Source organism: Triticum urartu, chromosome 2A, assembly GCF_056163025.1.
Source record: "Triticum urartu cultivar PI428250 chromosome 2A, HENAU_Tu73, whole genome shotgun sequence".
Lineage (NCBI taxonomy): Eukaryota > Viridiplantae > Streptophyta > Magnoliopsida > Poales > Poaceae > Triticum > Triticum urartu.
This window is the reverse complement of record NC_141874.1, coordinates 238,894,767-238,966,855: the sequence shown is the minus strand read 5'-3', so window position 1 is coordinate 238,966,855 and position 72,089 is coordinate 238,894,767. Positions and strand designations below refer to the sequence as shown.

General features: G+C 44.6%; 3 protein-coding genes across 8 annotated transcripts; 1 reads left to right on the top strand and 2 right to left on the bottom strand.

Annotated features, from left to right (window-relative positions):
- The first annotated feature begins 37,070 nt into the window (after positions 1-37,070).
- Positions 37,071-42,177, top strand: LOC125536876 (uncharacterized). 6 transcript variants are annotated; one of them, XM_087543702.1, is made up of 6 exons: positions 37,071-37,465; positions 37,841-38,011; positions 39,331-39,508; positions 39,627-40,090; positions 40,213-41,592; positions 41,708-42,177. In XM_087543702.1, the coding sequence occupies exons 2-6, from the start codon at positions 37,898-37,900 to the stop codon at positions 41,930-41,932; spliced, it is 2,361 nt and encodes a 786-aa protein (XP_087399828.1). In that variant the 5' UTR covers positions 37,071-37,465; positions 37,841-37,897; the 3' UTR covers positions 41,933-42,177. The 6 variants fall into 6 exon arrangements, with proteins under 6 accessions (XP_087399828.1, XP_048556110.1, XP_048556109.1 ...); XM_048700153.2 differs by having other exon boundaries at positions 37,834-38,011; XM_048700152.2 differs by having other exon boundaries at positions 37,072-37,362.
- A 237-nt stretch (positions 42,178-42,414) lies between these two features.
- On the bottom strand, positions 42,415-47,036 carry LOC125536878 (Transducin/WD40 repeat-like superfamily protein). The gene is made up of 12 exons (XM_048700156.2): positions 46,804-47,036; positions 46,602-46,717; positions 46,471-46,500; positions 46,244-46,383; positions 45,909-46,085; positions 45,685-45,748; positions 45,495-45,602; positions 44,752-44,905; positions 44,207-44,296; positions 43,994-44,049; positions 43,436-43,493; positions 42,415-43,071 (listed from the first exon to the last, which is right to left on the bottom strand). The coding sequence occupies exons 1-12, from the start codon at positions 46,883-46,885 to the stop codon at positions 42,626-42,628; spliced, it is 1,521 nt and encodes a 506-aa protein (XP_048556113.1). The 5' UTR covers positions 46,886-47,036; the 3' UTR covers positions 42,415-42,625.
- Positions 47,037-49,727: 2,691 nt separating this feature from the next.
- LOC125536881 (putative protein phosphatase 2C 62) lies at positions 49,728-53,729 on the bottom strand. Its single transcript, XM_048700170.2, has 5 exons — positions 53,413-53,729; positions 51,533-51,784; positions 50,837-51,122; positions 50,419-50,573; positions 49,728-50,070 (listed from the first exon to the last, which is right to left on the bottom strand). Exons 1-5 carry the CDS (start codon positions 53,449-53,451, stop codon positions 49,930-49,932), a joined length of 873 nt encoding a protein of 290 aa, XP_048556127.1. The 5' UTR covers positions 53,452-53,729; the 3' UTR covers positions 49,728-49,929.
- Between the last annotated feature and the right edge of the window lie 18,360 nt (positions 53,730-72,089).

The following is a 72,089-nucleotide window of genomic DNA, read 5'->3' as shown; positions in this document are numbered from 1 at the left end:
AGTAGCGCGTCTCAGGGAAGAAGCGCTACAACTACAATTCCCCTACTGTTCTTGCCAGGCTACCAATAGTAGTAGCGAGCTTAAGAAAAGTGCGCTGCTGCTAAAGTTGTTGTAGCAGCATGTTTTACGCAGAAAGCGCTACTGCTAATGAAAGGAAAATAAAATGGAAAACATATAGAAAAGTAAATGAAAATGAAAGAAATAGAAAAAGGGTAAGGAAAAAAAGAAAATGTGAAGGAAAATAAATGAAAAATAAAAATAAAGGAGAAAGGCATAGCAGCGGCGTGCTTTTAGGACAGGCGCTATAGCTAACTTAGCAGTAGCGCATTTAGTCGACCAGCGCTATAGCTAAGTTAGCTATAGCTAATGTAGCAGTAGCGCTTTTCCTGGAACGCGCTATTGCTATTTTTGACTTAACCACGCGGTTCTTCTTCCCCACGGCCACTTCCCCCAAATCCCACTCGCCTGCTGTCGCTGCCCTGCATCGCTGTCGGCCGCCGCACGCTCTCCCGTCGCCCTCTGCACGCCCTCGACGCCGCCCCTGACCCCGACCACGACGCCGGCCCTAACCCCGACCTCGACGCCATCCTACATCGCTGCCCTCCGCCACACGCCCGAGCCCCGAGCCCGACCTCGACGCCGCCTGCCCCTCCCTCGGCCACTCCCTAACTCCGTCGGCGCCCAAGGTGAGCACGCCTACACCTCCTCCTCCTCCTCCCCTACCTCAGCATCGGGTTCCTAGGATTCATCAAATTTTAGAGTTCATCAAATTAGTTAGGGTTCATAAAATTAGATGCTAATTAGGGCAGTAGTTGTAGATGCTTAATTGTAAACTAGATGTTAATTAGGGCAGTAGTTGTAGATGCTTAATTAGTTTTTAGGAAAAATTCCTAGGGTTCATCAATGGGTGCTTAAGTAGTTGTAGATGCTTAAGTACCTACGTAGGGTTCATCTAATAGGGCAGTAGATGTAGATTCTTAATTAGTTTTTTACTGTTTTTTAGTAAGTGTTTAATAGAATTAGTAAGAAAATTAATAGAACTAGTTGAACTAGTTTATTTTTAGTAAGAACTAGTTGAATTAATAGAACTAGTTTATTTTTCATAAGAAAACTAATAGAACTAGTTGAACTAGTTTATTTTTAGTAAGAACTAGTTTATTTTTATTTATAGTAAGTGTTTAGTTGAATTAATATAACTAGTTTATTTTTAGTAAGAAAATTCAGGTATATGAGATTTGATGATCTAATTAAAATTTTACTATAGAACTAGTTTATTTTTAGTAAGAAAATTCAGGTATATGAGATTTGATGATCTAATTAAAATTTTACTATAGAACTAGTTTATTTTTAGTAAGAAAATTAATAGAAGTAGTTTATTTTTAGGTGTATTAAACAGTATTCTAGGTTGATTCATTTTGAAGTGGACATGTCATATTTTGAACATGTCACATTTGTTATTATTATTTTTAGTTAAAGCAATTATTCCCGCATCGACGTCGACGATGCCTATCCCGCATCCTCGTCGTCGACTCAGCGGAGGACACCCGCTTGATCAGAGGGGCCATGTCTGGGACTGGGCTCCGCCAGGCTGGTACTCGGAGGTGCTACCTACCGGGGGGCGCAGCTTGGTGAGGAGCCAGCCCATCGTTGACCCAAACCTTCTTTGGTGGCGATCGTGTGGGCCAGTGACGGTGCGGAGGCTTGAGGACCCCGCGGAGGTGGTACGTCACCATGTCAGTGAGGAGGACGAGCACGTCCGTCGCTACATGGTTGCGTTGGAGTGCAGGTTCTCCAATACCTGGGAGGTTCTTCAGGGATCTCACTGGAGTTATGATCCTGTGATGGTTCCTTCTCTTTGGGTGTCCACCGCCCGCGCTGATGCCCGTCGTTCGCTAGGGTTTTAGCTGTATTAGTGGTGTTATATGTATGATACTATTCGAGATGTATTAGTGATAATATTTGACGATGTATGGACGGAAGAGATGATTTAGTTTTGCTTATTGAATGCATGCTAATTTGAATACTTATTTATTTTATGATTTGGTTTTGCTTATTGAATGCTCAAATTGGAGAAGTACTCCTATTTTGAATGCTCAAATTGGAGCCCACTATGCAAGGCGTATGCATTTGATTAGTTGATAGCTTATAGGGTTTTTGTTTTGCAGAAATCAAGGAGCCCCTCCATCATCCCCGCCGTCGTCCCCGTCACCGACCCCCTCCGACCTCGAGGTGAGACAGCCAAACCTCCATGTCAATATGACTCCTATAAGATATTTTGAAATGTTTTTGTTCATATTTTCAACCATTGAAATGCAATGACCATTAAGTTTGAATGCTCATATGATGTAGATAAAAACATGTATATCTTGTGTTGCTCAAATAGGATATGTGCTTGCCCAAGTGGCCGGTCATGTTTGCAGGTTACACCTCCGAGTGGCCTATGTTTTGCCGGAGTGTTGATTAATTTTCGTTCCGGAAAATTTCTGGTGCTCGATATGTCCTTTTTTAGCAAAGGTCATGCCGGATTTTTTTCCATGAATTTTGGCATGACTTGTGCTAGAATATGTAGGAAATATCATGGGGGTCGAATGTCGTGGGGGTTTAATCTTTGAATAATGAACATAGGAAATGTTGTCATCGGACGACGAAAGCTCCCGGGGGAGTGCGACTGGTGCAATGACGACCGAGGTCTATGCGACAGGCCTCACCTGGACGAAGATCGGCGCTTCAGCATTAAGCTCCAGGAGACCTTCGATATTGAAATGGTACGCAATGACAACAAGTGTTTTTTTCGTAATTAAGCACGACTTCAACTATTTCAACGTGTAATTTTCATATTTTACAATTCGACTAGCTTATCCCATGCCATGCAAGACGCTATGTCTTGGAGAGGATGGATTTTGAAGATCATGAAAGTATGGAAACAAAGAAAATTCACCTAAGGACCCATCATGGTATGGATTTTGAAGTAAATCTGTACAATTCTGAGAGTGTAACCCATTTTGGTTGCACAAATTGGGAAGCACTTTGCAAGATGTATGGTTTTTATGAGGGTATACTTGTCACAATGGATCTTGGTGATCCTGACGTCGCCCAAGACAATATGGATATTTGGGTCCTTGTTGATACGCTTCCAATTCTACCACTATGTGAGTTTCTCAAACATAGTTATTAAGTAATTTATATTGTTTGTTTCAAAATAGTTGACAGCTTATTTCCATTGACAGCTTATTTTCATTCTTTAAAGAATGTGTGGAAGATGGTAGACAAAACCTACTATACCGATGGCCTAGAATTAACCTATCAGGAGAAAAATCATCTGATCACATTTTGTACTGATCTTGAGAATTACAATATCTATTATCAAACTCCTCCACATTATGGTCAATACGTGCCACTAGTGCACGTGTTGAACTACGGCAACATCCATGGAGATGTCATGGTAAGATTTTTTACTATTACAACATCCGTGCATGTTTTGCATAAATCCTTCTAAAACTGAACTACATTGCTAACAACGAAGTTATTACTATGTTTTTCAGCAGAAAATCTTGAAGGATTGTGTGCCTCATCTGATGTATCAGAATGGTCGCCTTGATGTTTTGAACATACTGCCAGGACATCCTACGAATTACACCTGTCCATGTCGGATTTCTAAAACCGGTGAAGACATGAAAATAAAGAATGGAAAAATGTATGGACAGTCGTAAGGAGGTACTTGGAAGCAAAATTGTGCGAAAGGCAAGAATTGGAGACAGGATAATCTCCATTCTCCATAATGGAGAGTTAGGACCTATCTTGTTTTATGCCATTTTACCTAAGAGAAGGTAGTAGGTCCTATGAAAGAGAAGTAGGTCCTATGTACAATGTGTTATTATGTGGTACAATGTGTTAGAGTTGATGATGATGAGGAGGAGTTATGATTGTGACTAGTGACCAACTTGCTACATGATGTCTCATTGATGAAAATGATGATCATGAGGAGGTGTTATATGACAATGATGTATTTTGATGATAAGTTGTTAATGATATGTTGTTGTTGATGATGATGATGATGATGGTACTTATTATATCATTGGGTGAAAGAACCGCGGATTAGTTTCAAGTGGATGTCCATCCACTTGAAACTAGTCCACGGTTCTTTCACCTAGTGATGTAATAACTCATTATGATGTAAAAACAATCTTTAAATTGTTGTTGTATGAAAACTTGTATAAAGGTGTATGAATACAACATGAAATAGAAAAGAAATATAATATGGAATAGTAGTAGTAGCGTGGGCTGCTAGAGGCGCTACTAGTAGTTACTAGTAGCGCCCTTTCAAGGAAGCAGTACTACTAAGTGGATATAGTAGTAGCGCGGTTAAGCCCAAGCTATTGCTAACCTTTAGCTGTAGCGTCGTACTAGTAGTGCTCCCCCCCCCCCCCGTGCTACTGGTAGGCCTAAAACTCACCCTACTGCTAGGCTTTTCCCTAGTAGTGGGTGAGACACTCTTTAGCACATCTTCACAAGTCTTGTCACCATAATGGAAGGCAAGCTTCAAGCACTTGATCTCTTCGTGATGCTCCACTTGAACTTGTACACCGCAACCTTGATGAGGATCACCACTTGACGTCATCCTTCATGGGTTATATGAGATCTTCCTTTTGATGCACGCCCATGGAGACATACCTAGCCCCACAAGGAACTCTCGCATAGACGATGGGTTAGTACACAAAGAGCAATGGACAATGCTTACCATACCATGGGATCACTTGATCCCTCTCGGTACATCTTGTATGCTTTGTGTGTTGATCAACTTGATTCGCTCTTTGACTTAGTCTTGATAAACCTTGTCTCTTATATTCTCTTCATAAAGATGATGTCTTGAAGGTAAACATGAATGTTCACACAATCTTATTCTTCAAGACATGCTTGCAATAAGCTCAACTCTCAAACCTTGAATACCACCTTGGTCATCACACAATCTCCTTGAAACCAACAAATGGACTTCAAGAAATGCCTATGGACAAACCCCTCAAAATATAACTCAAGGAAACCATTAGTCCATAGAGAGTTTCATCAATTACCTAAACCACACATGGGGGCACCATGCTCTTTCAATACTACATAACAATTCTTTACCGCTATAGGATCACACCCAGTATCACTATGAAGATGCAAGGATAGATCAATCTCACCAATAAGAACTCAATGGAGATGAAGAAGATGTTGTTGACTATTTGTCGATTCCCGTAACTAGGTTAAACCTCCTAGACACGAGAATATCTCCACCGATGGAGCGTTTAAGTAGATGACCCATTCGGTATCCATGCTACCAAAGTAGTAGTTCGGTGGCAATTTGTCCTCCAGGACAAAGAATCACCGAGAGATACTAGAGGAAGAGGCAAACTAGCGGCGTATTATCTAGTTCAGAACAAGACACAAGCGCGCGCATGCACACACACACATGGAGAGAGAGAGAGAGAGACGGGGCGAGCAGCTATGCTAGAGGGCTCCTCCAAAGGACTTCTGTGTTCTAAGGGGAACCCTCCCCACATATGGTTGTGACTTCGAAGGGCCAATCTGGTCTCCAGGATCCATGTGACTCTGAACCGGAGTGGTGTTAAGGATTCGTGCCTATGAAGGGGGTGACTTAAAAAATTCTTGGTGACTCCAAGCTTGGAAACAGCGAGCATGTTGCGGTGACGAAGATCCATCTGACTCCTAAGCAGAGCGGCATAGAGGATACTAGAGACTTAGAGCTTGTTGAAGATGTGTGGGGTCGCGACATCGAGGATTCATGTTGACTCCGAGGTTGGTGAAGATGTGTGGAGTCACGGCGTTGAGGATCCACACGAGTCTGAAGCAGAGCGGCCTCGAGGATCCACGTCGACTCTAAGGTGCCTTTAGGGATCCCTTCACCTTTCAGCGTCGGCACACCTTACCTCTTCTTACCTTAGGCTTTGGCCGTAACTTGCTTTAGGCAAGGCCATCTAGCCTCATGGATTGATAACTTTTCAACATGGCGAGGATTCCCCACGGTCGGTGTCAATATTGATGTTCAAGAATCAACTTTTGACTCGGGATATCCTTAGTGATGGTTAGAGGTGAGTAGGCGGGGTGCGTACGGCGGCCTTATAGAGAAGGTCATCGTACACTGGACAAAGTGACACAACAATATTTCTAAAATAGGTTCATCTGCTCCACCGGCACTTAGAGGCTCAGCAGCCCCTGCTTCATCTTCAGCAAGAACTAGAGCAAAGTCAGCAAGAAATGCATGAAGGGGCTTCAATGCACCAAGAGGCAAGAGCTGTTAATGGATCACATGACCAAGTTACGGGTAAGAAGAATAGGAATTCTGGATCGCCCCCGCGTCGTCCCCCCCTTGGGCGGCTCGGGTGGAGCTCTCGTACCAACAGGGGCGGACCCAGGATGAAAACTCGGAGGGCACGAAGATGTGTGTAGTATTTTTTTATGGGTAGATCTGTAGATACTAAAGGTTAGACCATTTACACAAACTACCCACACAACTACACACGCATACATATAGGGACTAAGAATAATAAGCAATAAAATCCTATATTTCCTTATAGTATAATTTCATCATACACATATTTATGACAAGTTTCTTGCAAGAGTAAAAGTAAACTGACCATTTAAGACACAATGACTTGAGAAGTAGCAATATGGTGTTCCTAATCTTCTTGAATAAAATTTCTAGCCCACGACCTTATAAAAAAAGTACATGTTAAGGGAGGATGTAAACATTATAATGAATAAATTAATTTAAACCCATTACCTCCTCCCGTTCATCGCACACCATTTTTTTGCATGGAAGGGTTTAACTATCACTTCATTGGAGATGATATCCAAGATTTCTCTTTCACAAAGCAAATGTTACGTAAAGCATTCTTCACAAATTTCATATCGAGAAGAATCTCTCAACAGATGGCTGATGTTTTTCCAGTCATCCTCGGTTTAAACTTAGATGCATGAGGCTCATAAGGTCCTCATGTAAAGTACTTTGTCCTTATGTTGATTGGGATTGAAAAATGTAATTCTCTTACTTTTAGATGGATCCTGAGGAAGCTTGTTCAGATCAATTAACTGAGACATGTTGCGAATTGTAGATTTTACAACAAACATAGGAAAATCCTCCATTAGCTACCCTGCCAGTGTCAAAAGGATGAGACATTAAATAAAATATTATACATGAAGGCAGATAGTACCTACAGATTTATTCCACTCTCACATACTCAAAACTATTTTATACTATACAAAACTATTCCGTGAAGCTACACTCAGTTAACCTAATTATCAATTGGTATACTGTACACAAGGTTGATATTTTGAATAAAACTCACCCAATTCCTAACTCAGAATTCGAAAAGGAACAACAATTTGGAAATTAGATCTGAAACTTGAAAAGATGAACTTACCCTAACCATGGGCTTATCTCAGTTGACAACCCACAGAAGCAGCGTCACAGATAAATTGAGAGGGCCGTAGATCAGCAAACTGGTCGGGCGTCCAGCATGCACAACGCAGATCCAAGGCCTTTGCCGGAGACAGGAGATGAACTGGCAAGGGCGCGTCACGTTTTTCTTGGCCGCCAGGCGGCAAGTTGCGCCTAGGACTCAGGTATCCCTCTTTCCGTGCTTTGTGCAATACGAGTGTGATGGTTTCTCACATGTGAAAGGCCATGTTCCTGGGTGGGCTCGGTTGTCAATACATGGGCTTTGGAAAGTTAACCAAAAAAAAGAAACAAGTGGGGGCAAAGCTGACGGGCCGAGAGGGAGCAAAGTTGTATACTAGAGGCCCAGTAGAAGAGAGCCCAAAATCGAGTGGGGGCATCTACCCCCACAACACTATACCTGCGTCCGCCCCTACGTGCCAAGCCGTCGGGGTGCCCTTCCCCTCACACCTTCCTCCGTCACCGCTGGAGGAAGCCGTCGGGCAAAGCCTAGGCAGCCGACGGCGGTGGAGGAGGTGCTCTCCTCCTCCCTGTGTCGGGCCTGGATGGGACGGGGCATCCACCCACACAGAGGCGCATCCCCTGATCCGGTTTGCAGCAGAGTGATAGCCTGCCTCCGGCACTGGCGCGAGGCGGCGACGTGGTAACGGGCGGTTGCGACCGGGAGCCTTGGACCTGGGGTGGCGGCCCCCTTGGTGGCACCTCCCTATTCGATGGTGAGGCGAGGCTGGCGGGCTCCCAGTGGTTGGCTTGGGCAGCTGGCAGACCACCGGCGGGTTTGGGATGGCACCAATCTTGTCGGCGGTGTCTTCGGCTGGCAGCACTCGCGGGTGGTAGATGGACGGCCTCTTGGCCGTCACCGGTAGATTTCCTCTCGACTGCATCCTCTGTCCCGCCACCACTTGTTGGCTTGCGGTCTTGGCCGTCGGTCCCAGTGTGTTGTCGGGGGTTGGTTGAGGTGGCTTCAGACTGGAGGAGACTCTGGATGGCTCGATCATCTCGATGGTGGCGACAATAAAGGTCGCCACTTTCTTCCTTAGGTGTCGTCAAGTTCCCTCCTCTCCACCCCGACCCCATGCCCAGGTGAAAACCCCAAATCCCCTCGGACTGGGCAACGGCGGCACTGCATGTGTCGTGCCCTTCTTGGAGGCGCTGCCTGGGGTGTTTGGGTGTTCGGTTAGACAAACAGCTGGCAAAGAGGATGGGACCAGTGGCGGCAGGTGGTGTTCGTGAAGGTGGAACGATGTGGCATTTGGCGTGTTAAGTATGACGGGTCTCGGTGGCATGGGGCAGCGGGGTCTCGGCAATGGAGGCGTGTTGATGGTTGTGTGCAGGATGGTGGCGCTCTCTGGCGTCGTGGTGGCGTCAACAGATGGCTTGTCTGGCAAGGATGATGCAGATCTCTTCCCTGAAGATGGGTCAGCGGTTCTATGATGGTGGCGGCTTCTAAAACGTGTGCATGTGGTGTACGCTTTAGGTTTGCTGCACCGGCTATTGGTTCCGATACGTTATGTGGATCGATCGGAGACCACACTGGTTTAAGATATGAGGAGTGAGAGAACTCCATGTTATCAAGTTTTTAGGTGTGAGTGGTTGCTTCGCGTAGCTTGATGCACTACTGCAGGATGCTGCTAACACGACACTACGATCAGAGACCCTTCGAGAAACTGTGTGCGATGCAATAATCGCAAATGGTGGTGTATGAAAACCGTCAAAAAAGGTGAAAACGTTTGCAATGGAGGATGCACAAACACGGTTCAGATTTTAGTTGTGTGTGCAATGAAGGGCATACGGTTTAGTTCAGTTAACCGTTTGCGATGAGGAGGAACAAAAGAAACGGGCAGCCAGATGAAGGTGTGTGCGATACACAGCATACGGTTCACTCGGATGAACTATTTGTGATTAGGCAACACAAAAGAAACAGTCGGCCAGATGAAGGTGTGTGCGATATATAGCATACGGTTCACTCGAATGAACTATTTGTGATTAGGCAACACAAAAGAAACGGTCAGCCAGATCAAGGTGTGTACGATATACGGCATGCGGTTCACTCGGATGAACTGTTTGCGTTGACACAAGAGAACAGAAACAGTTCAACTTAACAAGACGTGTGTGTTGTGCGATGGGATTGCATGCGGTTCACTCGGCCGTTGTCCTCAGTGTGTGACCTCTGTGGCAACCGTTCGCGCCCCAGGCGCCTCTTCGTGTACCGAGGCAACCGTCCATCGACTCTTTGCATTTCCCTCTCGATTTGGAACTGTTGTCGCATGCTAGCTCTTCCTCCCTCCTCCATTTGCGTTCACCTTCCTTCTGCCATTGTTTGATCGTATTCTCCATGGAGGGAACAAGCCGTAAATGACCTCGTTATTCTTGCCCCGATCTGAATGATGACGCGGCGGAGGAACTCATTGATCGGTGCGAAGTCATCACCTGTAACATCCCGATTCTCAGAATGTTTAAGAAAAAGTTTTCCAAAAATCAGGACAAGAAAATTTTGTTTGTTTTATTTGGTTCAAAGCTTAAATCGGACTTTTATAATTTGAAGTATTAAATTTGAACTAATGTGAACCTAATAAAAATTGGTGTATTGTTCTTTTCTTGTAATCAGCTCTTCTTCGGCATATTAAAATATGCGCCTTTGAATTTTCTTTGGTCTTCTGAAATTCGTTTGATTTTGTCCGAGCTTATTTTCCTTTTCTAGATTTTACGGAGAGGAAATCAATTTATTTTCATTCTATCAAACTCTGTACATAATTTACTTGAACCAACATTTTTTCTCTTTCCTAGGTTCAGCCCACTATTTTACTTTTCCTTTCTCAAGTCAAATGGGCTTAGCCCATCTATTGTATTTCTTTTCTTCTTTTTCCCTACTCTCATCCTCATCCCATGGGCTTTGTCCAAATAGGCCCGTCTCTTAGAGTCACACCATTGGAGCGCTTCATGTCCATACGTACACGTTCACACAAGTACAAAGAAGAGAAGAGAAAAGGTGCACAGAAGAGGAAACGTATAGCCATGTTGGAAACCCCTCCTCTATCCTTCATGTGTACGTTCTCACATCACAGGAAGTGAAACGTCCACGCATAAATGCTGCCTCCTGCCCTTCTCCTTTAATTCCATCTCTTTGACTCCTCCTTGTGCCTATTTCTCTCCACTTCATCTCCCAAAGCCGTGCCTCAAGCGCTTCATCTCTTTCTCCACCCACGCACACCTACATGCACACAAACAAGAGGAAAAGGAAACCTATAGGAGAAACATCCCCTGGTCTAAATTGTTTAGTTCTTCACCGTTTCCAAATTTGTGAGTACCTACATGTGGGCCTCCACCTCCTCTTCCAATCCCCTAGCAACCCCTCGCTCTCCGTTCCTAATTCTTTGAAGAACTCTGCTTGAACTACAGCAGCTACATGGACGCCGGTGCTCTATCCCGGTGATTTAGGCGATCCCTATTTGAGTCCTCGCGCCAAAATATTCTGCCCCATGTCGCAGCTCCATTCAGAGAAGAAAGAACGCGATCCATTGACCACACGCGGAGAATTTTGCAAGTCCGTATACACTGTTCGTCAAGTTCATTGCACCGTCCCATCAAAATTGGTGAGCCCCTATCAAATTCCTGTTGTACACGTTCTCAGCATCATCTAGTGTATCCTGTAGACATCATTATTCATCCACTTTCTATTGCTGACCGCGTTGATGCATGAACGGATGCCATCGTCATGTCCACATACTTCTATTCCTCGGGTGACATTGTACTCAATAGAAGAGATGTTTCCCATGGTCATAGTAACCAGTTGGTGGAGTTAGTTCACACGTCCATCAATCGAGTTTTATCATAGGTGTTAGTGTCGTTGTTTTTGTACATACAACAAGGGTGTTTTGTGTCAGATGAACTTTCTATTGAGATGCTATTTTTCGATGTCTCCGCCTATCCATAGGAGTCGCTCCTAATTATTTCTTAATGTTAGGCTTAAAATACACTTTACTAGATTTATTTTACTTTTGTTAAATTGTTGAAATAGTTGTACGTTGTTTCGGCTTCATAATTTGTGGCAGTATGTATTCTTTATTCTATGCATGCGCACTAATTTTTGAGTTGTTGTCATGTTTATTCCTTGTATTTTTATCTAGATTTTGTATGATTGACTAGATATTGTTGATGTGTTGTTTAATTATTGTAATTCTAATAGCATGCAAATATGTTAGCTATGGCTTCTAGAATCATTCTCATATATGTTGCATGTGTGATCTAGGGATTAAAGTCATGCCATGCTCTAGGATGATGTTCATGATGATATTTTTGTTTCATGCGGTAGGAAGTCATATGTCATGCCAATATATATACTAGGTTTTTGCGATTTATTACCATGTGTATGTAAATGTAAGATTGTTCGAAACTTTGCTTGATTTATTACGGAATAGTTCATGTTTGATCATTTTCGTTTATTTTGTTTAGCATGTCGATGACTTAAATATGGTTTACCTTTTCATTTTCAATCATGTCACATGTTTGTTGTATTGATTTGAAATCATGACACCTCTTGTTTTTTTGTTATCCAAGATTATATGGATAGTTGATTTATGATATGGTTCATATATAGTTGTATTGCTATATATAATTTATTCTTATGGCATATAACCTTGTTTATTACTTTTGATAATTGTTTGGTGTGCGTTTATTTATCTTATTTTATTGCCATGCCATGTTAACAATTGCTTCAAGTAGAATGCTTGTTTAATTGTCTCCTACCATGCATGTGTTATAGCATTGCTAGTATGGACTACCGTGTGATTGCACATATGATTAGCCTTCATTGAGATGATTCACATGATACTAGTTTGTTGACCTCGTACTTTCTTTTATTAAATAACTTCTTGCTTGATCAGCATCGTGCCATGTTGTTGTGATTGCATAACTAGATTGCATAGCATGTGTGTACCAATTCACATCTAGTATGATGCCTAGTTGTTTATTTATGTATTGCAAGTGTTGGATGTGCTAAATAGAAATGCATGTTGTTTTGTTACTCATGCTAGTATGGTACAATGCCTAATGTTTGCGATAGCATGATCTAGTTGTTTACTTGCCTGCATGCTTGGTATGCTTCCTTAGTGTGTTTGTCCATCATAAATGTCGTGCTAGTTTTGTGTGATAATATCATGCTTGATATTTAGGCTAGTTGTTATCAACCAAGTTGCGTTATAGTTGTACTTGTGTTGATCTTATATGTTTGACTTGTCTCACATTAGTATTATGAGTGTTGTATACTTGTTGCAATAGATCATCTCATGTTTATGATAGTTTACCTTTCATGTTAGATGTGTCTTCCTTGTATACTTAGATGCATAGTTTGCTCTAGTACTTAAGCATGAAGTGGTAACCTTATTGCTATTGGTTACTTGAGTATTAGTTGTTCTTTAGTAGTAGTAAGACCATGTCCTAGTTTAACATCTTCTCATGATAACTTGCATGTTTGATGCTTGCGTTGTTAGTTAAGAAATCTTTATAATTCTTCCCTCACATGCCTTGTATCGAACATGTCCTATTATTCAGTTGTTTAATAAGCTTTCTGTTGGGGAACGTAGTAATTTCAAAAAAAATCCTACGCACATGCAAGATCATGGTGATGCATAGCAACAAGAGGGGAGAGTGCAGTCTACGTACCCTCGTAGACCGAAAGCGGAAGCGTTATCACAACGCGGTTGATGTAGTCGTACGTCTTCACGGTCAAACCGATCCAAGTACCGAACGCACGGCACCTCCGAGTTCAGCACACGTTCAGCTCGATGACGTCCCGCGAACTCTAATCCAGTAGAGCTTCACGGGAGAGTTCCGTCAGCACGACGGCGTGGTGACGATGATGATGTTCTACCGTCGCAGGGCTTCGCCTAAGCACCGCTACGATATGATCGAGGTGGATTATGGTGGAAGGGGGCACCGCACACGGCTAAGAGATCAAGAGATCAATTGTTGTGTCTATGGGGTGCCCCCTAGCCACGTATATAAAGGAGTGGAGGAGGAGGGGGCCGGCCAAGAGGAGGAGGCGCGCCCAAGGGGGGCAATCCTACTCCAAGTAGGATTTTCCCCCCTTTCCTATTCCAACTAGGAGAAGGGGGAAGGAGGAGGTGGAGAGAAGGAAGGAGAAGGGGGGCCGCGCCCCCTTCCCTTTCCCAATTCGGATTGGGGCAAGGGGGGCTGCGCGCCACCTCCTGCTGCCTATTCTCTTCCACTACTTTGGGCCCATGAGGCCCCATAACCCCCGGGGGGGGTTCCGATAACCCCCCGGTACTCCGGTATATATTCGATAACCCCCGGAACCATTCCGGTGTCCCGAATATAGTCGTCCAATATATCAATCTTCATGTCTCGACCATTTCGAGACTCTTCGTCATGTCCGTGATCACATCCGGCACTCCGAACAACCTTCGGTACATCAAAACTCATAAACTCATAATATAACCAACATCGAAACATTAAGCGTGCGGACCCTACGGGTTCGAGAACTATGTAGACATGACCAAGATATGTATCCGGTCAATAACCAATAGCAGAACCTGGATGCTCATATTGGCTCCCACATATTCTACGAAGATCTTTATCGGTCAGACCGCATAACAACATACGTTGTTCCCTTTGTCATCGGTATGTTACTTGCCCGAGATTCGATCGTCGGTATCTTCATACCTAGTTCAATCTCGTTACCGGCAAGTCTCTTTACTCGTTCCGTAATACATCATTCCGCAACTAACTCATTAGTTGTAATGCTTGCAAGGCTTTAAGTGATGTGCATTACCGAGAGGGCCCAGAGATACCTCTCCGACAATCGGAGTGACAAATCCTAATCTCGAAATACGCCAACCCAACAAGTACCTTTGGAGACACGTGTAGAGCACCTTTATAATCACCCAGTTATGTTGTGATGTTTGGTAGCACACAAAGTGTTCCTCCGGTAAACGGGAGTTGCATAATCTCATAGTCATAGGAACATGTATAAGTTATGAAGAAAGCAATGGCAATAAACTAAATGATCAACTGCTAAGCTAACGGAATGGGTCAAGTCAATCACATCATTCTCCTAATGATGTGATCCCGTTAATCAAAGGACAACTCATGTCTATGGTTAGGAAACATAACCATCTTTGATCAACGAGCTAGTCAAGTAGAGGCTTACTAGTGACACTCTGTTTGTCTATGTATTCACACATGTATTATGTTTCCGGTTAATACAATTCTAGCATGAATAATAAACATTTATCATGATATAAGGAAATAAATAATAACTTTATTAATGCCTCTAGGGCATATTTCCTTCAGTCTCCCACTTGCACTAGAGTCAATAATCTAGATTACACTGTGATGATCCTAACACCCATGGAGCCTTGGTGCTGATCATGTTTTGCTCGTGGAAGAGGCTTAGTCAACGGGTCTGCAACATTTAGATCCGTATGTATCTTGCAAATTTCTATGTCTCCCACCTAGACTAAATCCCGGATGGAATTGAAGCGTCTCTTGATGTGCTTGGTTCTCTTGTGAAATCTGGATTCCTTCGCTAAGGCAATTGCTCCAGTATTGTCACAAAAGATATTCATTAGACCCGATGCACTAGGTATGACACCTAGATCGGATATGAACTCCTTCATCCAGACTCCTTCATGTGTTGCTTCCGAAGCAGCTATATATTCTGCTTCACACGTAGATCCCGCCATGACGCTTTGTTTAGAACTGCAGCAACTGACAGCTCCACCGTTCAATGTAAACACGTATCCGGTTTGCGATTTAGAATCGTCTGGATCAGTGTCAAAGCTTGCATCAACGTAACCATTTACGATGAGCTATTTGTCACCTCCATAAACGAGAAACATATCCTTAGTCCTTTTTAGGTATTTCAGGATGTTCTTGACCGTTGTCCAGTGATCCACTCCTGGATTACTTTGGTACCTCCCTGCTAAATTTATAGCAAGGCACGCATCAGGTCTGGTACACAGCATTGCATACATGATAGAGCCTATGGCTGAAGCATAGGGAACATCTTTCATTTTCTCTCTATCTTCTGCAGTGGTCGGGCATTGAGTCTTACTCAACTTCACACCTTGTAACACAGGCAAGAACCCTTTCTTTGTTTGATCCATTTTGAACTTCTTCAAAACTTTTTCAAGGTATGTGCTTTGTGAAAGTCCAATTAAGCGTCTTGATCTATCTCTATAGATCTTAATGCCCAATATATAAGCAGCTTCACTGAGGTCTTTCATTGAAAAACTCTTATTCAAGTATCCATTTATGCTATCCAGAAATTCTGTATCATTTCCAATCAACAATATGTCATCCACATATAATATCAGAAATGCTACAAAGCTCCCACTCACTTTCTTGTAAATACAGGCTTCTCCAAAAGTCTGTACAAAACCAAATGCTTTGATCACACTATCAAAGCATTTATTCCAACTCCGAGAAGCTTGCACCAGTCCATAAATGGATCGCTGGACCTTACACACTTTGTTAGTTCCCTTTGGATCGACAAAACCTTCCGGTTGTATCATATACAACTCTTCTTCTAGAAATCCATTCAGGAATGCAGTTTTGACATCCATTTGCCAAATTTCATAATCATAAAATGTGGCAATTGCTAACATGATTCGGACAGACTTAAGCATCGCTACGGGTGAGAAGGTCTCATCATAGTCAATCCCTTGAACTTGCCGAAACCCTTTCGCAACAAGTCGAGCTTTGTAGACAGTAACATTACCGTCAGCGTCAGTCTTCTTCTTGAAGATCCATTTATTCTCAATTTCTTGCCGATCATTGGGCAAGTCAACCAAAGTCCACACTTTGTTCTCATACATGGATCCCATCTCAGATTTCATGGCTTCAAGCCATTTTGCAGAATCTGGGCTCACCATCGCTTCTTCATAGTTCGTAGGTTCATCACGATCCAGTAGCATGACTTTCAGAACAGGATTACCGTACCACTCTGGCGCGGATCTTACTCTGGTTGATCTATGAGGTTCAGTAATAACTTGATCTGAAGTTTCATGATCATCATCATTAACTTCCTCACTAATTGGTATAGTCGTCACAGGAACCGGTTTCTGTGATGAGCTACTTTCCAATAAGGGAGCAGGTATGGTTACCTCATCAAGTTCTACTTTCCTCCCACTCATTTCTTTCGAGAGAAACTCCTTCTCTAGAAAGGATCCATTCTTAGCAACGAATGTCTTGCCTTTGGATCTGTGATAGAAGGTGTACCCAACAGTCTCCTTTGGGTATCCTATGAAGACACATTTCTCCGATTTGGGTTCGAGCTTATCAGGTTGAAGCTTTTTCACATAATCATCGCAGCCCCAAACTTTAAGAAACGACAACTTTGGTTTCTTGCCAAACCACAGTTCATAAGGCGTCGTTTCAACGAATTTTGATGGTGCCCTATTTAACGTGAATGCGGTCGTCTCTAAAGCATAACCCCAAAACGATAGCGGTAAATCAGTAAGAGACATCATAGATCGCACCATATCTAGTAAAGTACAATTACGACGTTCGGACACACCATTACGCTGTGGTGTTCCGGGTGGCGTGAGTTGCGAAACTATTCCGCTTTGTTTCAAGTGTAGACCAAACTCGTAACTCAAATATTCTCCTCCATGATCAGATTGTAGAAACTTTATTTTCTTGTTACGATGATTTTCAACTTCACTCTGAAATTCTTTGAACTTTTCAAATGTTTCGAACTTATGTTTCATCAAGTAGATATATCCATATCTTCTTAAATCATCTGTGAAGGTGAGAAAATAATGATATCCGCCACGAGCCTCAACATTCATCGGACCACATACATCTGTATGTATGATTTCCAACAAATCTGTTGCTCTCTCCATAGTACCAGAGAACGGTGTTTTAGTCATCTTGCCCATGAGGCATGGTTCGCAAGTACCAAGTGATTCATAATCAAGTGGTTCCAAAAGTCCATCAATATGGAGTTTCTTCATGCGCTTTACACCGATATGACCTAAACGGTAGTGCCACAAATAAGTTGCACTATCATTATCAATTCTGCATCTTTTGGCTTCAACATTATGAATATGTGTATCACTACTATCGAGATTCATTAAAAATAGACCACTCTTCAAGGGTGCATGACCATAAAAGATATTACTCATATAAATAGAACAACCATTATTCTTTGATGAATAATTGTCTCGCATCAAACAAGATCCAGATATAATGTTCATGATCAACGCTGGCACCAAATAACAATTATTTAGGTCTAAAACTAATCCCGAAGGTAGATGTAGAGGTAGTGTGCTGACCGCGATCACATCGACTTTGGAACCATTTCCCACGCGCATCGTCACCTCGTCCTTGGCCAGTGTTCGCTTAATCCGTTGTCCTTGTTTCGAGTTGCAAATATTAGCAACAGAACCAGTATCAAATACCCAGGTGCTACTGCGAGCTCTAGTAAGGTACACATCAATAACATGTATATCACATATACCTTTGTTCACCTTGCCATCCTTCTTATCCGCCAAATACTTGGGGTAGTTCCGCTTCCAGTGACCAGTCTGCTTGGAGTAGAAGCACTCAGTTTCAGGCTTAGGTCCAGACTTGGGTTTCTTCTCCTGAGCAGCAACTTGCTTGCTGTTCTTCTTGAAGTTCCCCTTCTTCTTCCCTTTGCCCTTTTTCTTGAAACTGGCGGTCTTATTGACCATCAACACTTGATGCTCCTTCTTGATTTCTACCTCCGCAGCTTTCAGCATTGCGAAGAGCTCAGGAATAGTCTTATCCATCCCTTGCATGTTATAGTTCATCACGAAGCTCTTGTAGCTTGGTGGCAGTGATTGAAGAACTCTGTCAATGACACTATCAACAGGAAGGTTAACTCCCAGTTGAGTCAAGTGATTATGATACCCAGACATTGTTGAGTATATGTTCACTGACAGAACTATTCTCCTCCATCTTGCAGCTATAGAACTTATTGGAGACTTCATATCTCTCAATCCGGGCATTTTCTTGAAATATTAACTTCAACTCCTGGAACATCTCATATGCTCCATGACGTTCAAAACGTCGTTGAAGTCCCGATTCTAAGCCGTAAAGCATGGCACACTGAACTATTGAGTTGTCATCAGCTTTGCTCTCCCAGATGTTCATAACATCTGGTGTTGCTCCTGCAACAGGCCTGGCACCCAGCTGTGCTTCCAGGACGTAATTCTTCTATGCAACAATGAGGATAATCCTTAAGTTACGGACCCAGTCCGTGTAATTGCTATCATCATCTTTCAACTTTGATTTCTCAAGGAACGCATTAAAATTCAACAGAACAACAACACGGGCCATCTATCTACAATCAAACATAGACAAGCAAGATACTATTAGGTACTAAGTTCATGATAAATTTAAGTTCAATTAATCATATTACTTAAGAACTCCCACTTAGAAAGACATCCCTCTAATCTTCTAAGTGATCACGTGATCCAAATCAACTAAACCATAACCGATCATCACGTGAAATGGAGTAGCTTTCAATGGTGAACATCAATATGTTGATCATATCTACTATATGATTCACGCTCGACCTTTCGGTCTCAGTGTTCCGAGGCCATATCTGCATATGCTAGGCTCGTCAAGTTTAACCTGAGTATTTTGCGTGTGCAAAACTGGCTTGCACCCGTTGTAGATGGACGTAGAGCTTATCACACCCGATCATCACGTGGTGTCTGGGAACGATGAACTTTGGCAACGGTGCATACTCAGGGAGAACACTTTTATATTGAAATTTACTGAGAGATCATCTTATAATGCTACCATCAATCAAAGCAAGATAAGATGCATAAAAGATAAACATCACATGCAATCAATATAAGTGATATGATATGGCCATCATCATCTTGTGCTTGTGATCTCCATCTCCGAAGCACCTTCATGATCACCATCGTCACCGGCGCGACACCTTGATCTCCATCTTAGCATCGTTGTCGTCTCGCCAATCTTATGCTTCCACAACTATCGCTACCGCTTAGTGATAAATAAAGCATTACAAGGCGATTGCATTGCATACAATAAAGCGACAACCATATGGCTCCTGCCAGTTGCCGATAACTCGGTTACAAAACATGATCATCTCATACAGTAAAATTTAGCATCATGTCTTGACCATATCACATCACAACATGCCCTGCAAAAACAAGTTAGACATCCTCTACTTTGTTGTTGCAAATTTTTACGTGGCTGCTACGGGCTTAGCAAGAACTGTTCTTACCTACGCATCAAAACCACAACGATAGTTTGTCAAGTTGATGTTGTTTTAACCTTCGCAAGGACTGGGCGTAGCCACAGTTGGTTCAACTAAAGTTGGAGAAACTGACACCCGCCAGCCACCTGTGTGCAAAGCACGTCGGTAGAACCAGTCTCGCGTAAGCGTACGCGTAATGTCGGTCCGGGCCGCTTCATCCAACAATACCGCCGAACCAAAGTATGACATGTTGGTAAGTAGTATGACTTATATCGCCCACAACTCACTTGTGTTCTACTCGTGCATATAACATCAACGCATAAAACCTGGCTCGGATGCCACTGTTGGGGAACGTAGTAATTTCAAAAAAATTCCTACGCACACGCAAGATCATGGTGATGCATAGCAACGAGAGGGGGGAGTGATGTCTACGTACCCTCGTAGACCGAAAGCGGAAGCATTATCACAACGCAGTTGATGTAGTCGTACGTCTTCACGGTCCGACCGATCCAAGTACCGAACGCACGGCACCTCCGAGTTCAGCACACGTTCAGCTCGATGACGTCCCGTGAACTCTAATCCAGTAGAGCTTCACAGGAGAGTTCCGTCAGCACGACGGCGTGGTGCCAATGATGATGTTCTATTGTCGCAGGGCTTCGCCTAAGCACCGCTATGATATGATCGAGGTGGATTATGGTGGAAGGGGGCACCGCACACGGCTAAGAGATCAAGAGATCAATTGTTGTGTCTATGGGGTGCCCCCTGGCCACGTATATAAAGGAGTGGAGTAGGAGGGGCCGGCCAAGAGGAGGAGGCGCGCCCAAGGGGGGGGGCAATCCTACTCCAAGTAGGTTTTGCCCCCCTTTCCTATTCCAACTAGGAGAAGGGGGAAGGAGGAGGTGGAGAGAAGGAAGGAGAAGGGGGGCCGCGCCCCCTTCCCCTTCCCAATTCGGATTGGGGCAAGGGGGGCTGCGCGCCACCTCCTGCTGCCTATTCTCTTCGACTACTTTGGGCCCATGAGGCCCAATAACCCCCCGGGGGGGTTCCGGTAACCCCCCGGTACTCCGGTATATATTCGATAACCCCCGGAACCATTCCGGTGTCCGAATATAGTCGTCCAATATATCAATCTTCATGTCTCGACCATTTCGAGACTCCTCGTCATGTCCGTGATCACATCCGGGACTCCGAACAACCTTCGGTACATCAAAACTCATAAATTCATAATATAACCGGCATCGAAACGTTAAGCGTGCGGACCCTACGGGTTCGAGAACTATGTAGACATGACCGAGATATGTCTCTGGTCAATAACCAATAGCGGAACCTGGATGCTCATATTGGCTCCCACATATTCTACGAAGATCTTTATCGGTCAGACCGCATAACAACATACGTTATTCCCTTTGTCATCGGTATGTTACTTGCCTGAGATTCGATCGTCGGTATCTTCATACCTAGTTCAATCTCGTTACCGGCAAGTCTCTTTACTCGTTCCGTAATACATCATTCTGCAACTAACTCATTAGTTGTAATGCTTGCAAGGCTTTAAGTGATGTGCATTACCAAGAGGGCCCAGAGATACCTCTCCGACAATCAGAGTGACAAATCCTAATCTCGAAATACGCCAACCCAACAAGTACCTTTGGAGACACCTGTAGAGCACCTTTATAATCACCCAGTTACGTTGTGACGTTTGGTAGCACACAAAGTGTTCCTCCGGTAAACGGGAGCTTCATAATCTCATAGTCATAGGAACATGTATAAGTTATGAAGAAAGCAATAGCAATAAACTAAACGATCAAGTGCTAAGCTAACGGAATGGGTCAAGTCAATCACATCATTCTCCTAATGATGTGATCCCGTTAATCAAATGACAACTCATGTCTATGGTTAGGAAACATAACCATCTTCGATCAACGAGCTATTCAAGTAGAGGCTTACTAGTGACACTCTGTTTGTCTGTGTATTCACATATGTATTATGTTTCCGGTTAATACAATTCTAGCATGAATAATAAACATTTATCATGATATAAGGAAATAAATAATAACTTTATTATTGCCTCTAGGGCATATTTCCTTCACTTTCGCCATAGTAATGGTTTAGCTATTGTTATAGAGATGCTTACTAATAGTTGTTATGATTGGGGTTTAGTCTTTGCTTGTTGTTAACCATTATAAATATTTGGATTCATCCCAATATTTACTTGTGGTTGATTATTAATCTTAATCATATCATGTCTAGGATAGTTGTTCATCCTTTTGTTCTATTTGTTATATAGTTTCTTGCTAATTGTTTGATATACTTGATCCTATTCTATTTTAATAATGTTTTAGGGCTAAACCTAGATTATTTCAAATCATGTTGTTGAATGCTGTTTGAGTGCTTAACTAGTATGGCTTATAATGTTGGTTTGGTTGTCATATAGAATACTTCCTTTTGAGTTATTATAGTTGTTGTTTATATTTTCTTGCTAATTAATAACCATTGTAAATATTTAGATTCTATTTAAATATTTATTATGGTTAACTTTTACCTTTATCATGCCATGATTATGATTGTGTAGTATGCAAGGGATGGTTTCTTTTCATGTGTGTTGATGTTATTGTGTTTGTTATATAGTTTTTCAAGATGTGTAGTGGGCGCTAATAGTTCATAAAAGAACGTTAGTCTTAACCGCTAAGCATTCCTTAGTCGTTTCAACCCAACAATGTCCCTTGGTGAATCATATTCCTTACCTCCCTATCATGCTACCTCATTTTGGAATCTCCGTCTTGATCGATATCTTTCTATACATCCGCTCTTAATTTGTTTGGATGTTATTTGGATTTACTATTGCTTTGGTATTTATTATTTGTCTTTTGCTATCGTTACGTTGAGTAGGGAGTGGCGATGTTGGACATGGAGATAACGGGTTACGAAGAAGGACTCAACAACGAAGGCATGCCTCCTTCTTTGATCATACTTATCCTATGTTTTACAAAATTGCATTGTGTTTTATGGCTACTATATGCATGCTATTTTATCTCGTAGCTAGCGTGTCGATTGACACATTACCCTGATCCACTTGTCGCTTATTCACTTGACACCTGAGTAGAATTATGTAGTATTCTGGTAGAGTAGAAATGCTTAGCCATGCTTATTACCCTATAGGTTCTTTGTTGAATGATCTTTGAGTCATTGACACTTGAAACTTATTGTTGAGCTCGCTGAGCTAGGCAAGTTGGCCTTGTTGACCTTCTCTATCCTCTTCTACTCTGGGTGAAACTTACCATCTGAATACTGGTGTGGGCGATAGCTGAATCAACTATTGAAGGAGCGATTGGCTGCCCTTCACGAGCTGAAGGGGGCAATCAGTCGTCCGTGCCGCATGAGGCCTAATAAGTCTTGGATTTGAAGATTGTGATAACAGTACAACCACATGCTATATGGGCACTGGCTTGGTCAAGTAAGCTATTCAGCCTTAAGTGTCGATGTCGCCGTACCGCAGATGGGATAGCTGCCTTGCGAGGAGTATCCTCAGCACAGATGGGGGGACCAGTTTGAGGACGTACTCTCAGTTCCGTGCGCCAGACCCGGTGGGCATGTCACATCTTTCGGGGATCTAGTCCAAAGACCTCGTCACAATCTCCCTGCCGGTATACCAGATGGTGTACTACGCTAGCGATGGCTAGTGGCAACAAGTCGGGATTGTGTCGTGTGGGTAAAGTGTACAACCTCTGTAGAGTGTAAAACTATTCGAATAGTCGTGTCCACGGTCATGGACGACACATGAATCTTTCTTGACATACAGGACCTGTCTTGCTTATTCCCTCTTTGCCCCTATTCTTGAAACCTATGAAAGACGTGAGTTGATCGAGGATCCTCACTTGATGAAAGTTATTCTGGAGATAAAACATGTTTTCATCTAAAACTGCTTTTATCCAACTACTCTATTTGTCAAACAAAATTAGCTTTACGCAAATGATCCATACAGCCTTCCTTTGAAGCCACATGTAGCTATTAGGTCCTTCCCCGTGGGAGGCATGTTGAGTACGTAATGTACTCATGGCAATAATTTTGTTGACAATAGAGTTCCATGAAGACGAAGGTGATGACTACGACTACTATGGCGATCTGTAGGAGTGAGGTCACCTGGACTACATCGACTGCCTGTGACTGAGATGGAGTCACTACGCATTTTACTTTCCGCTGTTTTCTGATTGTAAATGTCATGAGACATCTCACTAGGTATGTCTTGTGACAATTATACTACATTTAATGTTTTTACATATTCTGCAATGATACCATTTCACTATGTTGTCAACAATGATCCTGGGGTTGACAATTAAACACAGGAGGATCTAGAAGATAATTCTGGGTTCTCACATCACCTCGGCTAGCAGGGCTGGTTCGTTCAAGACCATTCTCGACTCAACTAATAACATCATTACAAGGAACCCAAGGGTTCAGGAGTAGTTTGATCTCCCCTATCTTCTTCGCCATGACCCTTCTGACTGGCGTGGGGACGAGGGAAGCCTCGCCTTGTGTAAGTTGATGCCGCTTGATAATGATACGTATGATGTTAAGATGTCATCGCTTGAGGGCAAGGCTTGGGAAGGCGCAAATGGATATTAGGTTGTTTATATTGGGTACAACTGCGAGTGGGAACTTTTGAATGTGTACACTCATCACCGGGTTCCACTTCGAAAAATCTCAGATGACTGCCCAGAGGTTGAGTACACCGGTATTCTACGTGAGTTCAAATACGATCATGCTAACTGTCATCTACGGAAGATAGCAATTTGTCGAGTTCCCAGCCGCTCTTGGGGTTATAGGAATGCTTATGTTGTCGCTATCTTCGACAAGCTTGTTGTCGTCCTTCATGGGTCGACTCGATGGATATTGCTCAAAAATCAGTTTCTATACATGGATGAGTACTGTGATGCAATTCAATACGAGGTTCTTGTGTTTGCTTCCACCACTCGTGGCATTGTTTTTGCATGGAATCCTCATGATTTCGGTACGTTTGTCTTCCACCGTAATTATAATTGTTTCATCCACATGCATGCGGGTTAGCTAGTTTCCTTTTACTAATTAACCTTCTTATGTTTCCAAGGTCCTGTGAACATTCCACCACCTATACTTGCAAATTTTATTCACGAGCATGAGGACGAGCAGGACCCATATACTCAATGGCGCCTGGCAACTTATTCCGATGGATCACCTCTTCTTGTCTGTATACGGGACACTACTAATGTTACTAAGGAAGCAGGTGTTGTCTCGTATGGTCGCACTCTCCGGACCTATTCCAACATCCGTTGCAGGGTATTTGGGATGGATACTAGTGTACTAGCGCCAACACCTTCTCCCTGGTTCAGTATTGGAAGTCTTGGAGGAAACTAGCTCTTCCTTGGACAAAACTATCCAATGATGGTGGAAGGCGATCTAGCTGTTGTTGACACAACGTTACTACCATTTATGAGAAGCAACTGTATCTATACCTCAGACATTACTATGCTTCCCTACCGTCCCAATATGGGTCCTGACATAGGCCGCTTCAGCCTCGATGATCAGTCCTGCGTTGGTCTCGAGATTGACAGTAGCTGGCCCTTCCTAGAGAATCACTTCTGGTTCAAAGCAAGCATTTCCAACACCGACGAGTGGTTGAACTGAAGTTCATTTCATCGCTTTGTTATTTGTTGTGTGAGAAAAACTTTTCTAGAATGTTTTGTTGGAAATGATCTATAATCCAATGTGTATCCTCGTTGTCGTTGTGGGTTGATGACTTGTTGTATGTAATCAATGGTACATTTGCATATGCGTCCATGAACTCACGCCTACTAGTGGTGTCCATATGAATAGTGCTAGTGATTTTAGTTGCAAAAATTAGATAGTGCTAGTGATTTGTAGCAACATATTTTGACAAATTGCAGTGTTACAAGGTTGACAAATGGCAATGTTACTATATAAACAAATGTCAATCTTTCCAGTTTGAGAAATGGCAACATACCCAAAATGATAGATATGCAAATCTTACCCAATTGTTTGTACGTGGTTGCACACGGGTCATACAAAACAACCATTTGCGTTGAAGGGATGCAGAAATCCTGCTCGGCACATTTTCCCTTGGCTTCCTGGGGAAGCTGTCGGTTTGCATACATGTGTTCTAACTAAAACGTTTGCGATGAGTGATTTATATTTAAAAACAATTGACGTTTTTTTGAAAATAAAATCATTTGATAAGTCTGTACATTAAGAGAGAAAAATGCAAGTTCATTCAAACCATATATTTCATTCAGTCACACTGCGAATTTATATTCATATGATCGAGAATTCAAGATACAGTATTAAACCCCAAAAAAACTATTTCCGGCGGCGGCGGAGGCGGCGTGCCGCGCCGTCGTTATCGTTGTCGTCCTCCGGGACGCCGTTGTTGAAGTCTTCAACGCAGCACAAAATGTTCTTCACTTGTAAATCAAATATCATGTCGTCGCGCAATCGACGGGCGGGGCGCGGGAGGACGGCAACTGGCACCGCTAAGAGGTAGTAGTCCACGGCAGCGTCCCATGCCGCTGAGGGGGGCAGGCACGGGCGTGGCGGGTGCAGTCAAACTGTTGGAAATATGCCCTAGAGGCAATAATAAAATGATTATTATTATATTTCCTTGTTCATGATAATTGTCTATTATTCATGCTATAATTGTGTTATCCGGAAATCATAATACATGTGTGAATACATAGACCATAACATGTCCCTAGTGAGCCTCTAGTTAACTAGCTCGTTGATCAACAGATAGTCATGGTTTCCTAACTATGGACATTGGATGTCATTGATAACGGGATCACATCATTAGGAGAATGATGTGATGGACAAGACCCAATCCTAAGCATAGCACAAGATCGTGTAGTTCGTTTGCTAGAGCTTTTCCAATGTCAAGTATCATTTCCTTAGACCATGAGATCGTGTAACTCCCGGATGCCGTAGGAGTGCTTTGGGTGTACCAAACGTCACAACGTAACTGGGTGACTATAAAGGTATACTACAGGTATCCCCGAAAGTATCTGTTGGGTTGACACGGATCGAGACTGGGATTTGTCACTCCGTATGACGGAGAGGTATCTCTGGGCCCACTCGGTAATGCATCATCATAATGAGCTCAATGTGACCAAGTGTTTGGTCACGGGATCATGCATTACGGTACGAGTAAAGTGACTTGCCGGTAACGAGATTGAACGAGGTACTGGGATACCGATGATCGAATCTCGGGCAAGTAACGTACCGATTGACAAAGGGAATTGTATACGGGATTACTTGAATCCTCGACATCATGGTTCATCCGATGAGATCATCGAGGAGCATGTGGGAGCCAACATGGGTATCCAGATCCCGCTGTTGGTTATTGACAGGAGAGTCGTCTCGGTCATGTTTGCGTGTCTCCCGAACCCGTAGGGTCTACACACTTAAGGTTCGGTGACGCTAGGGTTGTAGAGATATTAGTATGCGGTAACCCGAAAGTTGTTCAGAGCCCGGGATGAGATCCCGGACGTCACGAGGAGTTCCGGAATGGTCCGGAGGTGAAGAATTGTATATAGGAAGTCCAGTTTCGGCCACCGGGAAAGTTTCGGGGGTCACCGGTATTGTACCGGGACCACCGGAAGGGTCCCGGGGGTCCATCGGGTGGGGCCACCTATCCCGGAGGGCCCCGTGGGCTGAAGTGGGAGGGGAACCATCCCCTGGTGGGCTGGTGCGCCCCCCATGGGCCTTCCCCTGCGCCTAGGGTTGGAAACCCTAGGGGTGGGGGGCGCCCACCTGACTTGGGGGGCAAGTCCCCCCTTGGCCGCCCCCCCCCTTGGAGATGGGATCTCCTAGGGTCGGCGCCCTCCCCCCCTAGGGGCCCTATATATAGTGGAGGGGAAGGAGGGAAGCCGCACCCAAGTCCCTGGCGCCTCCCTCTCCCCTCGTAACACCTCTCCCTCTCGTTGGAGCTTGGTGAAGCCCTGCCGAGATCACCGCTGCTTCCACCATCATGCCGTTGTGCTGCTGGATCTCCATCAACCTCTCCTTCCCCTTGCTGGATCAAGGAGGAGACGTCTTCCCCAACCGTACGTGTGTTGAACGCGGAGGTGCCATCCGTTCGGCGCTCGGTCATCGGTGATTTGGATCACGACGAGTACGACTCCATCAACCCCGTTCTCTTGAACGCTTCCGCTCGCGATCTACAAGGGTATGTAGATGCACTCCCCTCTCCCTCGTTGCTAGATGACTCCATAGATTGATCTTGGTGATGCGTAGAAAATTTTAAATTTCTGCTACGTTCCCCAACACAAACGCACGGGGACCGGCGCCGCGGTGGGTGGAGGGGCGCGCACGGGCGCAGCGGGTGCAGCCAAACGCAGGGGCGGCGCCACGGTGGGTGGAGGGGCGTGCACGGGCACAGGAGCTGGTGCTGGCATGTACACAAGCTCACGCGGGTCCGCGGAGACCTCGCTGACGCCCGCGGCTTCCAGCTCTGCGATAGTACTCGGCGACCAGCCCGTCAATGCTACGGGGATGGTCGCTGGCGCGGGCGCGGGGATGGGAGCTGGGCTGGGAGCGGGGGCAGAAACCACCGTGGCCAGCTCGTTCTGGGCCATGTCCATGAGGCCCCATTCCTCCTTATTTTCTATCTCCTTCGGCTCGGAGTCGACTTCACCAAACTTGAAGACTAGTGGCAGATGATCATTCTGCGCCATGGAGGTGGAGGTCTGCGGGGGGAGGGGAATGGGAGGCGAACAGTAAGGCCGCCTATATTAAACAGCGGCTCGGGCGTCATTAATGGAGAGGAAGGCGGGCAACCATGAAAGTCAAAGGGCTCGCTTCCCAGTGAGCCTGCGCAGCGTACAGTCCGCACGCTTCCCGGTGAGCCTGCGCATTGGAGGACAGCTTGCACGCCTCTTGGTTAGCCTGCACACCGGACTACGCTAGCACAACTCCCGTTCAGTCAAGGTCAAGCAGTTGTCCGCACGGCACCTCCTACAACCATTAAAACCAAGACAAGTAGCGTCATGTGAATGGTTAACAGAACGCACACGGTTTGAATTATACAAACGTTTGAGATATTAAAGTGGCAGCTATTTTTCAAAATGCCTTTGTTGGCTGTCATTATTCGAGTGCGCCTTCTCTCAAAATGGACACAAAAATACCACATCATGTCGGGTGCCATTCCATGATAGCATGCCAATTTTCATGAATTTCAGACGACTTTTGGATTTACTAGAATTTAAAAACCACGCATCTCAATGTTTTGTCGGCAATCAACGGTGTCCTGGTGTTTGAAATTCATTCTCATTTCTTGCATGGGACCAAAGCATGCACCCAAGGACACAGATTTGATTTTTCAACCAATTTATATGCACTGGAGCATGTGCATGTAGTTCAAATTTGAATCATGCACATAAATGCATCGAAAACTCAGTTAATGCATAAAAATGTCCATAAAACCCCAAAAAATCACGAAAATTGACACAACACTCCTGTTGTTCTATGTTGACAAGAGAAAAAAAAATTGGAAACAATAAGAGGCAGTGGATATCGTTTCATCCCCAAAGGTGGGACGTTCCCTACCGAAACCATAATACTTGTTGTGAGAAACTCTTGTTTGTGAGAAGCATATACCCAAACCTGCCCCAAATGGGACAAAAAAATTACCACGGCATGTTGATGCCGCTCCATGAAAGCGTGTCAAGTTTCATGAATTTCAGACAAGTTTTGGATTTACTAGAATTTAAAAACGAGGCATCTCAATGTTTTGCCGGCAATCAACGGTGCCCTGGTGTTTGAAATTCATTCCCATTTCTTGCATGGGACCTAAGCATGCACCCAAGGACACAGATTTGATTTTTCAACCAATTTATATGCACTGGAGTATGTGCATGTAGTTCAAATTTGAATTATGTACATAAATGCATTGAAAACTCACTTAATGCATAAAATGTCCAAACGAACCCCGAAAAATCCCAAAAATTGACACAACACTCATGTTGTTCTATGTTGACACGAGAATTTTTTTGAAAGCAAAAAGAGGCAATGGATATCATTTCGTCCCCAAAGGTGGGACGTTCCCTATCGAAACCATCATGCTTGTTGTGAGAAGCATATACCCGAACCTGCCCCAAATGGGACAAATTTTTTAACATGGCATGTTGATGCTGCTCCATGATAGCATGCCAAGTTTCATGAATTTTAGCCGAGCTTTGGATTTACTAGAATTTAAAAACCAGGCATCTCAACGTTTTGCCAGCAATCAACAGTGCCCTGGTGTTTGAATTTCATTCCCATCTCTTGCATGGGACCTAGAAATTCACCCAAGGACACAGATTAAATTTTTCAACCAACCTTAGTGCATTGGAGCATGTGCATGTAGTTCAAATTTGAATTATGCACATAAATGCATTGAAAACTCAGTTAATGCATAAAAATGTCCAAACGAACCCCGAAAAATCCCAAAAATTGACACAACACTCCTATTGTTCTATGTTGACACGAGAAAAATTTTGAAAGCAATAAGAGGCAATGGATATCGTTTCGTCCCCAAAGGTGGGGCGTTTCCTACCGAAACCATCATGCTTGTTGTGAGAAGCTCTGGTTTGTGAGAAGGATATACCCGAACCTGCCCCAAATGGGTCAATTTTTTTAGCACGGCATTTTGATGCCGCTCCATGATAGCATGCCAAATTTCATGAATTTCATACAAGTTTTGGATTTACTAGAATTTAAAAACCAGGCATCTCAATGTTTTGCCGGCAATCAACAGTGCCCTAGTGTTTGAATTTCATTCCCATCTCTTGCATGGGACCTAGAAATTCACCCAAGGACACAGATTGGATTTTTCAACCAACCTTGGTGCATTGGAGCATGTGCATGTAGTTTAAATTTGAATTATGCACATAAATGCATTGAAAACTTAGTTAATGCATAAAAATATCCAAACGCACCCCGAAAAATCCCAAAAATTGACACAACACTCCTGTTGTTCTATGTTGACACGAGAAAAATTTTGAAAGCAATAAGAGGCAATGGATATCGTTTCGTCCCCAAAGGTGGGATGTTCCCTACCGAAACCATCATGCTTGTTGTGAGAAGCTCTGGTTTGTGAGAAGGATATACCCGAACCTGCCCCAAATGGGTCAATTTTTTTAACACGGCATTTTGATGCCGCTCCATGATAGCATGCCAAGTTTCATGAATTTCATACGAGTTTTGGATTTACTAGAATTTAAAAACCAGGCATCTCAATGTTTTTCCGGCAATCAACAGTGTCATGGTGTTTGAATTTCATTCCCATCTCTTGCGTGGGACCTAGAAATTCATCCAAGGACACACATGTGATTTTTAAACCAAGCTTAGTGCATTGGAGCATGTGCTTGTAGTTCAAATTTGAATTATGCACATAAAATGCCTAGAAAACCCGGTTGATGTATAAAAAGGCCAAACAAACCCCGAAAAATTCCAAGATTGAACACAACACTCCTGTTGTTCTATGTTGACACTAGAAATTTTTTGAAAGCAAATAAGAGGCAACGGATATCGTCCCGTCACCAAAGGTGGTACGTTCCCTATCGAAACCATCATGCTTGTTGTGAGAAGCTCTGGTTTGTGAGAAGCTTATACCCGAACCTACCCCAAATGGGACAAAATCTTCACCACGGCATGTTGATGCCGCTCCATGATAGCATGCCAAGTTTCATGAATTTCAGACGAGTTTTGGATTTACTAGAATTTAAAAACCAGGCATCTCAATGTTTTGTCGGCAATCAACAGTGCCATGGTGTTTGAATTTCATTCCCATCTCTTGCATGGGACCTATAAATTCACCCAGGGACACACATGTGATTTTTCAACCAACTTTGGTGCATTTGGAGCATGTGCTTGTAGTTTAAATTTGAATTATGCACATAAAATGCCTAGAAAACCCAGTTAATGTATAAAAAAGGCCAAAGAACCCCGAAAAATTAATTCCCATTTCTTCCATGGAACCGAAGGACACAGATTTGATTTTTCAACCAATTTGTATGCACCGAAGCATGTGCATGTAGTTTAATTTTGAATTGTGTACCTAAAATGGCTAGAAAACCAGTTTAATGTATGAAATGTCCAAACGAATCCTGAATAATTTCAATTCTTTTACGACACACATACAGTTGCATGTTCACTGCAGATAAAAGGTCTAGCAATTCAAACACCGTCCATTGCCGCCGTGACCCCATTTTGTAATTCAAATCAAGTAGATACCACACAATTTATTCTCACCAACCGTGTGAGATGTAGTACAAAATATCTTGGAGCACTGTCGGTGTATAGTACGCCTATGGCTTACGCGAGAAGATGCGTCGGCTACAGTCCACAGCCGACGTGTCAAGCACACTAGCTCGCTCCCCCAAAACTCCCGCCTCTGCATCCCTCGCAATCTCGAAAATATATACCGCTGGAAGGTTTTAATGTTTGATAGCACACGATTAGTATGTGCGGACCGTGTGCGATGTCTTTTACTCCCGCTCTGCTTTAGTCCATTGATTCAAATTTTCAGTAGCCCCGACATTTTACTCCCGCCTCTGCATCCCTCGCAATCTCAAAAATACTTGCTCGCCCTTGATCCAAATTTTTAGTAGCCCCTCCTTGTTTCTCCCGCCTAGTAAAATTTTCAGTTGCCGCAGTATTTCCTCAAACACAACCTCCGCTCACATAGACACACACAACCCTCGAAACCATTGGTAGGTCACCGCCATCGCCGGTGCCTCCATCCTCAACCTATGCCTGTGTGCCGGGGAGCTCAAGTAGCTAATGGCCAGAAAGAGGTTTATCGCGGCCTTTTCACCCGACACCGGCGAGGTGGCCGTCGAGGTGTCCCCGTTGTCCTCCGCGGGGCCGATCCGCCTGCCGCCGCGCCCCTACGCCGGTTCGAGGACTTCCCCGTCCTCCCTCGGACCTGGCAGCCGACAAAGTCCTACTTCGGGGTCTGGCAGCGGCGGTGGGGGACGTGGGTCACTGAGATTACAGATCGAGAGACCCACACCCGCTGGTGGCTCGGTAGCTTCCACACGGTCGAGCTCAGGGCCATGGAGTACGACCGCTGGCAGGTACGCTACCATGGCGCGGCGGCTAGGCTCAATTTCCCCTTCGGCACACGTCCGGTCCACCTCGTTTCGCCGGAGACAGGGTGGTGAGCTCGGCTATGGCACGGGAGGACCGCGAGGCGTGGGAGCGTCTCGAGGCCGAGGCCGCCGACAAGGCCCACATGCAAGAGCTCTGCCGGCAGCACCCGGAGCTCTTGGAGGCAGAGCGGGCAATCTTTGTCGGCGCGGAGGGCGACGAGGTCGAAGGCGGCGGCGACAGCGGCGCGAAGGGCGTCGATGTGGGCCCCGAGGACGAGGAGATCGACGTCGACGAGTGGAGGAGTGCCTTCTCCAACGACCCCGACAATGGTACTAGCCCAGACCCGGCTCACGGCACACCGTACGTGACGAGGAAGGAGTGGCTCGACCTCTACTTCGACCGAAAGTAGTTTAGCTTAGTTTAAATTTATATTTTATGTTCGGTTATGCAAAACTATCTATGTTTATATTTGAATGCATGCTACTTTCGGTTGAACCTACTTTGAACTTGATCAAATTGAAGTTTACAACCTTAAGTTTAGGGTGTATATATATATATCCACTAAGGGTTTTAGTCCTTTAACTTTTTAAGGATCGCCTAGAGATGTCCTTATGACTTGTTTATTTCAGTTCTTCACAATGTGATGCTCTATATGTGCAACTATTTGCTGTGCAGTTCAATTTCATTAATAACAGTTTCAACAATACCACTATGAATTATGATATTTGGTTGTTGTTAAGGATATTGCAGTTAACATGCCTTTTCGTTTTTCAATTGTTGTTTAGCAACATGCATTGTACTGAATGACTAAATATGCAATCCCAGACTACATAGCAATAAGGAAGAGTGTTACCTTAATATTATGATGATGTCTAGATATACATGTAATAAAATCTTATATAATGAGATGGATGGAGTGTTGTACTACATCATTTTTCAATTGTTGTTTAGCTTCTAATATTAACTTGGTGCTTTTAGGTACATATATCATTGCCAAAGATCCACACTTCGACCCTTTCTGCGTATGGGGCAATGAGATATTCATAAACCAACATCAAGCGAGGAAACTGATAAAGATTGTTACTAAATTGGGTCAAAAGATGTCAATCGAACTATTTGTTTACACTTTATGCAAGACAACAGTGAACTGCAAGATGGTGAGTAAGAACCCTGTAGCCTTCGTTTTACTGCCCGTGATGAGTTGTGTTAGATGACAATATCTGAATCTTTTTTTATCTTTTGCAGTGGATTCTGAAGCAGTGTACTCAAGATTACCTCTCAAACTACATGATTGGCGGCCGGCCATCACAAGGGGTTGGACTAGAGTCATGCATGCCTTCTGCATCCAGGAGAGCACAATAGGGCCATTCCGCTTCACCTTGTTCAGCAACTGGAATGCATATCGTCTCTTTCTTTAACATCTGTAATAGTACAAGTACAGAACCCTGGTACATCATTCTTTATTTTGTGCTTCTGTAATTCTTAAACATATGTACCTGTGAATCGAATAATGCATTGGTTGTTTGAACCTGATGGATATGAATAAAGCTATAGCCTACTTTCAAGTTTAAATTAGGTACAATGTTAAATAGCAGCAATTAAATTAAGGCAAACTTACGTTGTGCAGGTCATTACTGCACACACGGTTGATAAAACACAAACGTGTGCGATATACACCATAATCCGAGACAGTTCACAGAGACGAAACATGTGCAAGCATGCACACAGTTGCCGTTTCCAAAGCGTGTGTGATGTCAGACACTGTCACATACGGTGCGGGAAAACTAAATATGTGTGATTGTCTATCTATCGTATACGGTTTATAATCATGAACTATTTGTGATGTGTCGGGTATCGTAAATCTCCCGTGCCTAGAATCTGCCTAGAAAACTGTCGTTCCTTGAATCTGCCTGGTTTTAGGCAAAACCACAAAACTCCGACTGCGATGGCAATGCGAGTACAAACTAGTGGCAAGGATGAAGCGTTTGGGATATTCGAGATATCGAAAACGGTTATACAGGGACAACTGTATGCATCAAGGCTCCCTATCCCCAACGGTTTCTGGGTCGTGTGGGAAGGACCCCCTATCGCCCACACTCACTTGGAGACGGTTCCATATGCCGTCGCGGAAAGGGGTTAAAACCGTTTGTTTAGAACCGACGCGCACTAGTGATGTATCTTCTTGTCAGACTTTTATTAAATAATTAATAAAAATGGTTGTATACATCGATTGATGTAGAGGCCGAGGGGGTTAACCTCCTTTTCTAAAAAGAAGGTTTATGTGGTACTTCACTGCTAGTGGTAACTATTGATCTTTAAAGTTCTATTGATCCTTGACGATCGAGCTGCAGCGCTAGCGGCTGTCAGGTGGTCGATGTCCCCCGTGTGCTGACCTGTCGCCCGACAAGTCGGCCCACCCTATCATAAACAGGGTTAAATTCGTTGAGTCGGTAGTTTTTTGCCAAAAACTAGACTTAGAGTGATGGTATTTTGACAAAGTTTATAAAATGGTAGTTTTTCGTCATGGTTGGTCAAGTTGTGGTACTTTTTTTGTTAACTCTCCTAAGATTTGAGATGGGTTAAAATGCAGCCTCCAAGAGCTTATCATCTTTATGGATGGGTTGTTGGACACTAAAAAGGTTTTAGGGATGGATTAGATTAGCCCTTACCATCGACTAAACCTTCAACCGAACGCCTACTACCTGAACTTGTAGTAGTACTATAGTATTCTTAGGCTACATAAGCTTTCAAGCTCAATCTGGATGGTTGGCAGACAATACATATCGAATTTTCGTCATCAACCGGGGATGATTAGGAGGACAAATAGACAAAGGAATTGACTAATTCGTACAGCATCGATTAATGGTGTCCTTGCTTATCACAAACGAAAAGAACGTGAGAACGACGACTTGATGGTGACCCTATACTTTTTGATGTAATTTCTCTACCAAGTCATTTTCAGAATCACACAAGAAGCCAACCTGATAATTAATTATGTCAGCATCCGACATGATTTATTTATTTATTTATTCATATGTTTTTCCGCATAATATGGAGTACAGGACATGAGCACACTCCAGTGCGAGACAGCGTGTCGCTCTTAGTGTCAGTGTACAGGACGCAATTTTAGCCCATCATTCACTTTTAGGTAGCAAGATCACCTTTTTTCATGGGTCTATTCTTAATTTGCCACTCCCTAATTCGACAAGATAATTTTCCTCACACTGGGTAAGCCAATGTTTTTTTTTTCTGAACAGGTCAAATGACCTAGTAAAGTATTTCCCTCACACCGGGAGAGGATGTGTCTAGCAAATGTTACAATACGAGAATGACACAATTGCAACCAATGCCCTTTATGCGAGCAAGTGCAAGAATCGGCAATCCACCTCCTTTTCAAGTGTCGGTTCGCAACTCGAATTTGAAAGGAGGTGCTCTCTTGGCTGGATCTTCATGTCGACACGACACCTTGGCATAGGTTTTACACGGTCAAGGCTTGGTAGGAAGGGGTCGGCAACACTGCGCAAGAAAGAAAAAAGGGCCCTTTCCTCCTCCATCCACCTTGTCGCACAATGTCAGTGGCGCTATTAAGGTGAAAGCTTCGCTTTGGGTTTTTGCAGGTGCCAACCACTTAAATAATGTAATGCCGCGGGAGTAATCCGTTATCTTTGTGCCGCTTTTGTGTTGTGTGTTGTGCTACTTTGCGTGCGGCGGGTGTGTGCGTTTGCTTGTTAGGTACCGTGTTGAACCTTGGTGCTTGGTGGTTTGTTTTATATATACATAAAGCAGCGGGTGTGTGTGTTTGCTTGTTGAGTACCGTGTTGAACCTTGTGCTCGGTGGTTTGTTATATATATATATATATATATATATATATATATATATATATATATATATATATATATATATATATATATATATAAAGTAGGGCGAAAGCCTTTTTTGATAAACTCCTCTTCTTAATGTATGAAAATAGCACAAGTTTTGCCTGGTTTCAAGAAAGAAAATACTGGTAAAATCATTTCCGGGAGGGGGGGGGGGGGGTTGATTCCCTTGCTCATGTGTATCCACGAGCTGTATGACCCTGAAATTCCTGGAGCGAGTGTCGACTAATTCCGGGCGGGGTACGATGATATGAACGTGCCATCCATTCCGTTGTAATCGAATTAAGCTCAGCGGTTAGTGGTTATGGCGTACTAGTCGTTAGCACGACTGGCAGCACGATCAATCCCATTGCCATTATCACAAGAAAGCTAGAGTTAAACATTCCGACGAAACCAAGCCTCCGTTTCTCCCCCACGGAACGGCCAGGCCACACACACACACACACACACCATGCTTCTTTCTTGCATCGTCTATTCCCCATTTGTACGTACGTACGTATTTTGATTATTAAATACTCTATATATAGGCTATTAGCTAGGCCCAGGTAGGAGTAGAGAATCTTGGGCGCAAACTGCGGACGACATGCCACCATAGGCTCGCCTCGCCTGCTTGGGTCCAAGAGCAAGGAGAAAGGGCGCGCTTCTTGGGGCTTACTTCCTGGGTCTTGCTGCCGTGCCGTGCTGTTGGGAGGTGCGTCCTCCATTCCTTGCTTCTCCTCTCTCGTCGATTTCTTCGCCTGGACTTTCCTCTCTCCACCTCGGTGATTTGCGGCGGAGCGGATCGAGAGCAGGAGGTAGTAGTTTTGAATTGTGTTGTTTCTTGATGAACTCTTCTTCTTCTTCTTCTTCTTCTTCTTCTTCTTCTTCTTCTTCTTCTTAGTCGTCTGGTCTGGTCTGGTCTGGTGTGGTGTGGTGTTTAATCTCTTCTCCATGGATGGTTTTCTTGTCCTTGCCTTGTGGTTGCGTGTTTGGATAAGTGAATTGCTGGAATTCGCATGCTTCTTGCCAATTCATTCAGAATGGACGCAACACTGAACATCCTAATCGAGCTGATATGCATGCATTGGGATTGGATTGATTCAAGTTTCTATTCTTCAAGTATACTGCCTAAACTGCAATCTGTCCCTTTTCCTTGTCTAAACTTTTGGGTGGATTGCTGAAGTGAACAGGGGCGCATAAGCATCGTCATTCAACCCAAGGGTGTAGAGAGCTAGCTAACTCGAGGAATGGATCGCCGGAGCTGGCCGTGGCGCCGCAAGTCCATCTCGGACAAGGCCCCCGCCCCCACCGAAACCGACAGCTCCGCCTCCTGCCCATCCGAGACTTTAACTGATGAACAGGTGAGAACGGATTCTTGTCATCCTTCTTCCTGCGCTACGTTGATGGTGTCCATTCCTGCGATTTTGCGGCACTCTCTCGCTGTTCGCCTTGCATGATTTAACAAACTAAGTATTAACGGGTCAGAGGAGCAAGAAAAGGAAATTGGCCTACAGTAAAAAGATTCGATGCATGTGTAGTGTCAAGGAGTGTTTTACAAGCATGTTGAGACATCTTCCTTTTCTTTTGCGGTGGAGCAAGTTCAGTTCAGGCATGTTGATGGGTGTTTATTGACTTTGAGAGTCCTACACGCCTCCTCCTTAACAGATCATGCAACATGTGCCGCCCAGAGAAAAATGACAAGGCCATGTGGCATGGCAAACATGTGAGTGAGGTTTCATCCAATCACACATCTGTAGGGCCTCTAATCTATCGCCAAGTTGCAACATCAACTCTTAAATCGATGATGTCACATAACGTAACGGATAGGGCTAAATAGAGATTCCCAATGCTGGATCAGAATTCATCAGCATATACTGTATAAGAGAGCCAGATTGCTTGTCATTCTTTCTGGAATATTAATTTCTCTTTAAAATGTTTTTTTTTGTCTTAGTCTCCTCTCTGGTAGTAAATGGTAATACTAGGATGCACGCCGTAGACCACCGAACAGTAGCTCTACCATGTTAGTAGAGGCACACAATTGATCTCAGCCACATGACAATAATGGGCTGCAGGATTCAATCTCATTTGATGCTTTGGTTGGCAACATTGACCAATCTTCATGGCAATTTTAGTAGGCCTCCAACTGAAGCAGGGAAGGGAATGGTAAGGGGTCCTATTGTCCCCGTAGCAGAGTGGCTAACAGGACAAGCCTACCTTACCTATCCATGGATGCATACCAAGGAAAGGATGATGTGTTAGTTGGCACTCTCTTTTCTCTGCCAACATTATGGCTGCAACAAGGGCAAGATGCAGATTTTCTGGTGGCCACTCCATGTGCTGCACCATCACCTTTGGCCCAACACAAATGGCTCATAATGCTTGCTGGCGCAGAGAGAGCAATCAAGATTCCAGCTCTCTTCATGTGCGCCACTGCTACTTGATTGTGCTGCTGCTGCTGCTGCCCTCGCTTGCAGTCTTTTGACCAAGGCTGTCTTTCTCCCTCCAATACTCTAATGCAACAGCGAGGAACAATTGCCGGGCTGCCCACAGTTTGAGCTTATGCATTAAACATTCTCCATACAAGCTGAAAAATGAGCCAAGTTAGTCTAACCAATGTTTGCTTCTTTTTTCTGTGGGGACAACAATTTTGACTCTGCTTGTCTATCTCCTCTTTGATTAGGATACCACCCTCAAGAGTTCCCCGAAATCGCCCGAGGTCGCATCCGAGGAAGCACAGGACAACAGCAATGTGAAAGTCAAGGTGCTGAGCGAGAGGCTGTCCTCTGTGGTATCGGATATTCGTGCGAAAGATGATCTCGTCAAGCAGCATTCCAAAGTTGCCGAAGAAGCTGTTCTAGGTACGCAGTGCAGTTAAACATGACTGAACAACAAGATTAAGCACCACACAAAAATTACTAGGTAGCCTTTGATTGAACATTATTCACAAGCAGATTGTGCATGCATTTCTCGTACCAGGATGGGAGAAGGCCGAAAACGAGATGGCATCGCTGAAAGCCCAGCTGAATGCTGCAACTGTCAAGAACTCAACGCTGGATGGCGCGCTCAAGGAATGCGTCCGGCAGCTCCGGCGCGCCAAGGAAGAGCAGGACCAAAAGGTCCAGGGCGCGCTGGCACTGCAGTCTCGGCAGTGGGAGTCGGACAAGACCGACCTAGAGCTGCGGATTGTCGAGCTCAAGGCCAAGCTGGAAGCCAAGTCGGAGCGCTCGGTGACCAGTGACGGCGATGCCAGCTCCAGGCTGGCCTCTTTGGAGAAGGAGAATTCGGCTCTCAAGGCGCAGCTGCTCGCCAAGACGGAGGAACTGGGGCTCAGGACCATCGAGAAGGAGCTCAACAGGAGGGCGGCCGAGGCGGCCAGCAAGCAGCAGCTCGAGAGCATCAGGAAGGCGGCCAAGCTCGAAGCCGAGTGCAGAAAACTGCAGGTGATGACACCCTTCCTTCTTCGTGTGCTTTGGCGCCATTGGAGGCATCATATTATGTGATGTGAAGAGGACGGTTCTTGACCTCCTTTGTTGGAAGCTAACGTCTCTGGAGTTTTTGGCAGGCCACTGCACGCAGACCCTCCTTCAGCAGCGACCTCCGGCGCACCCCGAGCTCCCTCTGTGCCGAGTCGGTGACGGACTGCCAGTCGGACTGCTCCGACTCATGGGCATCGGCCCTCATCACCGAGCTCGACCAGTACAAGACCGAGACGAGGAGTGCAAGCCTAGCAACCGCAGTCGACATCGGTGTGATGGATGACTTCCTTGAGATGGAGAAGCTTGCGTCAGCCAACGGCGCCGTCTCGAGGAGCAGCAGTTATGCCGAGGACACCGGTGGTCAGCTGGTGAAGCTAGAGGAGAAGGCCAGGAAGCTGGTGGCCGAGAAGGACAAAGCCTTGCACGAAGCCCAGCGCGAGCTGAGGGCTTGCCGCCATCGGGCAATGGTAGCAGAGGAGAGATCATGTGAGATGCAGAGGCAGCTAAATCTCGTCAATGGAGAGAGGCATGCCATGGAGGCCGAAATGCAAGACGCGGAGAGGAAGAGGAACGATCTGGAGGGCAGACTTGAGCTGGCCCATGGCGAGATCACGAGCCTGCTGGACAAGGGGCGCATCCTGGAGGAACGGCTGGACTCGGAGAAGGCGCTAACGCTGGAGCTCGCGGCAAAATATCAGCAGATGGATGAGCTCGAGTCGGAGACGAAAGAGCTGCGTGCTCAGCTCGAGTCCGACGCCAGAAAATACAGCGACAAGATCACCCTGCTAGAGAGGAGGCTCGCAGAGAAATGCCGTGCCGTCGATGCTCTGGAGGCAAAGATCAAGGGTGCAGAGATTGAGCTGGAGCTGGCAGGACAAGAAATCGTGTCATTCCAAAAGAAGGTGCGTGGCCTGGAGCAGCAGGATAAGGCATTGTCTGTTGAATCCGCAAAGCGGTGCCGTGATCTCCAAGCACTGGAAGCAGAGAGAGATGAGCTCAGATCTCAACTCCAGGCCGCCAATTCAGATGCCTTTGCCCTGAATGAGAAGGTTAACACGCTTGAAGAGACTCTGGAGAAACAAGGGCCGTTGATTGCACAACTGGAATCTCAACTCAAGTCGGCGCAAGCTGAAATCAAGAGCTTGAAGGAGAACGCCGGGCAGTTGGAAATGAAATTGGAGACGCAGAAGAACTTGTCATCAGCCTACATAACTGCACTGGATGCTTCCGAAGCCCAGAAGAACAAAATGACGAGCCGGTTAGAGCTCAAAGAGAAAGAAGCAGAGGAATCGCACAGAAAGATTTACTTGCTTGAGGAACAAATTCTCAAAGAGAGAGCAGAATCGTCGGAGTTCGCCGCACAATGCCATGACTTGAAACAGGAATTGTGCAGCAGAGCTCCAGGTCATCAGCCAAAACCAATGGAAGTGAAACCTATGGCAAGTACAGACCTGCACATCACAAAGGTAAATTTAAGGTATCTCTTAACTATCACAACCAAGTCCGGTGATGAAAAGTTGAGGACTTTTTAAGTGATTATGTTTTTCTGATGAGTAACTGGAATGCCATCACTTTGTACAGGAGAAAGAGTTAGCTCGTGCTGCGGGGAAACTAGCAGACTGCCAGAAAACAATAGCGTCACTGAGCGCGCAGTTGAAAACCTTATCTAACTTTGATGAATTCATCATCCCTGATCCTGGGGTTGAGAATCATGACATCGCCTTAGCTGAAAGCTGGGATGGCGATCTCAAGCTGTTTGATTCAGCAAGTTATCCAGCACAGTTGGGCTGTTTGGCGGTCACATGATTGTGGTAGCAAAGAAAGATTGCAGAAAATTATATGGCTTGGCTGTCACATAATAAGATTGACAGAATCCTTCCCTGATTACATATGGAGACAAGTTAATGCGAGTTTATACAGGTGAGAGCAAAGGCTCATATGAAAAAAGCACTGTTCATATGGAGAGATGAAGTGTATAGCCTTAAGGGAACTGTGTAAAAATCAATTTTGGTCAACTAGTCCCATGAAATTATCGAAATGGTTTTTAACCTCGTCTGCAACATGACTCCGTATCTTATATGCTCACCCAACACTTGCATACATACTTATTATCTTATATCAATTGGCAGAGATCCTACACATTTCAGCCAAAAATAGTTCAAATTTCAAATGTCCAGGAGCTTGCATTAATTTCACTACACCAACAGGACTGACGTTGTCCACACTAAACTAGACCATTGCTACTTCGGTACAAACTAACCAAGATGAGGACACAGAGTCAGATGAGATAGTATAAATGAACCATACCGTTCAAGTTTGATAATATTTTCGAATCACTTATCATAATATTGTAAACAGCAGGTAATATTTCAAGGAAAAACTACAAATGAACCATACCGTTCAAGTTTGAATGAACTTGTACTTAAAAGGCATTCTTTTACAAATTCACTAAGGCAAGCACCGTGGTCAGACGTCAATAATTCCAGCACACCAAATGTCCTAGGCAACTTGTTGCTTCTTGCTTTTCTTTTTCGTGCCTTTGCTTCTTTCGCCAGATTCAGATTTTATTCTCTTTGGGGCATAGATCTCAGCATCACTGTCATTAAGGCCAGCCATCTGAGTTCCTTCCTCATCCTCTGCAACCCTTCTATTCTTCTTTTTCTTCTTTGCCTTTCTGACTGTTTCAGCATCGTCTTCATCCAGGTCGACCATTTGCGTTTCTTCATCATCCTCTATAACAGTTTTCTTCTTCTTCTTCTTCTTCTTCTTCTTCTTCTTCTTGTCCTTTCTGACTGCTTCAGCATCACAGTCATCAGGGTCCACCATTTGAGTTCCTTCCTCAGCCTCTTCAACCAATACATTCTTCTTTTTCTTTTTTTCCCTTCTGACTGCAGCTTCAGCCACCATTGAAGAATCTGGCTGCTTGGATTTAGTCTCCTCAGATTCTAGACACAACAGTAGTGTTAGCACAGTACCTCAAACCTCAAGGCATCCATCAAGATGCAGTTAAGATGTACGCCATTTTAAGATTACAGGTCAGAACTCAGAAGTGTTCTGAGTAAAAAGAAGCTCTTAACTATAATTATCAGTTCCACATCCAATGAAATTTAACAAGTCAACATGTTTCAGTCCTAAAGGGAAGCACTTTGCCCCTACAGCAAGCACCATTCGAGATAACATGAATGTAAAAAAACAATTGCCACTCTCACATAACTTACCACAACAACAACGGAAAACAGAGCACATAACACAGAATAGCTACTGGAAATACATAAGAAACTCCCCGCAGAGAGAGAGTGAGAGACGAACCTTCAGCTGAGAAATGTGAATCAATAACCACTGTCGTGAGGTGCTGCTTGAGATAGACCTGTTACCAACCAATGAACATGTGTTAGATCATGAAGAGTTTAAAATGAAGAACCATGGTGTATAACCAGTAGCGCAATCACTAAAGGCCAATTAACTAGAGTACAAGGTTAGCCAAGATAGAAACGAAAAATCATCTATCATATACGCCGACATGTATAAATGAACTTGCACACTCAATTATAGGATTATATGTTTTTTAGGTACTACCTCTGTACCAAAATATAAGAGGTTTTTACAGGCTAGTTTAGCCTAAAAGGCATCTTATAGTTTGATATGGAGGGAGTAATAAAGAGTAGCCCAAGATTAAGTCATAAGATATTTGGCTAGTCAATGATATCTTCATGCTCACTATAATAAATTCATTTACATACACACATGTCAAAACGCGCCAGAAAACAATTAGAGCAATATAAATAAAAATTAGCATCAATTAATTGCAAGGAGCAACAACAAGCTTCGAGCTTAATATGAATGCTGTGAAATTAATTTTAGACATACCGCAGAAAGCGGCTGCCTTGTATTTGTATCCCAGATTCGCAAGTAGCTGTCCAATCCTACAAAGACCAAAATAATATCCCCAGTTAGTTCAAATAAGTACAAACAAAGACAGCCAATAAAAAGTAAAAGTGCACAACAAAATTGAGGGAACGTAAAACTATATGTTGCATTCAAAATAAATCAATCTGAAATAAATGGAAATTTATAACTCACCACAAGATGCTATCAAAGGCAGATCCGGATGCCTAACTATCGATCTAATACTTCCACTGCATTTACCAACATAGCATCCGAGTAGTTTTCCTGTAAAAAAAGGTACACACCAATCACAACACTGTAAAATAAGTTATACTCGCATACATTGTACCTTGGGTTGTTATTAGCCATAATCATTTGTCCATGTCATTATATTTAATAATAAACTAAGTGCTACGCAATCTCCAATCTGTTAAACATTATACATCAGACTCTAACATGTAGAAATGCTGATAAATATTTCAACTCTACCATTTCCATTAGCTGCAACTGCATGTCACTAACTATCTGTCGATTAGACAAAATAAAATAAAGAAACGGACCAATATAGGTACTCCATACCATTATTACCTATACAAAACAGCAAACATGAAGTGGATCTGATGATTAAAAAGGAGTAGACTTGTGACACATAGGCCACTTTAACACTAGACAGAAAAGGCACATGTTCCTAAAATACTCAGTTGCATTGAAAGATACTGCACACCATCTGTTTATCGTACCTGTTCTCATGTCAAAGGAAGCGAGGTCTCCTGTTCCTGTCCCAATATAGACAGTATGTCCATCTGGATCCCCTACAACTGCCTTGATTGGTGACTCCCTAAAATCAACTGAAACAACAGGTCTTCTTTGCGAAGCAGTATCATATAAGCGAACCTGGTAAACACAAAATGAAAACACCATTAGTGGTAGTAAAGTTGAGCGGTCATCATCAGTGCAGCATAATATATTACAGATGCAAATGGTCCTACTCCCTCTATCCATGTAAATAGGGCCTAATGCGTTTTTCAAGGCTAATTTTGACCACATGTTAGAGGAATAATATATGACATGCAAGTTACACAAAGCATACCGTCACATTCGTAGGTGAAAGGAGCTTCCAATGATATAATTTTCACAGTATACATCTCATATACTGTTAATCTTATCGATAGTCAAAGACAGTCTCAAAAAACGCATTAGGCCCTGTATATATGGATGGAGGGAGTAGCAAACATCCACAGCTAATCACTGCCTAGCATAAAAGAAAGTGCAAACACGCCAATTAAGCAAATGAAATGGTATCATTATTTACAAGCTATGGGGGGACTACACAGATGCAACAGACATCATAACAAAACCCCATCAACTAGCAGGCTTGCAGTCAGAGAGCTGAACTGGTTAAATTTGTTGAATTCCAACACAAACATTGAGCAAACAAGATTAAACTCGGAATTCTGTTAGCAACAGTGATGAGATATGGTACCTGATGATTATTTGTGCAGGCTACAATTTTACGGTGATCATCCTTGCACAGGAAAGTTCCAGCCGTGAACCAAGGTTTGGTAAATATACCGACGTTGTTAGCTCGGGGCTGTGAGATCAAAATAAAATTAATACAGATAAATGTTTGCTGCGATGTCAGCTAATAAGTCAAAAAACAGATTGGCACTTACAGATTTAGCAGACCACATCTTACTACAAGATGTGATATCCCACAAGTTCACTTCCATACCATTCCTAAAATGAATCAAATAACTGTTAAAAACACTACAAATTTCCTGAATGATTTTCACATCTCAGACAGAAAAGCTGGTAAATAAAATGAATGCAGCCCAACAGCAGTTTCTTAAGCATACAGTATTCGGTAATCGCATGCTAAAGGTTATAGTCAACTCACCCTCCAAACATTGCATAGTTTTCACCAACATCCACAGATGAAAACTGCAATGTACCCTTGTTACACACTTCCCAAGTGCTTGATGGCCCAACATCCGAGTCAGATACCGTGTTTTCTTTTGCAACAGATCTCACACTTGCTTTGCCCTTCTCCGTACAAGCAAGAAATGTACCTAACCTGCAACGAGCAACTAGATATAAATACAATTTGGCCAATATCACCAAAACGCACAAGAGCAATGAACTTTTCATTGATATATGGATACTTAATACTACAGATGTAGACGTGTGGTAAGATATCTATTATGGGGAAAATTATGAGCATGTGAAAATTACGTGGTTAAGTCCGGTGCATGTTTTCTGAAGAGGTGCAGGGCGACTAGGGGATCATTTTCCACAGCTCCGACAGTTTGGTCTGTCCTAGAGGACTTGACAACGGCCAGAGCATCACCATTCAATGGATTCAGCAACTCAACCTACACAGAAACCTTTGGAATTAACAACCAACTGAAAGAGGCACAAGGTAAGCGTCCCAACTCAGAGAAGCAGCAGCAGTTACTCACCACACCGTTCTTCCTTGCCACAGCCAAAACCTGCAAAACGCAACAAAATAGACAATCGTGACTATAGGAATGAGCAGCCGTGATTCACCAAGGGCTTACGGGAGAGAGCTGAGCTGGTAGAGGGGACTGACGGGGTCGACGGCTCGGTCGGCGAGTGAAGCGACGAGGATGGCCCTGGAGGCGTCGGGTTCGCCCCACGTCTCGACGACCTTGGCGACGCCCGCCGGTCTAGCGCGGGCCTCGACGACTGCGCCGGGATTAAAACGGAGAAGGAACAGTGAGCAGCAGGCGGCGGCGGAGGGGAGGCGGCGAAGTCGGGTAAGGTGACAGTACCTTTGATGAGGCCGAGGATGTCGGTGGTGATGGCGCGGAGCGGCGGGCAGCCGGGGCTCTCCACCGAAGTGATCCGCGGCATCCTCCTTGGCTTCTCTCTCCGGTGGAGGAGAGGAGAGGAGAGGCGGCAATTCGGGGGAGGGGAGGCAGAGTAGGGCTTCTCGTGTTTTTAGGGTTTTAGGGGAGATAGATGGATGCAGGGTGAGTCTGCTCTGGGCCGGGCGGTTCTTCCGTGGTGGCCGCGACACCGTGGAAAAGCCTGAATGGCGAGCCCGGAGGGTTTTAAACAGCGAAAATCCTATTTAGCGCTTAAGGCGAGGAATAATATAAGGGGCCTGCTACAAATAAACCAGAAATCATCCGCCTATTTAGCCGTTCGATCGGTGCACTGGTGGCCGTTGAATTACAACAACGCCAGGGTAGCAGCGAGTCAACGCAGCATCATTGCAGACTTGCAGTCCCACCGCAGCTCCAACGCAGCACCACGGATTGATTCCGGCGAGCTCCATTGTGGCCCCAGCAGAGCTCCGACGCAGCACCGACGCGCTGGCGAAGCTCCATTGCAACTCCGGCCAAGCTCCAATGCAGCCCCGGCGGAGCTCCAACACAGCTCTGACGGCTCCGGCGAAGCTGCATTGCAACCCTGCCTGAGCTCCACCGCAGCGCTGACGGCTCCGGCAAAACTCCATTGCAACTCCGGCGGAGCTCCACTGCAGCCCACGCGTGGTCCAAGGCAGCGCCGACGGCTCCGGCGAAGCTCCATTGCAACTCCGGCGGAGCTCCATTGCAGCCCGGCATGGTCCAAGGCAGCGCCGACGGCTCCGGCGAAGCTCCATTGCACCTCCGGTCGAGCTCCATTGCAGCCCTGCCGGAGCTCCACCGCAGCGCCGACGGCTCCGGCGAAGCTCCATTGCAGCCCGGCCTGGTCCAAGGCAGCGCCGACGGCTCCGGCTCCACGGGTCACATGTCGCTTGCTGCACTGCAGCTCCCCTCCGATTCGCGTTGCAGCGTCACTGGTCGACGGCGAGATCGTGGGGTCGCAGCGCTGCTGTGGTTGGACTGGTAGCGCCTAGAAAAAAGAGAAGAAGCAGGTGGAGCGGTGATGGCAGCTGGTGGTGCCTGCAGCAGCAGGTTGGGTTGGCTCATGCAACGATAGCTGCCGCGACGACGGGCCAGTGGCCGGTGGCGGGCTTGCTTATCCTGCGTCCGGAGAAAGAGATGGGGATTTGTTTCTGCAGAGGTAGGAGATGAGGGAGCCGAGGGGCACGCGGAGAGGATAAGGTTGCCAGGTCCACGCCACGCGGGACACGCGTCGCTAGGACGAGGCGACTTACGCGTCCTCTGTTATCAGCCGGATGAAAATAAACGATTTCCATAATATAATGTGTAAATGGTTCAAAACGCACATCCTGTACAGTACTGGGCCTGCCCCCGTCACCGCCAGAGCGAGTTTTCGAGAACGTTCTAGCAAGGTTCTTCGCCCTTTTTTTTTCTTGTGTTTCTCGACTGTTTTGCCGGTTTCATGTTTATTTTTTCTATTTTTCCGTTTTTCATTTTTTCCTTGGTCTTAGTTTTAAATTTTGTATAAATACTTTTAAATATATAAAAAATTCCAAAAATAGCGAATATTTATTCAAATTCGTGAACAGTTTCATATTTGTGAATATTTTTTAAATTAATGGATAATTTTTTAAAATTCATAACAATTTATATACCCATGAACATTTTCATAATTTTCTGCATATTTTTTTGTTCATGAACATTTTAAAAAATCCTGAATATATTTTTAAATACGTGAAAATTTGCAATCTATATTTCTTTTAAATCTATCATACAACCAAGCTACCTTTTACAAATAAAAAAATATGCTACAGCGGCCATGTGGTAGGCAACCAAACGAGAACAACACGAAAGAAATGCAATGACGTGCGATAGAGAGCCCAATCAAGAGTGACATGGAGTTTCTACACTCTAGCTCAAATGTACCCACATGAATAGTAAAAAAAAGTGAAAGAATTCGAAGTGATACTAGATGTCATCTTTGCCTAAACATCTCGAAACGGCGCCCCACCCGTGCAAGGATTGCCCTTTCTTCTTGGTGGTTAGAAACTGCATCCAGGGATGGACGGGAGAGTTGTTCTCGTCATGTGGCATGCCTCTGGCATTGGGGAATGGTGGGGTGGCATGATTTCCTGGTTCTCATGCGAGGAGCGGTGTCGGCACAGTGGTACGAAATTTTTTGGATGGAGAGGAATAGGCGCATCTTCAAAGGAACTCGTATGACCTACGTCGAGGTAGCTAGGCTGGCCCTTGAGGACATCAAGCAGAGGGGAATGGCTTTCGGTAACTACCACCCACCAAAGGGGATTCGCTAGTTGGCTTATTTTTGTTTTCTATTTATGCGGGTTTTCGGAGCCATTTTCCTCAAGACGAGTCCACCTCTTGTTAATATGTATTTACCCGTAAATGAAAGGTAGTAATCCTCTCGATTCCTCGGGAAAAAAAGTTACCGAATTCTTTGCTAATCAACACATGAATTTAGTACACAAAAGAGTTCACCATCAACACATTTGGTAAAAAGACTAATGTCGATTTTCCCAATTTCGAAACCCTTTCTCAAAGAGTCTTCTTCAAGCACTCACACCAAGCTCGAGGAGCTTCTTTGAGTCGATTTGCGGTATCGCCTGCCGAGGAGGATGGAGTTTGGTCGATGGAGAGGTTGTGACATGAACGGAACGACCACCGTAGCCGACAAAGGGGTGCCTGCACCCGCGTCAGTTGAGAGGAGTGCATTGTCTTGAGTTGATGCCTGCGCGGTGCAGACAAAATGACTACATAGACGCAGCTGGAAGGGTAGGTGGACCCCGAAACCCAACTGGGCCCAACAGAAACCAAGGAAGTCGCAAAAAATAAAAAACTTAAAATGATAGTAAAAAGAGGAACACTTTTTATTATAGCCTTTGAACAAACAACAATATTCTACAAACCTTGATCCCCCTGGGTGGTGGATTATTCCCAAAAAGAAAAGATTAAACACAATATCCGACCATCAACAGCAAACCGTAAAACCAATCCGACACAAAAGAAATTGTACACTTGAGAAGCTAGCAGCAGCTTCAAGCTCTGCTAGCAGTGGAAGTTTACGACGACGCAGGAGATGTCGTCTTTGCTCTTCCTGTTCACCGCCTGCTCCGTCAGATGCTTCGCAGCTGCCTGTGCGTCCCTGATGTCCTTGATCTCATCAACAGCCTCTTGGTTGGTCATCACCTGAATTTGTGTCATGTTTGCATTAGTGTCATTTGCAAATCGTAAACTCACCAGATGCAACTTAGCAACCCATACATGAACTGATAATCAATCTAATCAGAAAATAAGTTTGGTCCATGGCAAAATGAATGAAGCTAAACATGAAAGCCCGGCTAAGTGCTATACATGCTTGAACAAACACTATTGCACTATGTTCAAAAACAGATTACATCGTGCGTGCATATCCCCATAGATGACCGCACAGAGGGTTAGAGGACACAGACTGGTTTATACTGAGCTTGGATACATAATGCAATGAGTTAGATCCAATCCATCAAGAATAACTGGTGTGAGATTTATAGGCATCACCTTCCATAAGCCATCACTTGCTAGAATTAGAAAATCTGAACTCTCATCGATAACTTCCTCAGCCACGTGTGGCTCAGAGCTGAGGTGCTTTTTCAAGCTCCGGTCTCCGAATGCTCTTGCAACAGCCAGCTGCCCATCAACTCGTGGCACATCTCCTGCAAATGAGACATGTTCGGAATTGAACCTCAATAGAGTATAGATCATAAGCTTGTGACAGTTACTAGCAAAAAGAAAACTGCTATTAGCTGAATCACATGAGCGCCACTGTCAGTTGCTACTAGATAACTAAAAAATCCCGGGCATGTCACTAGACAAGGTTCAGGGGGAAAAATAAATCAGAACCATTAAACTCGAATGAAGATACTTTTTCAGGCATACAGCAACGCGTTGGTAGGGATTGACAAGAGATGGTTGTTACCTGGTAGGTTCGAAACAAATCCGCCTTTTTCCTCAATAATTTCTCGCTCCATGCTAGGCTCATGATCAACTGAAAGCTGCTCTGCTTTACCATTCTTGCTAATAACTGCTCGTGAATCTCCAATATTCGCGACCACTAGCTTCACACTATCGTTACTGCTTATTAAGATGGCGGTAACAGCCGTAGAGCCTCCTCTTCCCAACTCAGCTGCTTTTTCCAATATTTTCTCATCGGTAAGTAGATATGCTTTTCTGATAGCATTTTTCGTGTCACTCAAGAATTCTGGCTGAGTATGCAGATATCAATACAATAATCAGTACGGCTGTAAATTCAGTTGACTACGTCCAAATAGGCATAAGCTGTGAATTAAGTCGCTACCTATATTGCTCTATCTGTTTCTAGTATGGTAGTTGCAAGTAGATTGCAGAAAAACACCATACATTCAAAATATATGCACTTCTTAGCCGACAAAAAAAAACATTCTAACCTTATTAAAACGTATTGCCAACATTACTGATTGGAAAGTGTTTCCTTTTACATCTTTTTCACCTTATGCCGATGAAGCTACCATAACCAAACATTTGAGATATGATAGCAGAACACTCTCAGCAGTAACATTTTAGCATATAGGCATGGCAGCAATTACTGAACTTTGACCCCACAAAAAATTTAAAGCAAGTGGAATCGAAGCATTACCTCGCTCAAGATGTTATCAAAGAGATGTGCACGCAGAAAGTCTGGAACAGTGTGGCCCAGGTGGCCATCAAATATTGCAAACAAACCCAAATCATGCTCCCCAACTTGCCTATACTCCGCCACCAAGTAGTCCTCCATTGGATGATTTGATTTCCCCTTCACAAGATGGTAACCATGCTTGACACGCCTGCCTGACAATTTTGTCTTGCCTTTCCCTGTTTCTGGCCCTGATGAACTAAAAGCATCTTTCACCTGTAAGAACATCCAGACCAATTGTCAACCAAGCTATGCTGATAATGACCTCAACACTCAGCAAGGCAAATATATGACTACAACTTTGTTGGACATCCAGCACAACAAAAAGACATTTCAAGGCAACTAAAAAGAGTAAACTTCACAGGAAGCTTTCAAGACAAAAAGACAAAAGATAGTTTCCCAAAATGAGCCTGTCTAAATAGTTCCCCAGAATGAATTTGTCTAGAACTGTCTGGACACCCAGTAGTGCATAACATTTCAAGGCAGCTATTTTTTTTAACCTTATATGCAAACTCTTAAAACTCACAAGCATGTCAAGTAGGTTGAGGAAGGGCCTAAAGAATTTCGGCGTAATATTTCTGAAAATTAATTAAAAAAATGTATTATCAAGCATTTTCCAGCTACAGTTCTTGTTTGGTTCGCAACTGCTAGGTTTCTCAGATAATAACATATATTTCCAAAGTTATGTTCCTCTACTCCTCGGCTATTCATAAATTCCATAAATTTAGTTTAGTAGGGAAAAACATATTATTCGGCCTTCATTACCAAACACAATTTAGGAACCAGTAAGCACAAAAATAAAACTTAAAAGATTTGGCCTGCAGGACTGCATTTTCATGTGATTTTCACCTGCAATTCCACGTTTTTCTGTAGGAGAACGACATTCGTGATTTGGCGTCTAGCATGCATCATTTTTTAATAGAGATGGCAGATATTTACAATATAATCCACTCCAGTGCAATTAGTCTTGATTTCCAATACAAAATAGAAGTCATACTAAACCAGCAAACATGGCGGCTGTATCTCTGAGTGTCAATTAAAATCTAAGCCTGTGCATATTGTCCACTGTATTGTGCTCTCCTACCATACTTGTATAACCAACATATCGACTAGTTTTCTCTTGTTCCTAAAGGGTTTGCTTCCTCCAAATTTCTTCATTCCAGGGCTATCAGCAAGAAACAGGGAATTTATATTGTTCGCCAACGACAACACATGAGACATCCATAAACGTAGCGCACTAGTGCATATACATGAGGGACATATAGATTTTGCTTCAAGCCTTTTTGTAGTTCTTGATTGCATTTGACTTAAAAAGCACTCGACACTTGAGAAGACATTTGCAATCTCTTTTGCAAAACTAACAACCTTGATTCAGATTAGCACTTGTATTACCACGGTGATATTTTAGCATTAGAACAGTAAATTCCTTTCCCTAAGTTAATACATCCAGCTATTGAAACCTACATATACCGATTCTCGGAAAGAAACCAACTATATAGCTCAACCCACCGCCCAACCCCCACCCCACCAAAGAAAAGCTAATACAAAGATCCATGGTAGCCAGGCCTCATTACGGGTAACCAGACTTGACAACTCACAACCATCTGCATCACTGGAGAAGGTAAAGTAAAAATAGTTGACCAGCAAAACTAACCGCTTGACTATCATCATTCTACAATCTCCCAAGACATGCTCGGAGTTAAGCACGACAAGTGAATCACGTCCGCCATTTCACGGGTCTCTCAAGCGCCAGCTCGCATCTTTAATGGAAGGCCAAGGACAAGAAAAGCAAGCATACGATGCATCTACCTAGCTAAACTCGCAAAACAGCGCAAACTGATTACCTTGTCCTTCATCTTGTGGTAGATTTCCTTGCCGGCCATGGGATCGGGTACCTCCTCGAGACCACCGGTTTACAAGTCCCTGGCTGAAACTCGGTCGCCCCTAGCTAGCTAGCACTAGCAGCACAAGAATATGGTTTCTTGGAATCCAGCCGCCCCTCGGGAAGTCAGAATCGCACCTCTCCCCGCTGTCATCCACCGAACAAATACAATACAGCTGATGGTCGGATGGATCGGTCTGAAGTGATTAACAATGCTAAGAGCTTGTAATAATTGAGGGAGGGAGGGAGGAGGGGTTGGTGGAGGTGGGGGGTGGTGGTCAGCTTTGGCCTTGCGAAGGGGGCTGGATCTTGCTGGATAGACTCGGTTGACCTCAGATTGGTGGGGCGGGGCGGGGCAATGGAAATGTCAGGTGCGGACAGGAAAAATAAGCGGTTGGTTTCCCCCTGTCCTTTTCATACTAAGCTAATATAAAAGCTTTTAAAATATTAAAATAGTGATCTAAACGCTCTTATATTAGTTTATAGAGGGAGTACTTATTTCACATTTGGGAGTAGTATTCCGTTTCATGTGAAACGCAGGACCGGGGCAAAAATCTGACGGCTCTATTTGACAAACTCGGCATCTGACCACTCTGGGGTTTCATGACAAGCTATCGATAAAAACATGCGTATACTTAAAAGCGGTATAATTAGATTGACTGGTCCTCAACCACAAGTTACAAAATGGGCCGCAAACACGAGTAATTGACTTGGGGGTAGTTTCCTCTCTTGTCACGGAAAGAACAAGCGCTTGCTTGTTACTTCAATAAAGTGGAACATGGCCACTTGCCACTAAATCATTGGTATGCTTCGTTTATTTATTTTCTATGGTATGGCTTTGTATGCAACATTTCTTTTCCTGAGTTTTATATGGTTCACGTATAATTTGCGGATATACTATCAGAACTGCACAAAAACATCTGAAGCGTGAGACTGAAATTCGGTTTATTTCAAAAAGGAAAAAAAAGGAAACGACAAAATGTATTCAAAGAAAATGAAAGCGCAAAGGCTAATATGTTTTGCAAAAAGTTATATGCATACACCCCAACTCATTTTGAGTTTAAACTTGACGACAAAAATACAATGGCATATGGAGAATTTTGCATCTTGGCTTTCTTTTAAAAATCAACATAGTTTTGTTTTCGCAAAAGAAGGATTACACCTGGCCTACGCATCGAACCATGCACACAACCATCTTTATTGTATTATTTAATAAGGTCTTACAAAATAAATACATAGATCAATCCAAAGCCACCTTCCTAATAAAAACAATCTCCCTACCTACAAGATTGATGGTGGGCCCTGATCTCGCGCCACACACAGCAAGAAATCCGGTGGCCTCACCAAGCCGCCCGCTGGCTAGCCGGGAGCACCAACTCGTCTAGCAAACCCTCAGCATGCACCGCATGCGCACGCTGTAGAATCCTTCGCCGCCTTCTTCTGCAGTCCCATCGTCAGGAGCAATCAATGCACTGATCTTGCCAATACCCTTTTGTCGTTGACATGACCATGATGCCGGACAACGCCAACCTCATGCATGCTCCTATCAAACGGTATCCAGCGCCGAGACCTCACTGCACCTTGCCGCTAAGATTCTGCTCCACCTTGGTCACCGCACGAGAAGCATACAAAGACCTCCGCCCAGCCACCAAGCCAACCACTTGTCCCTCCAGCCGATGTACAACCCTAAAGATGACCCCCCCCCCCCATGAGGGTGACGACGTAGGAACTTCGCCATCATCAGATCTAGAAAAGCCCGAATCCGGAGTTTCCCCAGGGGCACAAAGGGAACATGAATTGCTCCACAACGCCTCTAATGATGTAATGATGCCTACAGGCGTCGCCGTTGATGGTGCTGGTCGAGGACGAGCCAGACTTTCACTGGCAAATTGGAGTCCATCCCCAGCTGGACCACCAGATCGACCTCCTCCGTCATCCAACACACCCATGGGTGACGTTTGCCGCCAGGAAACCGCACGACCGGAGCCGCACCACCGCCCGGAACCGCTACCCCGCCTGGGTGAGCCATCGACGGCGGAGGCGCCCTCACCGCTGCGTTGGTCGACGCCTGACGATGCACACGTCCAAGATGCCCGCACATATCTCCATCGGAACCGCATCCCGGAGCCGCAACAAAGAAAGGACCCGGTGCCCCATCGTCCCCCACTCGGGCTTTGCCCCGTAGAGCTCCGGTAACGGTGAGGAGAGGGGCGACGGCGACTCGAAGCCCTAGAATGGATCAAGAGGGAGGAGATCGGGATGGAGGGGGTCGAGGAGAGGGGCGGCGTACGTGGGGGTCCCCAAAAAATCAACATAGTTATTATTGTGAGAAAAGCCAATTAAGGGGGATAGTTTGCTCCTTTAACTTTGTGTTTTTAGTGCATGAAGGTCAATTAAGCACATGAGTTGGGCGTGTGCTACTTGTGCTAGTGTTGGGATTCTCCGAAGAGGAAGGGTGATGTAGTATAATAGCAAATAGTTTTCCCTCAGTTAAGAACCAAGGTTTATTGAACCAGAATGAGACGGCACAAGAACAACATGGACAATACCTGCACACACACACACACAAGCACACACACACAGAAGGCAAGAGGGTTGCCAATCCTTGTTATCACTAATTGCAATGAGTAAATCTGATAGTGGTATATATAAATAAAATAAAATAATATAAAAGCAAATAAAAACAGCGAGGAGTTGTAGGTTTTTAGTAATAATGGAGAATGAACCCGGGGGTCCGGGGGTCATAGATTCACTAGAGGCATCTCTCTCATAAGCATATCATCGATGGGTAAACAAATTATTGATGGGCAATTGACAAAGTTGCGCATAGTCATGATATGATTCTTCATGGCATGATTCATATAGGCATTACATACGTGACAAGTATACCTGTCGGTGTCAAAACCGGCGGATCTCGGGTAGGGGGTCCCGAACTGTGCGTCTAAGGCGGATGGTAATAGGAGGCAGGGGACACTATGTTTACCCAGGTTCGGGTCCTCTTGATGGAGGTAATACCCTACGTCCTGCTTGATTGTTCTTGATGATATGAGTATTACAAGAGTTGATCTACCACGAGATCGTAGAGGCTAAACCCTAGAAGCTAGCCTATGGTATGATTGTATGTTGTCCTACGGACTAAACCTTCCTGTTTATATAGACACCGAAGGGGGCTAGGGTTACATAAAGTTGGTTACAAGGGAGGAGATCTACATATCCGTATTGCCAAGCTTGCCTTCTACGCCAAGGAAAGTCCCATCCGGACACGGGACAAAGTCTTCAATCTTGTATCTTCATAGTCCAACAGTCCGGCTAAAGGATATAGTCCGGTTGTCCGGAGACCCCCTAATCCAGGACTCCCTCAGTAGCCCCTGAACCAGGCTTCAATGACGATGAGTCCGGCGCATAGTATTGTCTTCGGCATTGCAAGGCGGGTTCCTCCTCCGAATATTCCACAGAAGATTTTGAACATAAGGATAGTGTCCGGCTCTGCAAAACAAGTTCCACATACCACCGTAGAGAGAATAATATTTCCACAAATCCAATCTGCTGACATGTTTGACAGCATGACATCATGTCATGGCCCGGTCATTATTCGAACCGTTTTTCTGAACCAACACCGCATATATCGCTGGGCGGTTTTCTTGACACGTCTTGTCAAAGCAGAGATCGTGTCCCCCTTATTACGGGATTCTCATCAATACGGACGTGGGTAACCCAACCGCGCCATCAATTACGGTGCTTGGGGAATAAGCGATTTTACCAGGCAAGTGGGGAGGCGCATCGCCTCTTCCTCCCTTATAAAGGGACAAGGATTCACCCTTTTTACCCACGCTTTCTACCTCCTTGCTTATCCATTCTCACGCACTCGAGCTCCAGTGCCTAAGTTCGCGTTTTTCTTCTCAAACCACTCCAAGCATGGTCGGAGTAGGAGGCAAGTGGATGGTCTCCTCCATCACGGGGGAGCACATCGCAAAGTTACAGGTAGCCGGATATCTGGCCGCGGATATCGCGCACCGGCTGCCAGATGCGGGGCAGATCATCCCTACACCCGAACCCCATGAGAGGGTAGTTTTTCTTACCCATTTCGTCCGTGGACTGGGATTTCCCCTCCACCCGTTTGTCCGCGGGCTCATGTTTTACTACGGGCTGGATTTTCATGATCTGGCCCCAATTTCATCCTCAACATCTCGGCGTTTATCGTCGTGTGCGAGGCCTTCCTCCGCATCAGGCCCCACTTCGGCCTATGGCTGAAAACCTTCAATGTTAAACCGAAGGTGGTGGTCGGCCAGAAAGCAGAGTGCGGAGGCGCCATGGTGGGCAAAATGCCTAACGTCACCTGGCTCAAGGGCTCCTATGTGGATACCATAAAGGGGTGGCAATCGGGGTGGTTCTACATCACCGAGCCATGCTACACCAACTGGGTGGCGGCCCCCAAATTTCGATCCGGAATCCCCACGCGGCTCACCTCCTGGAAAGAGAAGGCCTATCCTGGGGTTCTCCGGTAGAGCTAACCGGACTCCAGACCTGCATCAGGAACATGATGAGCAAGAAAATCAAGCTCGTCAACGTGGTCCAGGTCATGCTCTTCCGCCGGATCCTCCCGTGTCAACGACGGGCATTCAATTTGTGGGAGTTCAACCCGGCCGAGCACCAGACGCTGCGAGAGCTCTATGACACGATGCACGAGGACGTTTGGAGGGTGTTGTTCAAGGGCGCCGAGGTACCTCCTTCCCTCACCGAGGATCGCGGACTCAACACAAAGCGCCATGTCAATCCGGTAAGTTTTTATATCTCACATGGTATTTATTTGCCCCAGTTAAATCATGTGCAGGATCTAAGCTTCCATGTCATTAACAGGATTGGATAAAGACATCAGAGCAGCTCGATTGCCCAGCCCCCTGCCTGAAGATCCTGCAGATGCTCTCCTAAGGGAGATGCTGGCTCCGGCACCTTACGAGGTGCCAGTGAAGAAGACCAAGAAGAAGGTCACGGGGACCCGAAAGGGTCTCCGGCGCAAGGTTGTATCGGAGTCATCGTCCGATGACTCCGACGCGCACTCCTCCCATGAAAACGAGGAGGAGGAGGAAAGTTCTCCCCCTCCCGGTCGGGGGAGACAAGAAAAGGAAGGCCGACCCAACCGGGGAGGCTGAAGGGTCCAATAAGGGAAGGACCCTCCCTCCGGACTGCTCCACGACGGCCGCCTACAGCGGCGACGAGTGGTTACCCAGGGAGAAGCCCCTGGCGAAGTCGTAAGTATCCGGACACCATAGTAATTCATGGTATGTCTTATTGCACTATTTCTCATTACGTCGCATATAATTATGCAGTCCGTCCCGAGCTCATCTCGACGTAGATTCGTCGGACGGTTCATTGGAATCATCGGATATGAATAGTGATTCACTTCCGACCGCCTCCACCCCTTGCCCTACGGACAACGTCGAGGTGTTGTCCCGAAAGGCACCGAGCCGAGGGGAGGTAGTCCTGGGGGCGCCTCGAGGCGATGATACGTCTCCGTCGTATCTACTTTTCCAAACACTTTTGCCCTTGTTTTGGACTCTAACTTGCATGATTTGAATGGAACTAACCCAGACTGACACTGTTTTCAGTAGAATTACCATGGTGTTATTTATGTGCAGAAACAAAAGTTCTCGGAATGACCTGAAACTTCAAGGAGCAACTTTTTGGAAAATATAAAAAATACCTGCAAAAGATGAAGGCCAGGGGGCCCACCACCTGTCCACGAGGGTGGGGGCGCGCCCCCTACCTCGTGGGCCCCCTGGTGCTCCTCCGACTCCAACTCCAACTCTATATATTGTGTTTCGGGGAGAGAAAAAATCAGAGAGAAGGATTCATCGCTTTTTACGACATGGAGCCGCCGCCAAGCCCTAAAACCTCTCGGGAGGGCTGATCTGGAGTCCGTTCGGGGCTCCGGAGAGGGGAATCCGTCGCCATCATCATCATCAACCATCCTCCATCACCAATTGCATGGTGCCCACCGCCGTGCATGAGTAATTCCATCATAGGCTTGCTGGACGGTGATGGGTTGGATGAGATTTATCATGTAATCGAGTTAGTTTTGTTAGGGTTTGATCCCTAGTATCCACTATGTTCTGAGATTGATGTTGCTATGACTTTGCTATGCTTAATGCTTGTCACTAGGGCCCGAGTGCCATGATTTCAGATCTGAACCTATTATGTTTTCATCAATATATGAGAGTTCTTGATCCTATCTTGCAAGTCTATAGTCACCTATTATGTGTTATGATCCGTTAACCCCAAAGTGACAATAATCGGGATACTTACCGGTGATGACCGTAGTTTGAGGAGTTCATGTATTCACTATGTGTTAATGCTTTGTTCCGGTACTCTATTAAAAGGAGGCCTTAATATCCCTTAGTTTCCATAAGGACCCCACTGCCACGGGAGGGTAGGACAAAAGATGTCATGCAATTTCTTTTCCATAAGCACGTACGACTATATTCGGAATACATGCCTACATTACATTGATGAACTGGAGCTAGTTCTATGTCACCCTAGGTTATGACTGTTACATGACGAACCGCATCCGGCATAATTCTCCATCACCGATCCATTGCCTACGAGCTTTCCATATATTGTTCTTCGCTTATTTACTTTTCCGTTGCTATTGCTATCATCACTACAGAATACCAAAAACATTACTTTTACTACTGTTACCTTTTCCTACCGTTACCACTATTATCATATTACTTTGCTACTAAACACTTTGCTGCAGATATTAAGTTTCCAGGTGTGGTTGAATTGACAACTCAACTGCTAATACTTGAGAATATTCTTTGGCTCCCCTTGTGTCGAATCAATAAATTTGGGTTGAATACTCTACCCTCGAAAACTATTGCAATCCCCTATACTTGTGGGTTATCAAGACTATTTTCTGGCGCCGTTGCCGGGGAACATAGCTCTATTCTTTGAGTCACTTGGGATATATATCTGCTTATCATTATGAAGAACTTGAGAGATCCAAAAACCAAGATCTATCCCTCAACTACGAGGGGAGGTAAGGAACTACCATCTAGCTCTGCACTTGATTCACCTTCTGCTTTGAGTAAGCTTGCGACACCTAAACCTGCTTCTGCTATTCGTTCTGATATGTCGCATGTTATCGATGATGCCACTTCTGCTATACATGATACTTATGATGAAGCTACTTCTATGCTTGATACTACTGTGCCACTTGGTGAATTTCTTGATGAACAACTTGCTAGGGCTAGAGAGATTGAAAATATTGAATCTGATAATACCAATGAAAGTGATGATGAAGAATCACTTGTTATTCCTAAGGGTTATGTTTTTGATCAAGAAGCTTCTTTAGCTATTTTAGCTTGCAAAGATAGATATGAACTCAAAAGGTTATTAGCTAAATGGAATAAGCAATCTCTAAATGCTAGAATGAAACCTGACCCTGCTTTTGCTACTTCACCTATCTGTGTTACTGATAAGGATTATGAATTCTCTATTGATCCTGATATAATTACTTTGGTTGAATCTGATCCTTTTCATGGTTATGAATCTGAAACTGTTGTGGCACATCTTACTAAACTGAATGATATAGCCACCCTGTTCACTAAAGATGAGAGAACTCGTTACTTTTATATCCTTAAAATATTTTCGTTCTCATTAAAGGGTGATGCTAAGATATGGTTTGATTCTCTTGATCCTGGTTGTGTGCGTAGTCCCCAAGATATGATTTATTACTTCTCTGCTAAATATTTCCCTGCTCATAAGAAACAAGCTGCTTTAAGGGATATATATAATTTTGTGCAAATTGAAGAAGAGAGTCTCCCACAAGCTTGGGGGAGGCTTCTCCAATTACTTAATGCTTTGCCTGATCATCCTCTTAAGAAAAATGAAATACCTGATATCTTTTATAATGGACTAACCTATGCCTCCAAAGATTACCTGGATAGTTGTGCTGGTTCTGTTTTCAGGGAAAGAACACCAGATGAAGCTGAAATTCTATTGAATAATATGTTGGCAAATGAAAATAATTGGACACCTCTGGAGCCAGTTCCTGAGCCTATTCCTAAACCAACTCCGAAGAAGAGGGGTATTCTATTTCTCAGCCCTGAAGATATGCAAGAGGCAAATAAATCTATGAAAGAAAAATGTATTAAAGCTGAAGATGTTAAGAATTTACCTCCTATTGAAGAAATACATGGTCTTAATTTACCGCCTGTCGTGGATTTGTCACGGCAGATGTCCTTAGTGCCAGGACTTAGTCGCGAGGCCAACGCATCTATGTGGTAGCTTGAAGGGGTTGAGGGGAATCGAGAGACGCAACACACAAGACGAGGATTTAGACAGCTTCGGGCCCCGGGAAACATCATCCGGTAATAACCCTACATGCTGTTTGTGGCTAGGTCTCATTATGATCATGAGGTAGTCGCCGTAAGCCGGCTCTCCTCTTTTTGTCTAGCCCTAGATATTGTTCTTGTTGCTTCTCCCTCTCGGGGTGCCCTGCCCCTCCTTATATAAGTTAGAGGGGCGGGTTACATGTGGAGTCCTAGTAGGACTAGGACCAGTCTATCTTTTCTTACAAGTTGAATACAAGTCCGGGTCTTGCTTCCTCGTAAAGGAAACATTCGCCATCCCTTTCCTCTTAAGCCGGCCCACCATAACATGAGCCGGCCTTCCGGGCCTTGGGCCTAGTCTTCTATCTGACCCGCCATCGGGGTCATCCGTGAGTCATCAGGCTCATGAGTCATCTGCCCAGTGAGCTGCCAGACCCGTGAGTCGCCAGTCCTCCGGCGGATCATCGGTGAAGCGCCAAGTCCGGCCGGGTCATACTTCCGGTCGGGTTATACCGCGGGGTATATCCCCGACACCGTCTGTTGAAGAAACATATGATCTTAATCCTTTACCTATTGAAGAAACTCATGGTCTTGATAACCCGACACAGGTAGTAAAGGTAAATTCTCTCTATAGATATGATAAAGCTGAAATCCCATTTACTAAATTTGCTAGCCCATGTTTAGATGAGTTTGATAGATTTATGGCTAAGCAAGAAGATTTTAATGCTTATTTTGGTAGACAATTGAAATACAATTCAAATATGCTTGAACACTTGGGTGATTATATGGCTAATGTTAAAGGTGAACTTAAACTTATTAGTAAACATGCTTCTATGGTTACCACTCAAGTAGAACAAGTACTTAAGGCTCAAAATGATTTGCTCAATGAATTGAATAGTAAGGATAATGATAATGTTGTTAGAGTTATGACTAGAGGTGGTAGAATGACTCAGGAACCTTTGTATCCTGAAGGCCATCCTAAAAGAATTGAGCAAGATTCTCAGAGAAATAATATAGATGCACCTAGTTCGTCTAAAAAGAAGAAAAAAAAATGATAGGACTTTGCATGCTTCTAGTGAACCTATTACTGAAACACCTGAGAATCCAAATGATATTTCTATTTCTGATGCTGAAACACAATCTGGTAATGAACCTGAAACTAGTGATAATGTTAATAATAATGTTCATGATGATGCTCAACCTAGTAATGATAATGATATAGAGATTGAACCTGATGTTGATCTTGATAACCCACAATCAAAGAATCAACGTTATGATAAGAAAGACTTTGTTGCTAGGAAACATGTTAAAGAAAGAGAGCCTTGGGTTCAGAAACCCATGCCTTTTCCTCCCAAACCATCCAAGAAAAAAGATGATGAGGATTTTGAGTGCTTTGCTGAAATGATTAGACCTATCTTTTTGCGTATGCGATTAACTGATATGCTCAAAATGAATCCTTATGCTAAGTACATGAAAGAAATTGTTACAAATAAAAGAAAGATACCGAAAGTTGAAATTTCCACCATGCTTTCTAATTATACTTTTAAGGGCGGAATACCAAAGAAACTTGGAGATCCAGGAGTACCCACTATACCATGCTCCATTAAAAGAAACTATGTTAAAACTGCTTTATGTGATCTTGGAGCCGATGTTAGTGTTATGCCTCTCTCTTTATATCGTAGACTTGATTTGAATAAGTTGACACCTACTGAAATATCTTTGCAAATGGCTGATAAATCAACTGCTATACCTGTCGGTTTTTGTGAGGATGTGCCTGTTGTAGTTGCAAACGTTACTATTTTAACGGACTTTGTTATTCTTGATATTCCTGAGGACGATAGTATGTCTATTATTCTTGGAAGACCCTTTTTGAATACTGCAGGGGCTGTTATTGATTGCACTAAAGGCAATGTCACTTTTCATGTTAATGGTAATGAGCATACGGTACACTTTCCGAGGAAACAACCTCAAGTTCATAGTATTAACTCTATTGGAAAAATTCTATCGATTATATTTGGAGGTTTTGAATTTCCTCTTCCTACCGTCAAGAAGAAATATGATATTCTTATTATTGGGGATGTGCATATCCCCGTTGAGGTAACATAGTGTTATTCGAAATTTCTCTGGTTCCATGTTATTCGGAATGAGTTCGTTAACAAGACTCGATCAACCTTGTTAGTGGATTCCTTTTGATGATCATGAGATGGATGAAACTATAAGGCACAACTCTCTCTACCATCCTTTTACTTTCTGTTATTTATGTTGGGGAACGTTGCAGAAAACAAAAAAATTTCTACTCGTTTCACCAAGATCCATCTAGGAGTTCATCTAGCAACGAGTGATTAGATGCATCTACGTACCTTGTAGATCGCGAGCGGAAGCGTTCAAAGAACGGGGATGATGTAGTCGAACACGACGTGATTCAAATCACCGATGATCTTAGCACCGAACGGACGGTGCCTCCGCGTTCAACACACGTACGGAACGGATGACGTCTCCTCCTTTCTTGATCCAGCAAGGGGGGAAGAGAGGTTGATGAAGATCCAGCAGCACGACGGCGTGGTGGTGGATGCAGGGCGTCACAGTAGCAGGGCTTCGCCTATACTACGAGAGAGAGACGTAACGGGGAGAGAGGAAGCACCAAAGGCTGAGGTATGAAATCCCTCCTCTCCCCCACTATATATAGGAGGGCCAAGGGGGGGTGGTGCGCAGCCTAGGAGATCTGATCTCCTAGGTGCGGCGGCCAGGGGAGGGTTTCCCTCCCCCCCAAGGCACCTCGGGGTGCCTTCCACCACTTGGACTCCTCCGTGGTGGAAACCCTAGGCGCATGGGCCTAGTAGGGCTGGTGCCCTTGGCCCATGAAGGCCAAGGCGCACCCCCTACAGCCCATGTGGCCCCCCGGGACAGGTGGCCCCACCCGGTGGGCCCCCGGGACCCCTCCGGTGGTCCCGGTACAATACCGATAACCCCGAAACTTGTCCCGATGGCCGAAACAGCACTTCCTATATATAATTCTTTACCTCCGGACCATTCCGGAACTCCTCGTGACTTCCGGGATCTCATCCGGGACTCCAAACAACATTCGGATTACTGCATATACATATCTTCATAACCCTAGCGTCACCGAACCTTAAGTGTGTAGACCCTACGGGTTCGGGAGACAAGCAGACATGACCGAGACGACTCTCCGGTCAATAACCAACAGCGGGATCTGGATACCCATGATGGCTCCCACATGCTCCACGATGATCTCATCGGATGAACCACAATGTCGAGGATTAATCAACCCCGTACACAATTCCCTTTGTCAATTGGTATGTTACTTGCCCGAGACTCGATCGTTGGTATCCCAATACCTTGTTCAATCTCGTTACCGGCAAGTCACTTTACTCGTACCGTAACGCATGATCCCGTGACCAACCACTTGGTCACCTTGAGCTCATAATGATGATGCATTACCGAGTGGGCCCAGTGATACCTCTCCGTTATCCGGAGTGACAAATCCCAGTCTCGATCCGTGTCAACCCAACAGACACTTTCGGAGATACCTGTAATGCACCTTTATAGTCACCCAGTTACGTTGTGACGTTTGATACACCCAAAGCACTCCTACGGTATCCGGGAGTTACACGATCTCATGGTCAAAGGAAAAGATACTTGACATTGGAAAAGCTCTAGCAAACGAACTACACGATCTTTGTGCTATGCTTAGGATTGGGTCTTGTCCATCACATCATTCTCCTAATGATGTGATCCCGTTATCAATGACATCCAATGTCCATAGCCAGGAAATCATGACTATCTGTTGATCAACGAGCTAGTCAACTAGAGGCTTACTAGGGACATATTATGGTCTATGTATTCACACGTGTATTACGATTTCCGGATAATACAGTTATAGCATGAATAAAGACAATTATCATGAACAAAGAAATATAATAATAATGCTTTTATTATTGCCTCTAGGGCATATTTCCAACAGTCTCCCACTTGCACTAGAGTCAATAATCTAGTTACATTGTGATGAATCGAACACCCATGGAATTCTGGTGTTGATCATGTTTTGCCCCAGGGAGAAGTTTAGTCAACGGATCTGCTACATTCAGGTCCGTATGTACTTTACAAATCTCTATGTCTCCATTTTGAACATTTTCACGAATGGAGTTGAAGCGACGCTTGATGTGCCTTGTCTTCTTGTGAAACCTGGGCTCCTTGGCAAGCGCAATAGCTCCAGTGTTGTCACAAAAGAGTTTGATTGGCCCCGACGCATTGGGTATGACTGCTAGGTCGGTGATGAACTCCTTCACCCATATTGCTTCATGTGCTGCCTCTGAGGCTGCCATGTACTCCGCTTCACATGTAGATCCCGCCACGACGCTCTGTTTGCAGCTGCACCAGCTCACTGCTCCACCATTCAACATATACACGTATCCGGTTTGTGACCTAGAGTCATCCAGATCTGTGTCGAAGCTAGCGTCGACGTAACCCTTTACGACGAGCTCTTCGTCACCTCCATAAACGAGAAACATTTCCTTAGTCCTTTTCAGGTACTTCAGGATATTCTTGACCGCTGTCCAGTGTTCCTTGCCGGGATTACTTTGGTACCTTCCTACCAAACTTACGGCAAGGTTTACATCAGGTCTGGTACACAGCATGGCATACATAATAGAACCTATGGCTGAGGCATAGGGGATGATACTCATCTCTTCTATCTCTTCTGCCGTGGTCGGGCATTGAGCTGAGCTCAATTTCATACCTTGCAAAACAGGCAAGAACCCTTTCTTGGACTGATCCATTTTGAACTTCTTCAAAATCTTATCAAGGTATGTGCTTTGTGAAAGACCTATGAGGCGTCTTGATCTATCTCTGTAGATCTTGATGCCTAATATATAAGCAGCTTCTCCAAGGTCCTTCATTGAAAAACTTTTATTCAAGTAGGCCTTGATGCTGTCCAAGAGTTCTATATCATTTCCCATCAAAAGTATGTCATCTACATATAGTATGAGAAATGCTACAGAGCTCCCACTCACTTTCTTGTAAACGCAGGCTTCTCCATAAGTCTGTGTAAACCCAAACGCTTTGATCATCTCATCAAAGCGAATGTTCCAACTCCGAGATGCTTGCACCAGCCCATAAATCGAGCGTTGGAGCTTGCACACCTTGTTAGCATTCTTAGGATCGACAAAACCTTCCGGCTGCATCATATACAACTCTTCCTTAAGGAAACCATTAAGGAATGCCGTTTTGACGTCCATTTGCCATATCTCATAATCATAGAATGCGGCAATCGCTAACATGATTCGGACGGACTTCAGCTTCGCTACCGGTGAGAAAGTCTCATCGTAGTCAACCCCTTGAACTTGTCGATAACCCTTAGCGACAAGCCTAGCTTTATAGATGGTCACATTACCATCCGCGTTTGTCTTCTTCTTAAAGATCCATTTATTTTCTATGGCTCGCCGTTCAACGGGCAAGTCAGTCAAAGTCCATACTTCGTTTTCATACATGGATCCTATCTCGGATTTCATGGCTTCTAGCCATTTGTCGGAATCCGGGCCCGCCATCGCTTCTTCATAGTTCGAAGGTTCACTGTTGTCTAACAACATGATTTCCAAGACAGGGTTGCCGTACCACTCTGGTGCAGAACGTGTCCTTGTGGACCTTTGAATTTCAGTAGGAGCTTGATCAGAAGTATCTTGATCATCATCATTAACTTCCTCTCTAGTCAGTGCAGGCACCTCAGGAACATTTTCTTGAGTTGCGCCATTTACCGGTTCAAGAGGTAATACTTCATCAAGCTCTACTTTCCTCCCACTTACTTCTTTCGAGAGAAACTCTTTCTCTAGAAAGAATCCATTCCTGGCAACAAAGATCTTGCCTTCGGATCTGAGGTAGAAGGTATACCCATAAGTTTCTTTAGGGTATCCTATGAAGACGCATTTTTCCGACTTGGGTTCGAGCTTTTCAGGTTGAAGTTTCTTGACATAAGCATCGCATCCCCAAACTTTTAGAAACGACAGCTTAGGTTTCTTCCCAAACCATAATTCATACGGTGTCGTCTCAACGGATTTCGACGGAGCCCTATTTAAAGTGAATGCGGCAGTCTCTAAAGCATAGCCCCAAAAATATAGCGGTAAATCGGTAAGAGACATCATAGACCGCACCATATCTAATAAAGTGCGATTACGACGTTCGGACACACCATTACGCTGAGGTGTTCCAGGCGGCGTGAGTTGTGAAACTATTCCACATTTTCTTAAGTGTGTGCCAAATTCGTGACTCAAGTATTCTCCTCCACGATCTGATCGTAGAAACTTGATTTTCCTGTCACGTTGATTCTCAACTTCACTCTGAAATTCCTTGAACTTTTCAAAGGTTTCCGACTTGTGTTTCATTAAGTAGACATATCCATATCTACTCAAGTCATCAGTGAGGGTGAGAACATAATGATAGCCACCGCGAGCCTCAACACTCATTGGACCGCACACATCAGTATGTATGATTTCCAATAAGTTGGTTGCTCGCTCCATTGTTCCTAAGAACGGAGTCTTGGTCATTTTTCCCATGAGGCATGGTTCGCACGTGTCAAATGATTCATAATCAAGAGACTCTAAAAGTCCATCTGCATGGAGCTTCTTCATGCGTTTGACACCTATGTGACCAAGGCGGCAGTGCCACAAGTATGTGGGACTATCATTATCAACCTTACATCTTTTGGTACTCACACTATGAACATGTGTAGTAATACGCTCGAGATTCATTAAGAATAAACCATTGACTATTGGAGCATGACCATAAAACATATCTCTCATATAAATAGAACAACCATTATTCTCGGATTTAAATGAGTAGCCATCTCGTATTAAACGAGATCCTGATACAATGTTCATGCTCAATATAGGCACTAAATAACAATTATTGAGGTTTATCACTAATCCCGTAGGTAAATGTAGAGGTAGCGTGCCGACGGCGATCACATCAACCTTGGAACCATTCCCGACGCGCATCGTTACCTCATCCTTTTCCAGTTTTCGTTTATTCCGCAGCTCCTGCGGTGAGTTACAAATATGAGCAACGGCACCGGTATCAAATACCCAGGAGTTACTACGAGTACTGGTAAGGTACACATCAATCACATGTATATCAAATATACCTTTGGTGTTGCCGGCCTTCTTATCCGCTAAGTATTTGGGGCAGTTCCGCTTCCAGTGACCCTTCCCTTTGCAATAAAAGCACTCTGTCTCAGGCTTGGGTCCACTCTTTGACTTCTTCCCAACAGCTTGCTTGCCGGGCGCAGCAACTTCCTTGCCGTCCTTCTTGAAGTTCTTTTTACCCTTGCCCCTTTTGAACTTAGTGGTTTTATTCATCATCAACACTTGATGTTCCTTCTTGACTTCTACCTCTGCTGATTTCAGCATTGCAAATACTTCAGGAATGGTCTTTACCATCCCCTGCATATTGAAGTTCATCACAAAGCTCTTGTAGCTTGGTGGAAGCGACTGGAGGATTCTGTCAATGACCGCGTCATCCGGGAGATTAACTCTCAGCTGAGTCAAGCGGTTATGTAACCCAGACATAGTGAGTATGTGCTCACTGACAGAACTATTTTCCTCCATCTTACAGCTAAAGAACTTATCGGAGACTTCATCTCTCTCGATCCGGGCATGAGCTTGAAAAACCATTTTTAGCTCTTCGAACATCTCATATGCTCCATGTCTCTCAAAATGCTTTTGGAGCCCCGGTTCTAAGCTGTAAAGCATGCCGCACTGAACGAGGGAGTAGTCATCAGTACGTGTCTGCCAAGCGTTCATAGCGTCTTGGTTTTGTGGGACGGGTGGATCACCTAGTGGTGCTTGTAGGACATAATCTTTCTTGGCAGCTATGAGGATGATCCTCAGGTTCCGGACCCAGTCCGTATAGTTGCTGCCATCGTCTTTCAGCTTGGTTTTCTCTAGGAACGCGTTGAAATTGAATACAACGTTGGCCATTTGATCTACAGGACATATTGTAAAGATTTTAGACTAAGTTCATGATAGTCAAGTTCATCTAATCAAATTATTAATGAACTCCCACTCAGATTAGACATCCCTCTAGTCATCTAAGTGTTACACGATCCAAGTCAACTAATCCGTGTCCGATTAACACGTGAGACGGACTAGTCATCGTCGGTGAACATCTCCATGTTGATCGTATCTTCCATACGACTCGTGTTCGACCTTTCGGTCTCTGTGTTCCGAGGCCATGTCTTCACATGCTTAGGCTCGTCAAGTTAACCCTAAGTGTTTTTGCATGTGTAAAACTTCTTACACCCGTTGTATGTGAACGAAAGGATCTATCACACCCGATTAACACGTGGTGCTTCGAAGCGACGAACTGTAGCAACGGTGCACAGTTAGGGGAGAACACTTCTTGAAATTGTTGTAAGGGATCATCTTATTTACTACCGTCGTTTTAAGTAAACAAGATGCAAAACATGATAAACATCACATGTAATCAAATAATAATAGTGACATGATATGGCCAATATCACACAGCTCCTTTGATCTCCATCTTGGGGCTCCATGATCATCCTTGTAGATCATCATACTCATCGACATATAAGTCGTGATTCCTTGTACAAGAACATGATCAATCTCATACATCACATATATCATTCATCACATCCTTTTGGCCATATCACATCACATAGCATACCCTGCAAAAACAAGTTAGACGTCCTCTAATTGTTGTTTGCATGTTTTACGTGGCCGCTATGGGTTTCTAGCAAGAACGTTTCTTACCTACGCAATGACCACAACGTGATATGCCAATTGCTATTTACCCTTCATAAGGACCCTTTTCATCGAATCCGATCCGACTAAAGTAGGAGAGACAGACACCCGCTAGCCACCTTATGCAACTAGTGCATGTCAGTCGGTGGAACCTGTCTCACGTAAGAGTACGTGTAAGGTCGGTCCGGGCCGCTTCATCCCAAGATGCCGCCGAATCAAGATAAGACTAGTAACGGCAAGCATATTGAACAAAATCAACGCCCACAACTACTTTGTGTTCTACTCGTGCAAGAGAACTACGCATAGACCTAGCTCATGATGCCACTGTTGGGGAACGTTGCAGAAAACAAAATTTTTTCTACTCATTTCACCAAGATCCATCTAGGAGTTCATCTAGCAACGAGTGATTAGATGCATCTACGTACCTTGTAGATCGCGAGCGGAGGCGTTCAAAGAACGGGGATGATGTAGTCGAACACGACGTGATTCAAATCACCGATGATCTTAGCACCGAACGGACTGTGCCTCCGCGTTCAACACACGTACGGAACGGATGACGTCTCCTCCTTTCTTGATCCAGCAAGGGGGGAAGAGAGGTTGATGAAGATCCAGCAGCACGACGGCGTGGTGGTGGATGCAGGGCGTCACAGTAGCAGGGCTTCGCCTATACTACGAGAGAGAGACGTAACGGGGAGAGAGGAAGCACCAAAGGCTGAGGTATGAAATCCCTCCTCTCCCCCACTATATATAGGAGGGCCAAGGGGGGGTGGTGCACAGCCTAGGAGATCTGATCTCCTAGGTGCGGCGGCCAGGGGAGGGTTTCCCTCCCCCCCAAGGCACCTCGGGGTGCCTTCCACCACTTGGACTCCTCCGTGGTGGAAACCCTAGGCGCATGGGCCTAGTAGGGCTGGTGCCCTTGGCCCATGAAGGCCAAGGCGCACCCCCTACAGCCCATGTGGCCCCCCAGGACAGGTGGCCCCACCCGGTGGGCCCCCGGGACCCCTCCGGTGGTCCCGGTACAATACCGATAACCCCGAAACTTGTCCCGATGGCCGAAACAGCACTTCCTATATATAATTCTTTACCTCCGGACCATTCCGGAACTCCTTGTGACGTCCGGGATCTCATCCAGGACTCCGAACAACATTCGGATTACTGCATATACATATCTTCATAACCCTAGCGTCACCGAACCTTAAGTGTGTAGACCCTACGGGTTCGGGAGACAAGCAGACATGACCGAGACGACTCTCCGGTCAATAACCAACAGCGGGATCTGGATACCCATGATGGCTCCCACATGCTCCACGATGATCTCATCGGATGAACCACGATGTCGAGGATTAATCAACCCCGTATAGAATTCCCTTTGTCAATCGGTATGTTACTTGCCCGAGACTCGATCGTTGGTATCCCAATACCTTGTTCAATCTCGTTACCGGCAAGTCACTTTACTCATACCGTAACGCATGATCCCGTGACCAACCACTTGGTCACCTTGAGCTCATAATGATGATGCATTACCGAGTGGGCCCAGT

Bases quoted from the DNA above. Each gene is read 5' to 3' on its own strand.
- LOC125536876 (XM_087543702.1), top strand. From the start codon at position 37,898: ATGGATCGCCGGAGCTGGCCGTGGCGCCGCAAGTCCATCTCGGACAAG. The intron at 40,091-40,212 runs GTGATGACACCC...AGTTTTTGGCAG, and splicing joins CCGAGTGCAGAAAACTGCAG to GCCACTGCACGCAGACCCTC. The intron at 41,593-41,707 runs GTAAATTTAAGG...CACTTTGTACAG, and splicing joins CAGACCTGCACATCACAAAG to GAGAAAGAGTTAGCTCGTGC.
- LOC125536878 (XM_048700156.2), bottom strand. From the start codon at position 46,885: ATGCCGCGGATCACTTCGGTGGAGAGCCCCGGCTGCCCGCCGCTCCGC. The intron at 46,718-46,803 runs GTACTGTCACCT...ATCCCGGCGCAG, and splicing joins CATCCTCGGCCTCATCAAAG to TCGTCGAGGCCCGCGCTAGA. The intron at 46,384-46,470 runs GTGAGTAACTGC...GTTTCTGTGTAG, and splicing joins TGGCAAGGAAGAACGGTGTG to GTTGAGTTGCTGAATCCATT.
- LOC125536881 (XM_048700170.2), bottom strand. From the start codon at position 53,451: ATGGCCGGCAAGGAAATCTACCACAAGATGAAGGACAAG. The intron at 51,123-51,532 runs GTAATGCTTCGA...CTGCATACTCAG, and splicing joins TTGATAACATCTTGAGCGAG to CCAGAATTCTTGAGTGACAC. The intron at 50,574-50,836 runs GTAACAACCATC...TCTCATTTGCAG, and splicing joins ATTTGTTTCGAACCTACCAG to GAGATGTGCCACGAGTTGAT.